This window comes from Castor canadensis, chromosome 8, assembly GCF_047511655.1.
Source record: "Castor canadensis chromosome 8, mCasCan1.hap1v2, whole genome shotgun sequence".
In the NCBI taxonomy this organism is placed as follows: domain Eukaryota; kingdom Metazoa; phylum Chordata; class Mammalia; order Rodentia; family Castoridae; genus Castor; species Castor canadensis.
In genome coordinates this window covers 68,281,322-68,353,410 of record NC_133393.1, presented here as the reverse complement: position 1 = coordinate 68,353,410, position 72,089 = coordinate 68,281,322, and positions in this window count along the sequence as shown.

Here is a 72,089-nt window from a genome sequence, read left to right as displayed (position 1 = left end):
GAAGAAACACATGTACCTCTCAAAAAAAACCATCTCGGTATGAGGCTGGAATATCTAGAACATTGTTTCCCTGGGAGAACTGAGTGTGGTTTTGAAATGACTACTACAGGAAACCTTAGAGTTTCAAAGGGGCGATAAGCTCTGTTTGCTCGAAATAGGTCTTTTCAGCTGAGTTGAAGACACATGCATCTTTCCCAAGAAAACCATCTATGTTAGAAAGTGCAGCAGCTACCACATGGTTTCTCTGTCACAATTGAGAGAGCTTTTGAAAGGAGTACTTCCTGCAATTCAGAACTTGCAAGGTCAACAAAGGTTCATTCTGTGCCAAATAGGCGTTTTCACCTGACATGTTGAAACACATGTTTCTCTCACAAGAAACTCTCTGTGTTAGACGGTCCATCGCATAGAACATTATTTACCTGTGAGATTTGAGTTAGTTTTCATTGGAGAACTTTTGCAAATCAGAATTTCAGGGTGGAAAAGGCTACTTTGTTCCTAATAGCCCTATTGAGCTGCATTGAAAAAACACATGGATCTCGCGAGAGAAAACCATCTGTGTTAGAAGCAGGATCATCCGGCACATTGTTTCCCTGTGAGAATCGAGTGAATATTTGAAAGGAGTACTTCCAGCCAATCATAGATTTGAGGTGTACAAAAGCTCACTTTACTCCAAATAGGACTATTTAGCTGAGTGGAAGAAACAACATGTATATCTCGCAAGAGAACTATATGTGTAAGAAGCCTGAGCATCTAGAACATTGATTCCCTGTGAGAACCGAGTTACGTTTGAAAGGAATACCTCCTGCAAATCCTAGATTTGAAGGTGGAGAAAGGCTGCTTTTGTTCAAAATAGGCCTATTGATCTGAGGGGAAGTAACGAATGGATACTTCCAAAGAAAACCATTTCTGGTAGAAGCTGAAGCATGTACATATTGCTTCCCTGGGAGAAATCAGTTAGTTTGGAAAGGAATATTCCTGCAAATCAGAACTTCCAAGGTGCACCAAGCTTCATTTCATTCTAAATAGGCCTATTCCACTGAGATGTTGAAACACATGTTTCTCTGGAAAGAAAACAATCCGTGTTACAATCTCCCCTGCCTTTAACCTTGATTCCCTGTGAGATTAGAGGTAGTTTTTGAGTGGAATACGTCTGCAAAGGAGAATTTTCAGGCTGGAAAAGCCTCCTTTTGTTGGACTAAGCCTATTCAGCTGAGTTGAAGAAGCACATTTTTCTCTCAAAAGAAAATCATCTGTGTTAGAAGAAGGAGAATCTAGCACATTGTTTCCTATGAGAAGTGAGTTAGTGTTTGAAAAGAACGCTGACTGCCACCTAGGTGTTTCAAGGTGGAGATTGGCTCTATTTCCTCCAATAAGCCTATTCAGATGAGTTTGAGAAACTCATGTATCTCTCCAAGGAAAATGGTCTACGTTAGCAGCATCAAATCTACCACATTGTTTCCTTCTGAGTATTGAGTTAGTTTTTGAAAGCAACACGTTTAGCAAATCAGAATTTTCAAGCTACAGAAAGGCTCATTTTGTCCAAAGAGGAGGATTCGGCTCAATTGAAGACAGACATGTATCTCTCCTCACAATACCATCTATGCTTCAACCTGCAGCAATTACCACATTGTTTCCCTGCAAGAATTGACTTAGTTTTTGAAAGGACTACTACTGGCAACTTTTGAGTTTCACTGTGGAGATAGTCTCTGTTTGCTTCAAACAGGCCTTTTTAGCTGAGATGAAGAAGCACATGTGTATCTTGAAAAAGTACCATCTACGTTGGAAGCTGTAATTTCTATCACACTGTTTCCCTCTGACAATTTAGTTTGTTTTAGAAAGGAGTATTTCCTGCAAATCAGAATTTCCAACATGGATTGAAGTTCACTTGCTCCAAACAAGCCTAGGTTGAAGAAACACACCTATTTCTTGAAAGAAAACCATCTGTGTTAGAAGAAAGTGCATCTAGCACATTGTTTCCCTGTGAGAACTGAGTTAGTTTTTAAAGGAACTTGTCCTCCACATTAGCACTTTGAATTGGGACATATGTTTCTTTGTTTCAAATTGGCCTATTCACCTGAATGGTCTAAACACGTGTTCCTCTTGAAACATCACAATATGTTTTAGAAAGAGGAACAACTAGCCTATTGCTTCCTTGTGAGAAGACTTAGTCTTGGAAAGGAATGTACCTGCAACTGAGAGATTTCAATGTGGAGATATGCCCTGATTGCTGAAAATAGGCCTATACAGCTGAGTTGAAGAAACACATGACTAACTCTAATGACAACCATCTATGTTAGAAACTGTAGCATCAAGCACATTGTTCCCCTGTGAAATTTGAATTAGTTATGGAAATGAATAACTTCTGAAGAACAGATTTTCAAAGTGTAGGAAGCCTCATTTTGTCCAAATAGGCCATTTCAGCTATGTTGAAGAAACACATGCATCTCTCCAACGAAATCATGTAGGTTAGAATCCGCATCATCTAGAACACTGTTCCTTGTGAGAATTGATTTAGCTCGTGAAAGGAGTATTTCCTGCAAAGCATCCTTTTCAAGATGAAGAAAGGCTCATTTTGTTCCAAATAGGTCTATACAGCTGAGTTGAAGAAACACATGTACCTTTCCAAAGAAAACCATCTATGGTAGATCTACCACTTTATTTCCCTGTGTGAATTGACATAGATTTCAAAGGAAAATTTAATGGAAATGAGAACTTAGAAGGCAGAGAAAGGATCATTTTGTTCCAAATGGGCCAAATCACATGAGATGTCAAAAACCGTTTGTGTGGAAAGGAAAACTGTGATAGAAACAGGTGTTTCCTGCACATTCTTTCCCTGTGAAAATTGAGTTAATTTTTAAAAGCATACTTCCTACATCTTAAGTGTTTCAATGCGGAGATAGGTTCTGTTTACTCCAGGGAGGCGTATTCAGCGTGGTTTGAGAAACGCATGTATCTCCCAAAGAAAGAGATCTATGTTAAATGCTTCACAATCCCGCCTGTTGTTTGCCTGTGAGAATTGAATGAATTTTTGAATGCAATACTTCTGGAAATCCTCATTTTCAAGAAGAAGAAAGGCTCATTTTGTCCCAAGTATGCGTATTTTGCTGAGGTGAAGAAACACATTTATCTCTCCACAGAAAGCCATCTGTGTCAGAAGTCAAAACATTAACAACATTGCTTCATTCTGTAAATGAGTTACTTTTGGAAAGGAATATTTCCTGAAAATCAGAACTTTCAAGGTGGAGAGATGTTCACTTTCTTCCAAATAAGCCTATTGACCTGAAAGTGGGAACACATTTCTCTCTCGAAAGAAAATGGTCAGTGTAGAAAGAGAGAAGTGTCTAGACCATTGTTTCCGTGTGAGAATTGACTTAGTTTTGAAAGGAATACTTACTGCAAATCCTAATTTTCAAGGTGGAGAAAGGGTGATTTTCCTCAAATGGGCCTCTTTATCTGAGGGGAAGAAACACATGTATCCCTCCAAAGAAAACCATTTCTGCTAGAAGCTGCACCATCTGACACATTGTTACCTGTGAGAATTGAGTTCACTTTTGAAAGGAATATTTCCTGTATATCGTAGTTATCATGGTAGGGGAAGGCTCATTTTGGTACAAAAATGCCTAATCAGCTGATTTGAAGAAACACACTTATTTCTCCAAATAGCACCATCTAAGCTTGAAGCTACAGTTGCTAGCACATTGTTTCCCTGTGACAATTGGCTTAGTTTTTGAAAGGAAGACTTCCTCACAATCTGAATTTTCAGGGTATTATTAGGCTGAGTGTGTCCAAGTAGGCCCATTCAGCTAAGTTCTATAGAAACATGTGTCTCTCAAAAAAAAATCTTTCTTAGAACCAGGAGCATCTAGGGCATTGTTTCCCTGTGAGAACTGAGTTGGTTATTGAAAGGAATACTTCCTGCGACTTAAGATGTTTCAAAGTGGAGAAAGGCTCATTTTGTTCCAAATGGGGCCGTTCATCATTGGGGAAGAAACACAAGTATCCCTCCGAAGAAACCCATTTATGCTAGAAGCTGCAGCATCTACCATATTGTTTTCCTGTGAGAATTGAGTTCGTTTTGGGAAGAATACTTCCTGCAAATCAGAAATTCCAACGTGAACAAAGGTTCATTTTGTTTCCCAAAGGCCTATTCACCTAAGATGAAGAAAGGCCTGTATGTCCAAAAGAGAACAAGCTGGGTCCAAAGCTCAAGCATGTAGAACGTTGTTTACCAGTGATACTTGAATTACTTTTTGAATGGAATGCTCCTGCAAATCAGAATTGTCGGGGTGGATGAAGATCATTTTGTTCTGAATAGGCCTATTCGCCTGAGTTGAAAAAACACATGTACCTCTCAAAAGAAAACCAGCAGTGTTAGAAGCAGGAGCATCAAGCACATTGTTTTACTGTGAGAATTCAGTGAGTTTTTGAAAGGAAGACTGCTGCAAATCAGCGTTTTTGAGGTGTAGAAAGCTTCATTTTGTTCCACATAGGACAGTTTAGAACAGTTGAAGAAACAAATGTAAATCTCAAAAGAAAGCTATGTGTGTTAGAAATAAGAGCATCTATCACATTGTTTGCTGTGAGAATAGTGTTACTTTTTGAAAGGAATATACCTGCAACTTAGGGGATCAACGTGGAGATAGCCTCTTTCTGTTCCAAATTGGCCTATTCAGCTAAGTTGAAGAAACACATGTACCTCTCAAAAAAAACCATCTCGGTATGAGGCTGGAATATCTAGAACATTGTTTCCCTGGGAGAACTGAGTGTGGTTTTGAAATGACTACTACAGGAAACCTTAGAGTTTCAAAGGGGCGATAAGCTCTGTTTGCTCGAAATAGGTCTTTTCAGCTGAGTTGAAGACACATGCATCTTTCCCAAGAAAACCATCTATGTTAGAAAGTGCAGCAGCTACCACATGGTTTCTCTGTCACAATTGAGAGAGCTTTTGAAAGGAGTACTTCCTGCAATTCAGAACTTGCAAGGTCAACAAAGGTTCATTCTGTGCCAAATAGGCGTTTTCACCTGACATGTTGAAACACATGTTTCTCTCACAAGAAACTCTCTGTGTTAGACGGTCCATCGCATAGAACATTATTTACCTGTGAGATTTGAGTTAGTTTTCATTGGAGAACTTTTGCAAATCAGAATTTCAGGGTGGAAAAGGCTACTTTGTTCCTAATAGCCCTATTGAGCTGCATTGAAAAAACACATGGATCTCGCGAGAGAAAACCATCTGTGTTAGAAGCAGGATCATCCGGCACATTGTTTCCCTGTGAGAATCGAGTGAATATTTGAAAGGAGTACTTCCAGCCAATCATAGATTTGAGGTGTACAAAAGCTCACTTTACTCCAAATAGGACTATTTAGCTGAGTGGAAGAAACAACATGTATATCTCGCAAGAGAACTATATGTGTAAGAAGCCTGAGCATCTAGAACATTGATTCCCTGTGAGAACCGAGTTACGTTTGAAAGGAATACCTCCTGCAAATCCTAGATTTGAAGGTGGAGAAAGGCTGCTTTTGTTCAAAATAGGCCTATTGATCTGAGGGGAAGTAACGAATGGATACTTCCAAAGAAAACCATTTCTGGTAGAAGCTGAAGCATGTACATATTGCTTCCCTGGGAGAAATCAGTTAGTTTGGAAAGGAATATTCCTGCAAATCAGAACTTCCAAGGTGCACCAAGCTTCATTTCATTCTAAATAGGCCTATTCCACTGAGATGTTGAAACACATGTTTCTCTGGAAAGAAAACAATCCGTGTTACAATCTCCCCTGCCCTTAACCTTGATTCCCTGTGAGATTAGAGGTAGTTTTTGAGTGGAATACGTCTGCAAAGGAGAATTTTCAGGCTGGAAAAGCCTCCTTTTGTTGGACTAAGCCTATTCAGCTGAGTTGAAGAAGCACATTTTTCTCTCAAAAGAAAATCATCTGTGTTAGAAGAAGGAGAATCTAGCACATTGTTTCCTATGAGAAGTGAGTTAGTGTTTGAAAAGAACGCTGACTGCCACCTAGGTGTTTCAAGGTGGAGATTGGCTCTATTTCCTCCAATAAGCCTATTCAGATGAGTTTGAGAAACTCATGTATCTCTCCAAGGAAAATGGTCTACGTTAGCAGCATCAAATCTACCACATTGTTTCCTTCTGAGTATTGAGTTAGTTTTTGAAAGCAACACGTTTAGCAAATCAGAATTTTCAAGCTACAGAAAGGCTCATTTTGTCCAAAGAGGAGGATTCGGCTCAATTGAAGACAGACATGTATCTCTCCTCACAATACCATCTATGCTTCAACCTGCAGCAATTACCACATTGTTTCCCTGCAAGAATTGACTTAGTTTTTGAAAGGACTACTACTGGCAACTTTTGAGTTTCACTGTGGAGATAGTCTCTGTTTGCTTCAAACAGGCCTTTTTAGCTGAGATGAAGAAGCACATGTGTATCTTGAAAAAGTACCATCTACGTTGGAAGCTGTAATTTCTATCACACTGTTTCCCTCTGACAATTTAGTTTGTTTTAGAAAGGAGTATTTCCTGCAAATCAGAATTTCCAACATGGATTGAAGTTCACTTGCTCCAAACAAGCCTAGGTTGAAGAAACACACCTATTTCTTGAAAGAAAACCATCTGTGTTAGAAGAAAGTGCATCTAGCACATTGTTTCCCTGTGAGAACTGAGTTAGTTTTTAAAGGAACTTGTCCTCCACATTAGCACTTTGAATTGGGACATATGTTTCTTTGTTTCAAATTGGCCTATTCACCTGAATGGTCTAAACACGTGTTCCTCTTGAAACATCACAATATGTTTTAGAAAGAGGAACAACTAGCCTATTGCTTCCTTGTGAGAAGACTTAGTCTTGGAAAGGAATGTACCTGCAACTGAGAGATTTCAATGTGGAGATATGCCCTGATTGCTGAAAATAGGCCTATACAGCTGAGTTGAAGAAACACATGACTAACTCTAATGACAACCATCTATGTTAGAAACTGTAGCATCAAGCACATTGTTCCCCTGTGAAATTTGAATTAGTTATGGAAATGAATAACTTCTGAAGAACAGATTTTCAAAGTGTAGGAAGCCTCATTTTGTCCAAATAGGCCATTTCAGCTATGTTGAAGAAACACATGCATCTCTCCAACGAAATCATGTAGGTTAGAATCCGCATCATCTAGAACACTGTTTCTTGTGAGAATTGATTTAGCTCGTGAAAGGAGTATTTCCTGCAAAGCATCCTTTTCAAGATGAAGAAAGGCTCATTTTGTTCCAAATAGGTCTATACAGCTGAGTTGAAGAAACACATGTACCTTTCCAAAGAAAACCATCTATGGTAGATCTACCACTTTATTTCCCTGTGTGAATTGACATAGATTTCAAAGGAAAATTTAATGGAAATGAGAACTTAGAAGGCAGAGAAAGGATCATTTTGTTCCAAATGGGCCAAATCACATGAGATGTCAAAAACCGTTTGTGTGGAAAGGAAAACTGTGATAGAAACAGGTGTTTCCTGCACATTCTTTCCCTGTGAAAATTGAGTTAATTTTTAAAAGCATACTTCCTACATCTTAAGTGTTTCAATGCGGAGATAGGTTCTGTTTACTCCAGGGAGGCGTATTCAGCGTGGTTTGAGAAACGCATGTATCTCCCAAAGAAAGAGATCTATGTTAAATGCTTCACAATCCCGCCTGTTGTTTGCCTGTGAGAATTGAATGAATTTTTGAATGCAATACTTCTGGAAATCCTCATTTTCAAGAAGAAGAAAGGCTCATTTTGTCCCAAGTATGCGTATTTTGCTGAGGTGAAGAAACACATTTATCTCTCCACAGAAAGCCATCTGTGTCAGAAGTCAAAACATTAACAACATTGCTTCATTCTGTAAATGAGTTACTTTTGGAAAGGAATATTTCCTGAAAATCAGAACTTTCAAGGTGGAGAGATGTTCACTTTCTTCCAAATAAGCCTATTGACCTGAAAGTGGGAACACATTTGTCTCTCGAAAGAAAATGGTCAGTGTAGAAAGAGAGAAGTGTCTAGACCATTGTTTCCGTGTGAGAATTGACTTAGTTTTGAAAGGAATACTTACTGCAAATCCTAATTTTCAAGGTGGAGAAAGGGTGATTTTCCTCAAATGGGCCTCTTTATCTGAGGGGAAGAAACACATGTATCCCTCCAAAGAAAACCATTTCTGCTAGAAGCTGCACCATCTGACACATTGTTACCTGTGAGAATTGAGTTCACTTTTGAAAGGAATATTTCCTGTATATCGTAGTTATCATGGTAGGGGAAGGCTCATTTTGGTACAAAAATGCCTAATCAGCTGATTTGAAGAAACACACTTATTTCTCCAAATAGCACCATCTAAGCTTGAAGCTACAGTTGCTAGCACATTGTTTCCCTGTGACAATTGGCTTAGTTTTTGAAAGGAAGACTTCCTCACAATCTGAATTTTCAGGGTATTATTAGGCTGAGTGTGTCCAAGTAGGCCCATTCAGCTAAGTTCTATAGAAACATGTGTCTCTCAAAAAAAAATCTTTCTTAGAACCAGGAGCATCTAGGGCATTGTTTCCCTGTGAGAACTGAGTTGGTTATTGAAAGGAATACTTCCTGCGACTTAAGATGTTTCAAAGTGGAGAAAGGCTCATTTTGTTCCAAATGGGGCCGTTCATCATTGGGGAAGAAACACAAGTATCCCTCCGAAGAAACCCATTTATGCTAGAAGCTGCAGCATCTACCATATTGTTTTCCTGTGAGAATTGAGTTCGTTTTGGGAAGAATACTTCCTGCAAATCAGAAATTCCAACGTGAACAAAGGTTCATTTTGTTTCCCAAAGGCCTATTCACCTAAGATGAAGAAAGGCCTGTATGTCCAAAAGAGAACAAGCTGGGTCCAAAGCTCAAGCATGTAGAACGTTGTTTACCAGTGATACTTGAATTACTTTTTGAATGGAATGCTCCTGCAAATCAGAATTGTCGGGGTGGATGAAGATCATTTTGTTCTGAATAGGCCTATTCGCCTGAGTTGAAAAAACACATGTACCTCTCAAAAGAAAACCAGCAGTGTTAGAAGCAGGAGCATCAAGCACATTGTTTTACTGTGAGAATTCAGTGAGTTTTTGAAAGGAAGACTGCTGCAAATCAGCGTTTTTGAGGTGTAGAAAGCTTCATTTTGTTCCACATAGGACAGTTTAGAACAGTTGAAGAAACAAATGTAAATCTCAAAAGAAAGCTATGTGTGTTAGAAATAAGAGCATCTATCACATTGTTTGCTGTGAGAATAGTGTTACTTTTTGAAAGGAATATACCTGCAACTTAGGGGATCAACGTGGAGATAGCCTCTTTCTGTTCCAAATTGGCCTATTCAGCTAAGTTGAAGAAACACATGTACCTCTCAAAAAAAACCATCTCGGTATGAGGCTGGAATATCTAGAACATTGTTTCCCTGGGAGAACTGAGTGTGGTTTTGAAATGACTACTACAGGAAACCTTAGAGTTTCAAAGGGGCGATAAGCTCTGTTTGCTCGAAATAGGTCTTTTCAGCTGAGTTGAAGACACATGCATCTTTCCCAAGAAAACCATCTATGTTAGAAAGTGCAGCAGCTACCACATGGTTTCTCTGTCACAATTGAGAGAGCTTTTGAAAGGAGTACTTCCTGCAATTCAGAACTTGCAAGGTCAACAAAGGTTCATTCTGTGCCAAATAGGCGTTTTCACCTGACATGTTGAAACACATGTTTCTCTCACAAGAAACTCTCTGTGTTAGACGGTCCATCGCATAGAACATTATTTACCTGTGAGATTTGAGTTAGTTTTCATTGGAGAACTTTTGCAAATCAGAATTTCAGGGTGGAAAAGGCTACTTTGTTCCTAATAGCCCTATTGAGCTGCATTGAAAAAACACATGGATCTCGCGAGAGAAAACCATCTGTGTTAGAAGCAGGATCATCCGGCACATTGTTTCCCTGTGAGAATCGAGTGAATATTTGAAAGGAGTACTTCCAGCCAATCATAGATTTGAGGTGTACAAAAGCTCACTTTACTCCAAATAGGACTATTTAGCTGAGTGGAAGAAACAACATGTATATCTCGCAAGAGAACTATATGTGTAAGAAGCCTGAGCATCTAGAACATTGATTCCCTGTGAGAACCGAGTTACGTTTGAAAGGAATACCTCCTGCAAATCCTAGATTTGAAGGTGGAGAAAGGCTGCTTTTGTTCAAAATAGGCCTATTGATCTGAGGGGAAGTAACGAATGGATACTTCCAAAGAAAACCATTTCTGGTAGAAGCTGAAGCATGTACATATTGCTTCCCTGGGAGAAATCAGTTAGTTTGGAAAGGAATATTCCTGCAAATCAGAACTTCCAAGGTGCACCAAGCTTCATTTCATTCTAAATAGGCCTATTCCACTGAGATGTTGAAACACATGTTTCTCTGGAAAGAAAACAATCCGTGTTACAATCTCCCCTGCCTTTAACCTTGATTCCCTGTGAGATTAGAGGTAGTTTTTGAGTGGAATACGTCTGCAAAGGAGAATTTTCAGGCTGGAAAAGCCTCCTTTTGTTGGACTAAGCCTATTCAGCTGAGTTGAAGAAGCACATTTTTCTCTCAAAAGAAAATCATCTGTGTTAGAAGAAGGAGAATCTAGCACATTGTTTCCTATGAGAAGTGAGTTAGTGTTTGAAAAGAACGCTGACTGCAACCTAGGTGTTTCAAGGTGGAGATTGGCTCTATTTCCTCCAATAAGCCTATTCAGATGAGTTTGAGAAACTCATGTATCTCTCCAAGGAAAATGGTCTACGTTAGCAGCATCAAATCTACCACATTGTTTCCTTCTGAGTATTGAGTTAGTTTTTGAAAGCAACACGTTTAGCAAATCAGAATTTTCAAGCTACAGAAAGGCTCATTTTGTCCAAAGATGAGGATTCGGCTCAATTGAAGACAGACATGTATCTCTCCTCACAATACCATCTATGCTTCAACCTGCAGCAATTACCACATTGTTTCCCTGCAAGAATTGACTTAGTTTTTGAAAGGACTACTACTGGCAACTTTTGAGTTTCACTGTGGAGATAGTCTCTGTTTGCTTCAAACAGGCCTTTTTAGCTGAGATGAAGAAGCACATGTGTATCTTGAAAAAGTACCATCTACGTTGGAAGCTGTAATTTCTATCACACTGTTTCCCTCTGACAATTTAGTTTGTTTTAGAAAGGAGTATTTCCTGCAAATCAGAATTTCCAACATGGATTGAAGTTCACTTGCTCCAAACAAGCCTAGGTTGAAGAAACACACCTATTTCTTGAAAGAAAACCATCTGTGTTAGAAGAAAGTGCATCTAGCACATTGTTTCCCTGTGAGAACTGAGTTAGTTTTTAAAGGAACTTGTCCTCCACATTAGCACTTTGAATTGGGACATATGTTTCTTTGTTTCAAATTGGCCTATTCACCTGAATGGTCTAAACACGTGTTCCTCTTGAAACATCACAATATGTTTTAGAAAGAGGAACAACTAGCCTATTGCTTCCTTGTGAGAAGACTTAGTCTTGGAAAGGAATGTACCTGCAACTGAGAGATTTCAATGTGGAGATATGCCCTGATTGCTGAAAATAGGCCTATACAGCTGAGTTGAAGAAACACATGACTAACTCTAATGACAACCATCTATGTTAGAAACTGTAGCATCAAGCACATTGTTCCCCTGTGAAATTTGAATTAGTTATGGAAATGAATAACTTCTGAAGAACAGATTTTCAAAGTGTAGGAAGCCTCATTTTGTCCAAATAGGCCATTTCAGCTATGTTGAAGAAACACATGCATCTCTCCAACGAAATCATGTAGGTTAGAATCAGCATCATCTAGAACACTGTTCCTTGTGAGAATTGATTTAGCTCGTGAAAGGAGTATTTCCTGCAAAGCATCCTTTTCAAGATGAAGAAAGGCTCATTTTGTTCCAAATAGGTCTATACATCTGAGTTGAAGAAACACATGTACCTTTCCAAAGAAAACCATCTATGGTAGATCTACCACTTTATTTCCCTGTGTGAATTGACATAGATTTCAAAGGAAAATTTAATGGAAATGAGAACTTAGAAGGCAGAGAAAGGATCATTTTGTTCCAAATGGGCCAAATCACATGAGATGTCAAAAACCGTTTGTGTGGAAAGGAAAACTGTGATAGAAACAGGTGTTTCCTGCACATTCTTTCCCTGTGAAAATTGAGTTAATTTTTAAAAGCATACTTCCTACATCTTAAGTGTTTCAATGCGGAGATAGGTTCTGTTTACTCCAGGGAGGCGTATTCAGCGTGGTTTGAGAAACGCATGTATCTCCCAAAGAAAGAAATCTATGTTAAATGCTTCACAATCCCGCCTGTTGTTTGCCTGTGAGAATTGAATGAATTTTTGAATGCAATACTTCTGGAAATCCTCATTTTCAAGAAGAAGAAAGGCTCATTTTGTCCCAAGTATGCGTATTTTGCTGAGGTGAAGAAACACATTTATCTCTCCACAGAAAGCCATCTGTGTCAGAAGTCAAAACATTAACAACATTGCTTCATTCTGTAAATGAGTTACTTTTGGAAAGGAATATTTCCTGAAAATCAGAACTTTCAAGGTGGAGAGATGTTCACTTTCTTCCAAATAAGCCTATTGACCTGAAAGTGGGAACACATTTGTCTCTCGAAAGAAAATGGTCAGTGTAGAAAGAGAGAAGTGTCTAGACCATTGTTTCCGTGTGAGAATTGACTTAGTTTTGAAAGGAATACTTACTGCAAATCCTAATTTTCAAGGTGGAGAAAGGGTGATTTTCCTCAAATGGGCCTCTTTATCTGAGGGGAAGAAACACATGTATCCCTCCAAAGAAAACCATTTCTGCTAGAAGCTGCACCATCTGACACATTGTTACCTGTGAGAATTGAGTTCACTTTTGAAAGGAATATTTCCTGTATATCGTAGTTATCATGGTAGGGGAAGGCTCATTTTGGTACAAAAATGCCTAATCAGCTGATTTGAAGAAACACATTTATTTCTCCAAATAGCACCATCTAAGCTTGAAGCTACAGTTGCTAGCACATTGTTTCCCTGTGACAATTGGCTTAGTTTTTGAAAGGAAGACTTCCTCACAATCTGAATTTTCAGGGTATTATTAGGCTGAGTGTGTCCAAGTAGGCCCATTCAGCTAAGTTCTATAGAAACATGTGTCTCTCAAAAAAAAATCTTTCTTAGAACCAGGAGCATCTAGGGCATTGTTTCCCTGTGAGAACTGAGTTGGTTATTGAAAGGAATACTTCCTGCGACTTAAGATGTTTCAAAGTGGAGAAAGGCTCATTTTGTTCCAAATGGGGCCGTTCATCATTGGGGAAGAAACACAAGTATCCCTCCGAAGAAACCCATTTATGCTAGAAGCTGCAGCATCTACCATATTGTTTTCCTGTGAGAATTGAGTTCGTTTTGGGAAGAATACTTCCTGCAAATCAGAAATTCCAACGTGAACAAAGGTTCATTTTGTTTCCCAAAGGCCTATTCACCTAAGATGAAGAAAGGCCTGTATGTCCAAAAGAGAACAAGCTGGGTCCAAAGCTCAAGCATGTAGAACGTTGTTTACCAGTGATACTTGAATTACTTTTTGAATGGAATGCTCCTGCAAATCAGAATTGTCGGGGTGGATGAAGATCATTTTGTTCTGAATAGGCCTATTCGCCTGAGTTGAAAAAACACATGTACCTCTCAAAAGAAAACCAGCAGTGTTAGAAGCAGGAGCATCAAGCACATTGTTTTACTGTGAGAATTCAGTGAGTTTTTGAAAGGAAGACTGCTGCAAATCAGCGTTTTTGAGGTGTAGAAAGCTTCATTTTGTTCCACATAGGACAGTTTAGAACAGTTGAAGAAACAAATGTAAATCTCAAAAGAAAGCTATGTGTGTTAGAAATAAGAGCATCTATCACATTGTTTGCTGTGAGAATAGTGTTACTTTTTGAAAGGAATATACCTGCAACTTAGGGGATCAACGTGGAGATAGCCTCTTTCTGTTCCAAATTGGCCTATTCAGCTAAGTTGAAGAAACACATGTACCTCTCAAAAAAAACCATCTCGGTATGAGGCTGGAATATCTAGAACATTGTTTCCCTGTGAGAACTGAGTGTGGTTTTGAAATGACTACTACAGGAAACCTTAGAGTTTCAAAGGGGCGATAAGCTCTGTTTGCTCGAAATAGGTCTTTTCAGCTGAGTTGAAGACACATGCATCTTTCCCAAGAAAACCATCTATGTTAGAAAGTGCAGCAGCTACCACATGGTTTCTCTGTCACAATTGAGAGAGCTTTTGAAAGGAGTACTTCCTGCAATTCAGAACTTGCAAGGTCAACAAAGGTTCATTCTGTGCCAAATAGGCGTTTTCACCTGACATGTTGAAACACATGTTTCTCTCACAAGAAACTCTCTGTGTTAGACGGTCCATCGCATAGAACATTATTTACCTGTGAGATTTGAGTTAGTTTTCATTGGAGAACTTTTGCAAATCAGAATTTCAGGGTGGAAAAGGCTACTTTGTTCCTAATAGCCCTATTGAGCTGCATTGAAAAAACACATGGATCTCGCGAGAGAAAACCATCTGTGTTAGAAGCAGGATCATCCGGCACATTGTTTCCCTGTGAGAATCGAGTGAATATTTGAAAGGAGTACTTCCAGCCAATCATAGATTTGAGGTGTACAAAAGCTCACTTTACTCCAAATAGGACTATTTAGCTGAGTGGAAGAAACAACATGTATATCTCGCAAGAGAACTATATGTGTAAGAAGCCTGAGCATCTAGAACATTGATTCCCTGTGAGAACCGAGTTACGTTTGAAAGGAATACCTCCTGCAAATCCTAGATTTGAAGGTGGAGAAAGGCTGCTTTTGTTCAAAATAGGCCTATTGATCTGAGGGGAAGTAACGAATGGATACTTCCAAAGAAAACCATTTCTGGTAGAAGCTGAAGCATGTACATATTGCTTCCCTGGGAGAAATCAGTTAGTTTGGAAAGGAATATTCCTGCAAATCAGAACTTCCAAGGTGCACCAAGCTTCATTTCATTCTAAATAGGCCTATTCCACTGAGATGTTGAAACACATGTTTCTCTGGAAAGAAAACAATCCGTGTTACAATCTCCCCTGCCTTTAACCTTGATTCCCTGTGAGATTAGAGGTAGTTTTTGAGTGGAATACGTCTGCAAAGGAGAATTTTCAGGCTGGAAAAGCCTCCTTTTGTTGGACTAAGCCTATTCAGCTGAGTTGAAGAAGCACATTTTTCTCTCAAAAGAAAATCATCTGTGTTAGAAGAAGGAGAATCTAGCACATTGTTTCCTATGAGAAGTGAGTTAGTGTTTGAAAAGAACGCTGACTGCCACCTAGGTGTTTCAAGGTGGAGATTGGCTCTATTTCCTCCAATAAGCCTATTCAGATGAGTTTGAGAAACTCATGTATCTCTCCAAGGAAAATGGTCTACGTTAGCAGCATCAAATCTACCACATTGTTTCCTTCTGAGTATTGAGTTAGTTTTTGAAAGCAACACGTTTAGCAAATCAGAATTTTCAAGCTACAGAAAGGCTCATTTTGTCCAAAGAGGAGGATTCGGCTCAATTGAAGACAGACATGTATCTCTCCTCACAATACCATCTATGCTTCAACCTGCAGCAATTACCACATTGTTTCCCTGCAAGAATTGACTTAGTTTTTGAAAGGACTACTACTGGCAACTTTTGAGTTTCACTGTGGAGATAGTCTCTGTTTGCTTCAAACAGGCCTTTTTAGCTGAGATGAAGAAGCACATGTGTATCTTGAAAAAGTACCATCTACGTTGGAAGCTGTAATTTCTATCACACTGTTTCCCTCTGACAATTTAGTTTGTTTTAGAAAGGAGTATTTCCTGCAAATCAGAATTTCCAACATGGATTGAAGTTCACTTGCTCCAAACAAGCCTAGGTTGAAGAAACACACCTATTTCTTGAAAGAAAACCATCTGTGTTAGAAGAAAGTGCATCTAGCACATTGTTTCCCTGTGAGAACTGAGTTAGTTTTTAAAGGAACTTGTCCTCCACATTAGCACTTTGAATTGGGACATATGTTTCTTTGTTTCAAATTGGCCTATTCACCTGAATGGTCTAAACACGTGTTCCTCTTGAAACATCACAATATGTTTTAGAAAGAGGAACAACTAGCCTATTGCTTCCTTGTGAGAAGACTTAGTCTTGGAAAGGAATGTACCTGCAACTGAGAGATTTCAATGTGGAGATATGCCCTGATTGCTGAAAATAGGCCTATACAGCTGAGTTGAAGAAACACATGACTAACTCTAATGACAACCATCTATGTTAGAAACTGTAGCATCAAGCACATTGTTCCCCTGTGAAATTTGAATTAGTTATGGAAATGAATAACTTCTGAAGAACAGATTTTCAAAGTGTAGGAAGCCTCATTTTGTCCAAATAGGCCATTTCAGCTATGTTGAAGAAACACATGCATCTCTCCAACGAAATCATGTAGGTTAGAATCCGCATCATCTAGAACACTGTTCCTTGTGAGAATTGATTTAGCTCGTGAAAGGAGTATTTCCTGCAAAGCATCCTTTTCAAGATGAAGAAAGGCTCATTTTGTTCCAAATAGGTCTATACAGCTGAGTTGAAGAAACACATGTACCTTTCCAAAGAAAACCATCTATGGTAGATCTACCACTTTATTTCCCTGTGTGAATTGACATAGATTTCAAAGGAAAATTTAATGGAAATGAGAACTTAGAAGGCAGAGAAAGGATCATTTTGTTCCAAATGGGCCAAATCACATGAGATGTCAAAAACCGTTTGTGTGGAAAGGAAAACTGTGATAGAAACAGGTGTTTCCTGCACATTCTTTCCCTGTGAAAATTGAGTTAATTTTTAAAAGCATACTTCCTACATCTTAAGTGTTTCAATGCGGAGATAGGTTCTGTTTACTCCAGGGAGGCGTATTCAGCGTGGTTTGAGAAACGCATGTATCTCCCAAAGAAAGAGATCTATGTTAAATGCTTCACAATCCCGCCTGTTGTTTGCCTGTGAGAATTGAATGAATTTTTGAATGCAATACTTCTGGAAATCCTCATTTTCAAGAAGAAGAAAGGCTCATTTTGTCCCAAGTATGCGTATTTTGCTGAGGTGAAGAAACACATTTATCTCTCCACAGAAAGCCATCTGTGTCAGAAGTCAAAACATTAACAACATTGCTTCATTCTGTAAATGAGTTACTTTTGGAAAGGAATATTTCCTGAAAATCAGAACTTTCAAGGTGGAGAGATGTTCACTTTCTTCCAAATAAGCCTATTGACCTGAAAGTGGGAACACATTTCTCTCTCGAAAGAAAATGGTCAGTGTAGAAAGAGAGAAGTGTCTAGACCATTGTTTCCGTGTGAGAATTGACTTAGTTTTGAAAGGAATACTTGCTGCAAATCCTAATTTTCAAGGTGGAGAAAGGGTGATTTTCCTCAAATGGGCCTCTTTATCTGAGGGGAAGAAACACATGTATCCCTCCAAAGAAAACCATTTCTGCTAGAAGCTGCACCATCTGACACATTGTTACCTGTGAGAATTGAGTTCACTTTTGAAAGGAATATTTCCTGTATATCGTAGTTATCATGGTAGGGGAAGGCTCATTTTGGTACAAAAATGCCTAATCAGCTGATTTGAAGAAACACACTTATTTCTCCAAATAGCACCATCTAAGCTTGAAGCTACAGTTGCTAGCACATTGTTTCCCTGTGACAATTGGCTTAGTTTTTGAAAGGAAGACTTCCTCACAATCTGAATTTTCAGGGTATTATTAGGCTGAGTGTGTCCAAGTAGGCCCATTCAGCTAAGTTCTATAGAAACATGTGTCTCTCAAAAAAAAATCTTTCTTAGAACCAGGAGCATCTAGGGCATTGTTTCCCTGTGAGAACTGAGTTGGTTATTGAAAGGAATACTTCCTGCGACTTAAGATGTTTCAAAGTGGAGAAAGGCTCATTTTGTTCCAAATGGGGCCGTTCATCATTGGGGAAGAAACACAAGTATCCCTCCGAAGAAACCCATTTATGCTAGAAGCTGCAGCATCTACCATATTGTTTTCCTGTGAGAATTGAGTTCGTTTTGGGAAGAATACTTCCTGCAAATCAGAAATTCCAACGTGAACAAAGGTTCATTTTGTTTCCCAAAGGCCTATTCACCTAAGATGAAGAAAGGCCTGTATGTCCAAAAGAGAACAAGCTGGGTCCAAAGCTCAAGCATGTAGAACGTTGTTTACCAGTGATACTTGAATTACTTTTTGAATGGAATGCTCCTGCAAATCAGAATTGTCGGGGTGGATGAAGATCATTTTGTTCTGAATAGGCCTATTCGCCTGAGTTGAAAAAACACATGTACCTCTCAAAAGAAAACCAGCAGTGTTAGAAGCAGGAGCATCAAGCACATTGTTTTACTGTGAGAATTCAGTGAGTTTTTGAAAGGAAGACTGCTGCAAATCAGCGTTTTTGAGGTGTAGAAAGCTTCATTTTGTTCCACATAGGACAGTTTAGAACAGTTGAAGAAACAAATGTAAATCTCAAAAGAAAGCTATGTGTGTTAGAAATAAGAGCATCTATCACATTGTTTGCTGTGAGAATAGTGTTACTTTTTGAAAGGAATATACCTGCAACTTAGGGGATCAACGTGGAGATAGCCTCTTTCTGTTCCAAATTGGCCTATTCAGCTAAGTTGAAGAAACACATGTACCTCTCAAAAAAAACCATCTCGGTATGAGGCTGGAATATCTAGAACATTGTTTCCCTGGGAGAACTGAGTGTGGTTTTGAAATGACTACTACAGGAAACCTTAGAGTTTCAAAGGGGCGATAAGCTCTGTTTGCTCGAAATAGGTCTTTTCAGCTGAGTTGAAGACACATGCATCTTTCCCAAGAAAACCATCTATGTTAGAAAGTGCAGCAGCTACCACATGGTTTCTCTGTCACAATTGAGAGAGCTTTTGAAAGGAGTACTTCCTGCAATTCAGAACTTGCAAGGTCAACAAAGGTTCATTCTGTGCCAAATAGGCGTTTTCACCTGACATGTTGAAACACATGTTTCTCTCACAAGAAACTCTCTGTGTTAGACGGTCCATCGCATAGAACATTATTTACCTGTGAGATTTGAGTTAGTTTTCATTGGAGAACTTTTGCAAATCAGAATTTCAGGGTGGAAAAGGCTACTTTGTTCCTAATAGCCCTATTGAGCTGCATTGAAAAAACACATGGATCTCGCGAGAGAAAACCATCTGTGTTAGAAGCAGGATCATCCGGCACATTGTTTCCCTGTGAGAATCGAGTGAATATTTGAAAGGAGTACTTCCAGCCAATCATAGATTTGAGGTGTACAAAAGCTCACTTTACTCCAAATAGGACTATTTAGCTGAGTGGAAGAAACAACATGTATATCTCGCAAGAGAACTATATGTGTAAGAAGCCTGAGCATCTAGAACATTGATTCCCTGTGAGAACCGAGTTACGTTTGAAAGGAATACCTCCTGCAAATCCTAGATTTGAAGGTGGAGAAAGGCTGCTTTTGTTCAAAATAGGCCTATTGATCTGAGGGGAAGTAACGAATGGATACTTCCAAAGAAAACCATTTCTGGTAGAAGCTGAAGCATGTACATATTGCTTCCCTGGGAGAAATCAGTTAGTTTGGAAAGGAATATTCCTGCAAATCAGAACTTCCAAGGTGCACCAAGCTTCATTTCATTCTAAATAGGCCTATTCCACTGAGATGTTGAAACACATGTTTCTCTGGAAAGAAAACAATCCGTGTTACAATCTCCCCTGCCTTTAACCTTGATTCCCTGTGAGATTAGAGGTAGTTTTTGAGTGGAATACGTCTGCAAAGGAGAATTTTCAGGCTGGAAAAGCCTCCTTTTGTTGGACTAAGCCTATTCAGCTGAGTTGAAGAAGCACATTTTTCTCTCAAAAGAAAATCATCTGTGTTAGAAGAAGGAGAATCTAGCACATTGTTTCCTATGAGAAGTGAGTTAGTGTTTGAAAAGAACGCTGACTGCCACCTAGGTGTTTCAAGGTGGAGATTGGCTCTATTTCCTCCAATAAGCCTATTCAGATGAGTTTGAGAAACTCATGTATCTCTCCAAGGAAAATGGTCTACGTTAGCAGCATCAAATCTACCACATTGTTTCCTTCTGAGTATTGAGTTAGTTTTTGAAAGCAACACGTTTAGCAAATCAGAATTTTCAAGCTACAGAAAGGCTCATTTTGTCCAAAGAGGAGGATTCGGCTCAATTGAAGACAGACATGTATCTCTCCTCACAATACCATCTATGCTTCAACCTGCAGCAATTACCACATTGTTTCCCTGCAAGAATTGACTTAGTTTTTGAAAGGACTACTACTGGCAACTTTTGAGTTTCACTGTGGAGATAGTCTCTGTTTGCTTCAAACAGGCCTTTTTAGCTGAGATGAAGAAGCACATGTGTATCTTGAAAAAGTACCATCTACGTTGGAAGCTGTAATTTCTATCACACTGTTTCCCTCTGACAATTTAGTTTGTTTTAGAAAGGAGTATTTCCTGCAAATCAGAATTTCCAACATGGATTGAAGTTCACTTGCTCCAAACAAGCCTAGGTTGAAGAAACACACCTATTTCTTGAAAGAAAACCATCTGTGTTAGAAGAAAGTGCATCTAGCACATTGTTTCCCTGTGAGAACTGAGTTAGTTTTTAAAGGAACTTGTCCTCCACATTAGCACTTTGAATTGGGACATATGTTTCTTTGTTTCAAATTGGCCTATTCACCTGAATGGTCTAAACACGTGTTCCTCTTGAAACATCACAATATGTTTTAGAAAGAGGAACAACTAGCCTATTGCTTCCTTGTGAGAAGACTTAGTCTTGGAAAGGAATGTACCTGCAACTGAGAGATTTCAATGTGGAGATATGCCCTGATTGCTGAAAATAGGCCTATACAGCTGAGTTGAAGAAACACATGACTAACTCTAATGACAACCATCTATGTTAGAAACTGTAGCATCAAGCACATTGTTCCCCTGTGAAATTTGAATTAGTTATGGAAATGAATAACTTCTGAAGAACAGATTTTCAAAGTGTAGGAAGCCTCATTTTGTCCAAATAGGCCATTTCAGCTATGTTGAAGAAACACATGCATCTCTCCAACGAAATCATGTAGGTTAGAATCAGCATCATCTAGAACACTGTTCCTTGTGAGAATTGATTTAGCTCGTGAAAGGAGTATTTCCTGCAAAGCATCCTTTTCAAGATGAAGAAAGGCTCATTTTGTTCCAAATAGGTCTATACATCTGAGTTGAAGAAACACATGTACCTTTCCAAAGAAAACCATCTATGGTAGATCTACCACTTTATTTCCCTGTGTGAATTGACATAGATTTCAAAGGAAAATTTAATGGAAATGAGAACTTAGAAGGCAGAGAAAGGATCATTTTGTTCCAAATGGGCCAAATCACATGAGATGTCAAAAACCGTTTGTGTGGAAAGGAAAACTGTGATAGAAACAGGTGTTTCCTGCACATTCTTTCCCTGTGAAAATTGAGTTAATTTTTAAAAGCATACTTCCTACATCTTAAGTGTTTCAATGCGGAGATAGGTTCTGTTTACTCCAGGGAGGCGTATTCAGCGTGGTTTGAGAAACGCATGTATCTCCCAAAGAAAGAGATCTATGTTAAATGCTTCACAATCCCGCCTGTTGTTTGCCTGTGAGAATTGAATGAATTTTTGAATGCAATACTTCTGGAAATCCTCATTTTCAAGAAGAAGAAAGGCTCATTTTGTCCCAAGTATGCGTATTTTGCTGAGGTGAAGAAACACATTTATCTCTCCACAGAAAGCCATCTGTGTCAGAAGTCAAAACATTAACAACATTGCTTCATTCTGTAAATGAGTTACTTTTGGAAAGGAATATTTCCTGAAAATCAGAACTTTCAAGGTGGAGAGATGTTCACTTTCTTCCAAATAAGCCTATTGACCTGAAAGTGGGAACACATTTGTCTCTCGAAAGAAAATGGTCAGTGTAGAAAGAGAGAAGTGTCTAGACCATTGTTTCCGTGTGAGAATTGACTTAGTTTTGAAAGGAATACTTACTGCAAATCCTAATTTTCAAGGTGGAGAAAGGGTGATTTTCCTCAAATGGGCCTCTTTATCTGAGGGGAAGAAACACATGTATCCCTCCAAAGAAAACCATTTCTGCTAGAAGCTGCACCATCTGACACATTGTTACCTGTGAGAATTGAGTTCACTTTTGAAAGGAATATTTCCTGTATATCGTAGTTATCATGGTAGGGGAAGGCTCATTTTGGTACAAAAATGCCTAATCAGCTGATTTGAAGAAACACATTTATTTCTCCAAATAGCACCATCTAAGCTTGAAGCTACAGTTGCTAGCACATTGTTTCCCTGTGACAATTGGCTTAGTTTTTGAAAGGAAGACTTCCTCACAATCTGAATTTTCAGGGTATTATTAGGCTGAGTGTGTCCAAGTAGGCCCATTCAGCTAAGTTCTATAGAAACATGTGTCTCTCAAAAAAAAATCTTTCTTAGAACCAGGAGCATCTAGGGCATTGTTTCCCTGTGATAACTGAGTTGGTTATTGAAAGGAATACTTCCTGCGACTTAAGATGTTTCAAAGTGGAGAAAGGCTCATTTTGTTCCAAATGGGGCCGTTCATCATTGGGGAAGAAACACAAGTATCCCTCCGAAGAAACCCATTTATGCTAGAAGCTGCAGCATCTACCATATTGTTTTCCTGTGAGAATTGAGTTCGTTTTGGGAAGAATACTTCCTGCAAATCAGAAATTCCAACGTGAACAAAGGTTCATTTTGTTTCCCAAAGGCCTATTCACCTAAGATGAAGAAAGGCCTGTATGTCCAAAAGAGAACAAGCTGGGTCCAAAGCTCAAGCATGTAGAACGTTGTTTACCAGTGATACTTGAATTACTTTTTGAATGGAATGCTCCTGCAAATCAGAATTGTCGGGGTGGATGAAGATCATTTTGTTCTGAATAGGCCTATTCGCCTGAGTTGAAAAAACACATGTACCTCTCAAAAGAAAACCAGCAGTGTTAGAAGCAGGAGCATCAAGCACATTGTTTTACTGTGAGAATTCAGTGAGTTTTTGAAAGGAAGACTGCTGCAAATCAGCGTTTTTGAGGTGTAGAAAGCTTCATTTTGTTCCACATAGGACAGTTTAGAACAGTTGAAGAAACAAATGTAAATCTCAAAAGAAAGCTATGTGTGTTAGAAATAAGAGCATCTATCACATTGTTTGCTGTGAGAATAGTGTTACTTTTTGAAAGGAATATACCTGCAACTTAGGGGATCAACGTGGAGATAGCCTCTTTCTGTTCCAAATTGGCCTATTCAGCTAAGTTGAAGAAACACATGTACCTCTCAAAAAAAACCATCTCGGTATGAGGCTGGAATATCTAGAACATTGTTTCCCTGGGAGAACTGAGTGTGGTTTTGAAATGACTACTACAGGAAACCTTAGAGTTTCAAAGGGGCGATAAGCTCTGTTTGCTCGAAATAGGTCTTTTCAGCTGAGTTGAAGACACATGCATCTTTCCCAAGAAAACCATCTATGTTAGAAAGTGCAGCAGCTACCACATGGTTTCTCTGTCACAATTGAGAGAGCTTTTGAAAGGAGTACTTCCTGCAATTCAGAACTTGCAAGGTCAACAAAGGTTCATTCTGTGCCAAATAGGCGTTTTCACCTGACATGTTGAAACACATGTTTCTCTCACAAGAAACTCTCTGTGTTAGACGGTCCATCGCATAGAACATTATTTACCTGTGAGATTTGAGTTAGTTTTCATTGGAGAACTTTTGCAAATCAGAATTTCAGGGTGGAAAAGGCTACTTTGTTCCTAATAGCCCTATTGAGCTGCATTGAAAAAACACATGGATCTCGCGAGAGAAAACCATCTGTGTTAGAAGCAGGATCATCCGGCACATTGTTTCCCTGTGAGAATCGAGTGAATATTTGAAAGGAGTACTTCCAGCCAATCATAGATTTGAGGTGTACAAAAGCTCACTTTACTCCAAATAGGACTATTTAGCTGAGTGGAAGAAACAACATGTATATCTCGCAAGAGAACTATATGTGTAAGAAGCCTGAGCATCTAGAACATTGATTCCCTGTGAGAACCGAGTTACGTTTGAAAGGAATACCTCCTGCAAATCCTAGATTTGAAGGTGGAGAAAGGCTGCTTTTGTTCAAAATAGGCCTATTGATCTGAGGGGAAGTAACGAATGGATACTTCCAAAGAAAACCATTTCTGGTAGAAGCTGAAGCATGTACATATTGCTTCCCTGGGAGAAATCAGTTAGTTTGGAAAGGAATATTCCTGCAAATCAGAACTTCCAAGGTGCACCAAGCTTCATTTCATTCTAAATAGGCCTATTCCACTGAGATGTTGAAACACATGTTTCTCTGGAAAGAAAACAATCCGTGTTACAATCTCCCCTGCCTTTAACCTTGATTCCCTGTGAGATTAGAGGTAGTTTTTGAGTGGAATACGTCTGCAAAGGAGAATTTTCAGGCTGGAAAAGCCTCCTTTTGTTGGACTAAGCCTATTCAGCTGAGTTGAAGAAGCACATTTTTCTCTCAAAAGAAAATCATCTGTGTTAGAAGAAGGAGAATCTAGCACATTGTTTCCTATGAGAAGTGAGTTAGTGTTTGAAAAGAACGCTGACTGCCACCTAGGTGTTTCAAGGTGGAGATTGGCTCTATTTCCTCCAATAAGCCTATTCAGATGAGTTTGAGAAACTCATGTATCTCTCCAAGGAAAATGGTCTACGTTAGCAGCATCAAATCTACCACATTGTTTCCTTCTGAGTATTGAGTTAGTTTTTGAAAGCAACACGTTTAGCAAATCAGAATTTTCAAGCTACAGAAAGGCTCATTTTGTCCAAAGAGGAGGATTCGGCTCAATTGAAGACAGACATGTATCTCTCCTCACAATACCATCTATGCTTCAACCTGCAGCAATTACCACATTGTTTCCCTGCAAGAATTGACTTAGTTTTTGAAAGGACTACTACTGGCAACTTTTGAGTTTCACTGTGGAGATAGTCTCTGTTTGCTTCAAACAGGCCTTTTTAGCTGAGATGAAGAAGCACATGTGTATCTTGAAAAAGTACCATCTACGTTGGAAGCTGTAATTTCTATCACACTGTTTCCCTCTGACAATTTAGTTTGTTTTAGAAAGGAGTATTTCCTGCAAATCAGAATTTCCAACATGGATTGAAGTTCACTTGCTCCAAACAAGCCTAGGTTGAAGAAACACACCTATTTCTTGAAAGAAAACCATCTGTGTTAGAAGAAAGTGCATCTAGCACATTGTTTCCCTGTGAGAACTGAGTTAGTTTTTAAAGGAACTTGTCCTCCACATTAGCACTTTGAATTGGGACATATGTTTCTTTGTTTCAAATTGGCCTATTCACCTGAATGGTCTAAACACGTGTTCCTCTTGAAACATCACAATATGTTTTAGAAAGAGGAACAACTAGCCTATTGCTTCCTTGTGAGAAGACTTAGTCTTGGAAAGGAATGTACCTGCAACTGAGAGATTTCAATGTGGAGATATGCCCTGATTGCTGAAAATAGGCCTATACAGCTGAGTTGAAGAAACACATGACTAACTCTAATGACAACCATCTATGTTAGAAACTGTAGCATCAAGCACATTGATCCCCTGTGAAATTTGAATTAGTTATGGAAATGAATAACTTCTGAAGAACAGATTTTCAAAGTGTAGGAAGCCTCATTTTGTCCAAATAGGCCATTTCAGCTATGTTGAAGAAACACATGCATCTCTCCAACGAAATCATGTAGGTTAGAATCAGCATCATCTAGAACACTGTTCCTTGTGAGAATTGATTTAGCTCGTGAAAGGAGTATTTCCTGCAAAGCATCCTTTTCAAGATGAAGAAAGGCGCATTTTGTTCCAAATAATTCTATACAGCTGAGTTGAAGAAACACATGTACCTTTCCAAAGAAAACCATCTATGGTAGATCTACCACTTTATTTCCCTGTGTGAATTGACATAGATTTCAAAGGACAATTTAATGGAAATGAGAACTTAGAAGGCAGAGAAAGGATCATTTTGTTCCAAATGGGCCAAATCACATGAGATGTCAAAAACCGTTTGTGTGGAAAGGAAAACTGTGATAGAAACAGGTGTTTCCTGCACATTCTTTCCCTGTGAAAATTGAGTTAATTTTTAAAAGCATACTTCCTACATCTTAAGTGATTCAATGCAGAGATAGTTTCTGTTTACTCCAGGGAGGCATATTCAGCGTGGTTTGAGAAACACATGTATCTCACAAAGAAAGAGATCTATGTTAAATGCTTCACAATCCCGACTGTTGTTTGCCTGTGAGAATTGAATGAATTTTTGAATGCAATACTTCTGGAAATCCTCATTTTCAAGAAGAAGAAAGGCTCATTTTGTCCCAAGTATGCGTATTTTGCTGAGGTGAAGAAACACATTTATCTCTCCACAGAAAGCCATCTGTGTCAGAAGTCAAAACATTAACAACATTGCTTCATTCTGTAAATGAGTTACTTTTGGAAAGGAATATTTCCTGAAAATCAGAACTTTCAAGGTGGAGAGATGTTCACTTTCTTCCAAATAAGCCTATTGACCTGAAAGTGGGAACACATTTCTCTCTCGAAAGAAAATGGTCAGTGTAGAAAGAGAGAAGTGTCTAGACCATTGTTTCCGTGTGAGAATTGACTTAGTTTTGAAAGGAATACTTACTGCAAATCCTAATTTTCAAGGTGGAGAAAGGGTGATTTTCCTCAAATGGGCCTCTTTATCTGAGGGGAAGAAACACATGTATCCCTCCAAAGAAAACCATTTCTGCTAGAAGCTGCACCATCTGACACATTGTTACCTGTGAGAATTGAGTTCACTTTTGAAAGGAATATTTCCTGTATATCGTAGTTATCATGGTAGGGGAAGGCTCATTTTGGTACAAAAATGCCTAATCAGCTGATTTGAAGAAACACATTTATTTCTCCAAATAGCACCATCTAAGCTTGAAGCTACAGTTGCTAGCACATTGTTTCCCTGTGACAATTGGCTTAGTTTTTGAAAGGAAGACTTCCTCACAATCTGAATTTTCAGGGTATTATTAGGCTGAGTGTGTCCAAGTAGGCCCATTCAGCTAAGTTCTATAGAAACATGTGTCTCTCAAAAAAAAATCTTTCTTAGAACCAGGAGCATCTAGGGCATTGTTTCCCTGTGAGAACTGAGTTGGTTATTGAAAGGAATACTTCCTGCGACTTAAGATGTTTCAAAGTGGAGAAAGGCTCATTTTGTTCCAAATGGGGCCGTTCATCATTGGGGAAGAAACACAAGTATCCCTCCGAAGAAACCCATTTATGCTAGAAGCTGCAGCATCTACCATATTGTTTTCCTGTGAGAATTGAGTTCGTTTTGGGAAGAATACTTCCTGCAAATCAGAAATTCCAACGTGAACAAAGGTTCATTTTGTTTCCCAAAGGCCTATTCACCTAAGATGAAGAAAGGCCTGTATGTCCAAAAGAGAACAAGCTGGGTCCAAAGCTCAAGCATGTAGAACGTTGTTTACCAGTGATACTTGAATTACTTTTTGAATGGAATGCTCCTGCAAATCAGAATTGTCGGGGTGGATGAAGATCATTTTGTTCTGAATAGGCCTATTCGCCTGAGTTGAAAAAACACATGTACCTCTCAAAAGAAAACCAGCAGTGTTAGAAGCAGGAGCATCAAGCACATTGTTTTACTGTGAGAATTCAGTGAGTTTTTGAAAGGAAGACTGCTGCAAATCAGCGTTTTTGAGGTGTAGAAAGCTTCATTTTGTTCCACATAGGACAGTTTAGAACAGTTGAAGAAACAAATGTAAATCTCAAAAGAAAGCTATGTGTGTTAGAAATAAGAGCATCTATCACATTGTTTGCTGTGAGAATAGTGTTACTTTTTGAAAGGAATATACCTGCAACTTAGGGGATCAACGTGGAGATAGCCTCTTTCTGTTCCAAATTGGCCTATTCAGCTAAGTTGAAGAAACACATGTACCTCTCAAAAAAAACCATCTCGGTATGAGGCTGGAATATCTAGAACATTGTTTCCCTGTGAGAACTGAGTGTGGTTTTGAAATGACTACTACAGGAAACCTTAGAGTTTCAAAGGGGCGATAAGCTCTGTTTGCTCGAAATAGGTCTTTTCAGCTGAGTTGAAGACACATGCATCTTTCCCAAGAAAACCATCTATGTTAGAAAGTGCAGCAGCTACCACATGGTTTCTCTGTCACAATTGAGAGAGCTTTTGAAAGGAGTACTTCCTGCAATTCAGAACTTGCAAGGTCAACAAAGGTTCATTCTGTGCCAAATAGGCGTTTTCACCTGACATGTTGAAACACATGTTTCTCTCACAAGAAACTCTCTGTGTTAGACGGTCCATCGCATAGAACATTATTTACCTGTGAGATTTGAGTTAGTTTTCATTGGAGAACTTTTGCAAATCAGAATTTCAGGGTGGAAAAGGCTACTTTGTTCCTAATAGCCCTATTGAGCTGCATTGAAAAAACACATGGATCTCGCGAGAGAAAACCATCTGTGTTAGAAGCAGGATCATCCGGCACATTGTTTCCCTGTGAGAATCGAGTGAATATTTGAAAGGAGTACTTCCAGCCAATCATAGATTTGAGGTGTACAAAAGCTCACTTTACTCCAAATAGGACTATTTAGCTGAGTGGAAGAAACAACATGTATATCTCGCAAGAGAACTATATGTGTAAGAAGCCTGAGCATCTAGAACATTGATTCCCTGTGAGAACCGAGTTACGTTTGAAAGGAATACCTCCTGCAAATCCTAGATTTGAAGGTGGAGAAAGGCTGCTTTTGTTCAAAATAGGCCTATTGATCTGAGGGGAAGTAACGAATGGATACTTCCAAAGAAAACCATTTCTGGTAGAAGCTGAAGCATGTACATATTGCTTCCCTGGGAGAAATCAGTTAGTTTGGAAAGGAATATTCCTGCAAATCAGAACTTCCAAGGTGCACCAAGCTTCATTTCATTCTAAATAGGCCTATTCCACTGAGATGTTGAAACACATGTTTCTCTGGAAAGAAAACAATCCGTGTTACAATCTCCCCTGCCTTTAACCTTGATTCCCTGTGAGATTAGAGGTAGTTTTTGAGTGGAATACGTCTGCAAAGGAGAATTTTCAGGCTGGAAAAGCCTCCTTTTGTTGGACTAAGCCTATTCAGCTGAGTTGAAGAAGCACATTTTTCTCTCAAAAGAAAATCATCTGTGTTAGAAGAAGGAGAATCTAGCACATTGTTTCCTATGAGAAGTGAGTTAGTGTTTGAAAAGAACGCTGACTGCCACCTAGGTGTTTCAAGGTGGAGATTGGCTCTATTTCCTCCAATAAGCCTATTCAGATGAGTTTGAGAAACTCATGTATCTCTCCAAGGAAAATGGTCTACGTTAGCAGCATCAAATCTACCACATTGTTTCCTTCTGAGTATTGAGTTAGTTTTTGAAAGCAACACGTTTAGCAAATCAGAATTTTCAAGCTACAGAAAGGCTCATTTTGTCCAAAGAGGAGGATTCGGCTCAATTGAAGACAGACATGTATCTCTCCTCACAATACCATCTATGCTTCAACCTGCAGCAATTACCACATTGTTTCCCTGCAAGAATTGACTTAGTTTTTGAAAGGACTACTACTGGCAACTTTTGAGTTTCACTGTGGAGATAGTCTCTGTTTGCTTCAAACAGGCCTTTTTAGCTGAGATGAAGAAGCACATGTGTATCTTGAAAAAGTACCATCTACGTTGGAAGCTGTAATTTCTATCACACTGTTTCCCTCTGACAATTTAGTTTGTTTTAGAAAGGAGTATTTCCTGCAAATCAGAATTTCCAACATGGATTGAAGTTCACTTGCTCCAAACAAGCCTAGGTTGAAGAAACACACCTATTTCTTGAAAGAAAACCATCTGTGTTAGAAGAAAGTGCATCTAGCACATTGTTTCCCTGTGAGAACTGAGTTAGTTTTTAAAGGAACTTGTCCTCCACATTAGCACTTTGAATTGGGACATATGTTTCTTTGTTTCAAATTGGCCTATTCACCTGAATGGTCTAAACACGTGTTCCTCTTGAAACATCACAATATGTTTTAGAAAGAGGAACAACTAGCCTATTGCTTCCTTGTGAGAAGACTTAGTCTTGGAAAGGAATGTACCTGCAACTGAGAGATTTCAATGTGGAGATATGCCCTGATTGCTGAAAATAGGCCTATACAGCTGAGTTGAAGAAACACATGACTAACTCTAATGACAACCATCTATGTTAGAAACTGTAGCATCAAGCACATTGATCCCCTGTGAAATTTGAATTAGTTATGGAAATGAATAACTTCTGAAGAACAGATTTTCAAAGTGTAGGAAGCCTCATTTTGTCCAAATAGGCCATTTCAGCTATGTTGAAGAAACACATGCATCTCTCCAACGAAATCATGTAGGTTAGAATCAGCATCATCTAGAACACTGTTCCTTGTGAGAATTGATTTAGCTCGTGAAAGGAGTATTTCCTGCAAAGCATCCTTTTCAAGATGAAGAAAGGCTCATTTTGTTCCAAATAGGTCTATACAGCTGAGTTGAAGAAACACATGTACCTTTCCAAAGAAAACCATCTATGGTAGATCTACCACTTTATTTCCCTGTGTGAATTGACATAGATTTCAAAGGAAAATTTAATGGAAATGAGAACTTAGAAGGCAGAGAAAGGATCATTTTGTTCCAAATGGGCCAAATCACATGAGATGTCAAAAACCGTTTGTGTGGAAAGGAAAACTGTGATAGAAACAGGTGTTTCCTGCACATTCTTTCCCTGTGAAAATTGAGTTAATTTTTAAAAGCATACTTCCTACATCTTAAGTGTTTCAATGCGGAGATAGGTTCTGTTTACTCCAGGGAGGCGTATTCAGCGTGGTTTGAGAAACGCATGTATCTCCCAAAGAAAGAGATCTATGTTAAATGCTTGACAATCCCGCCTGTTGTTTGCCTGTGAGAATTGAATGAATTTTTGAATGCAATACTTCTGGAAATCCTCATTTTCAAGAAGAAGAAAGGCTCATTTTGTCCCAAGTATGCGTATTTTGCTGAGGTGAAGAAACACATTTATCTCTCCACAGAAAGCCATCTGTGTCAGAAGTCAAAACATTAACAACATTGCTTCATTCTGTAAATGAGTTACTTTTGGAAAGGAATATTTCCTGAAAATCAGAACTTTCAAGGTGGAGAGATGTTCACTTTCTTCCAAATAAGCCTATTGACCTGAAAGTGGGAACACATTTCTCTCTCGAAAGAAAATGGTCAGTGTAGAAAGAGAGAAGTGTCTAGACCATTGTTTCCGTGTGAGAATTGACTTAGTTTTGAAAGGAATACTTACTGCAAATCCTAATTTTCAAGGTGGAGAAAGGGTGATTTTCCTCAAATGGGCCTCTTTATCTGAGGGGAAGAAACACATGTATCCCTCCAAAGAAAACCATTTCTGCTAGAAGCTGCACCATCTGACACATTGTTACCTGTGAGAATTGAGTTCACTTTTGAAAGGAATATTTCCTGTATATCGTAGTTTTCATGGTAGGGGAAGGCTCATTTTGGTACAAAAATGCCTAATCAGCTGATTTGAAGAAACACATTTATTTCTCCAAATAGCACCATCTAAGCTTGAAGCTACAGTTGCTAGCACATTGTTTCCCTGTGACAATTGGCTTAGTTTTTGAAAGGAAGACTTCCTCACAATCTGAATTTTCAGGGTATTATTAGGCTGAGTGTGTCCAAGTAGGCCCATTCAGCTAAGTTCTATAGAAACATGTGTCTCTCAAAAAAAAATCTTTCTTAGAACCAGGAGCATCTAGGGCATTGTTTCCCTGTGAGAACTGAGTTGGTTATTGAAAGGAATACTTCCTGCGACTTAAGATGTTTCAAAGTGGAGAAAGGCTCATTTTGTTCCAAATGGGGCCGTTCATCATTGGGGAAGAAACACAAGTATCCCTCCGAAGAAACCCATTTATGCTAGAAGCTGCAGCATCTACCATATTGTTTTCCTGTGAGAATTGAGTTCGTTTTGGGAAGAATACTTCCTGCAAATCAGAAATTCCAACGTGAACAAAGGTTCATTTTGTTTCCCAAAGGCCTATTCACCTAAGATGAAGAAAGGCCTGTATGTCCAAAAGAGAACAAGCTGGGTCCAAAGCTCAAGCATGTAGAACGTTGTTTACCAGTGATACTTGAATTACTTTTTGAATGGAATGCTCCTGCAAATCAGAATTGTCGGGGTGGATGAAGATCATTTTGTTCTGAATAGGCCTATTCGCCTGAGTTGAAAAAACACATGTACCTCTCAAAAGAAAACCAGCAGTGTTAGAAGCAGGAGCATCAAGCACATTGTTTTACTGTGAGAATTCAGTGAGTTTTTGAAAGGAAGACTGCTGCAAATCAGCGTTTTTGAGGTGTAGAAAGCTTCATTTTGTTCCACATAGGACAGTTTAGAACAGTTGAAGAAACAAATGTAAATCTCAAAAGAAAGCTATGTGTGTTAGAAATAAGAGCATCTATCACATTGTTTGCTGTGAGAATAGTGTTACTTTTTGAAAGGAATATACCTGCAACTTAGGGGATCAACGTGGAGATAGCCTCTTTCTGTTCCAAATTGGCCTATTCAGCTAAGTTGAAGAAACACATGTACCTCTCAAAAAAAACCATCTCGGTATGAGGCTGGAATATCTAGAACATTGTTTCCCTGTGAGAACTGAGTGTGGTTTTGAAATGACTACTACAGGAAACCTTAGAGTTTCAAAGGGGCGATAAGCTCTGTTTGCTCGAAATAGGTCTTTTCAGCTGAGTTGAAGACACATGCATCTTTCCCAAGAAAACCATCTATGTTAGAAAGTGCAGCAGCTACCACATGGTTTCTCTGTCACAATTGAGAGAGCTTTTGAAAGGAGTACTTCCTGCAATTCAGAACTTGCAAGGTCAACAAAGGTTCATTCTGTGCCAAATAGGCGTTTTCACCTGACATGTTGAAACACATGTTTCTCTCACAAGAAACTCTCTGTGTTAGACGGTCCATCGCATAGAACATTATTTACCTGTGAGATTTGAGTTAGTTTTCATTGGAGAACTTTTGCAAATCAGAATTTCAGGGTGGAAAAGGCTACTTTGTTCCTAATAGCCCTATTGAGCTGCATTGAAAAAACACATGGATCTCGCGAGAGAAAACCATCTGTGTTAGAAGCAGGATCATCCGGCACATTGTTTCCCTGTGAGAATCGAGTGAATATTTGAAAGGAGTACTTCCAGCCAATCATAGATTTGAGGTGTACAAAAGCTCACTTTACTCCAAATAGGACTATTTAGCTGAGTGGAAGAAACAACATGTATATCTCGCAAGAGAACTATATGTGTAAGAAGCCTGAGCATCTAGAACATTGATTCCCTGTGAGAACCGAGTTACGTTTGAAAGGAATACCTCCTGCAAATCCTAGATTTGAAGGTGGAGAAAGGCTGCTTTTGTTCAAAATAGGCCTATTGATCTGAGGGGAAGTAACGAATGGATACTTCCAAAGAAAACCATTTCTGGTAGAAGCTGAAGCATGTACATATTGCTTCCCTGGGAGAAATCAGTTAGTTTGGAAAGGAATATTCCTGCAAATCAGAACTTCCAAGGTGCACCAAGCTTCATTTCATTCTAAATAGGCCTATTCCACTGAGATGTTGAAACACATGTTTCTCTGGAAAGAAAACAATCCGTGTTACAATCTCCCCTGCCTTTAACCTTGATTCCCTGTGAGATTAGAGGTAGTTTTTGAGTGGAATACGTCTGCAAAGGAGAATTTTCAGGCTGGAAAAGCCTCCTTTTGTTGGACTAAGCCTATTCAGCTGAGTTGAAGAAGCACATTTTTCTCTCAAAAGAAAATCATCTGTGTTAGAAGAAGGAGAATCTAGCACATTGTTTCCTATGAGAAGTGAGTTAGTGTTTGAAAAGAACGCTGACTGCCACCTAGGTGTTTCAAGGTGGAGATTGGCTCTATTTCCTCCAATAAGCCTATTCAGATGAGTTTGAGAAACTCATGTATCTCTCCAAGGAAAATGGTCTACGTTAGCAGCATCAAATCTACCACATTGTTTCCTTCTGAGTATTGAGTTAGTTTTTGAAAGCAACACGTTTAGCAAATCAGAATTTTCAAGCTACAGAAAGGCTCATTTTGTCCAAAGAGGAGGATTCGGCTCAATTGAAGACAGACATGTATCTCTCCTCACAATACCATCTATGCTTCAACCTGCAGCAATTACCACATTGTTTCCCTGCAAGAATTGACTTAGTTTTTGAAAGGACTACTACTGGCAACTTTTGAGTTTCACTGTGGAGATAGTCTCTGTTTGCTTCAAACAGGCCTTTTTAGCTGAGATGAAGAAGCACATGTGTATCTTGAAAAAGTACCATCTACGTTGGAAGCTGTAATTTCTATCACACTGTTTCCCTCTGACAATTTAGTTTGTTTTAGAAAGGAGTATTTCCTGCAAATCAGAATTTCCAACATGGATTGAAGTTCACTTGCTCCAAACAAGCCTAGGTTGAAGAAACACACCTATTTCTTGAAAGAAAACCATCTGTGTTAGAAGAAAGTGCATCTAGCACATTGTTTCCCTGTGAGAACTGAGTTAGTTTTTAAAGGAACTTGTCCTCCACATTAGCACTTTGAATTGGGACATATGTTTCTTTGTTTCAAATTGGCCTATTCACCTGAATGGTCTAAACACGTGTTCCTCTTGAAACATCACAATATGTTTTAGAAAGAGGAACAACTAGCCTATTGCTTCCTTGTGAGAAGACTTAGTCTTGGAAAGGAATGTACCTGCAACTGAGAGATTTCAATGTGGAGATATGCCCTGATTGCTGAAAATAGGCCTATACAGCTGAGTTGAAGAAACACATGACTAACTCTAATGACAACCATCTATGTTAGAAACTGTAGCATCAAGCACATTGATCCCCTGTGAAATTTGAATTAGTTATGGAAATGAATAACTTCTGAAGAACAGATTTTCAAAGTGTAGGAAGCCTCATTTTGTCCAAATAGGCCATTTCAGCTATGTTGAAGAAACACATGCATCTCTCCAACGAAATCATGTAGGTTAGAATCAGCATCATCTAGAACACTGTTCCTTGTGAGAATTGATTTAGCTCGTGAAAGGAGTATTTCCTGCAAAGCATCCTTTTCAAGATGAAGAAATGCTCATTTTGTTCCAAATAGGTCTATACAGCTGAGTTGAAGAAACACATGTACCTTTCCAAAGAAAACCATCTATGGTAGATCTACCACTTTATTTCCCTGTGTGAATTGACATAGATTTCAAAGGAAAATTTAATGGAAATGAGAACTTAGAAGGCAGAGAAAGGATCATTTTGTTCCAAATGGGCCAAATCACATGAGATGTCAAAAACCGTTTGTGTGGAAAGGAAAACTGTGATAGAAACAGGTGTTTCCTGCACATTCTTTCCCTGTGAAAATTGAGTTAATTTTTAAAAGCATACTTCCTACATCTTAAGTGTTTCAATGCAGAGATAGGTTCTGTTTACTCCAGGGAGGCGTATTCAGCGTGGTTTGAGAAACGCATGTATCTCCCAAAGAAAGAGATCTATGTTAAATGCTTCACAATCCCGCCTGTTGTTTGCCTGTGAGAATTGAATGAATTTTTGAATGCAATACTTCTGGAAATCCTCATTTTCAAGAAGAAGAAAGGCTCATTTTGTCCCAAGTATGCGTATTTTGCTGAGGTGAAGAAACACATTTATCTCTCCACAGAAAGCCATCTGTGTCAGAAGTCAAAACATTAACAACATTGCTTCATTCTGTAAATGAGTTACTTTTGGAAAGGAATATTTCCTGAAAATCAGAACTTTCAAGGTGGAGAGATGTTCACTTTCTTCCAAATAAGCCTATTGACCTGAAAGTGGGAACACATTTGTCTCTCGAAAGAAAATGGTCAGTGTAGAAAGAGAGAAGTGTCTAGACCATTGTTTCCGTGTGAGAATTGACTTAGTTTTGAAAGGAATACTTACTGCAAATCCTAATTTTCAAGGTGGAGAAAGGGTGATTTTCCTCAAATGGGCCTCTTTATCTGAGGGGAAGAAACACATGTATCCCTCCAAAGAAAACCATTTCTGCTAGAAGCTGCACCATCTGACACATTGTTACCTGTGAGAATTGAGTTCACTTTTGAAAGGAATATTTCGTGTATATCGTAGTTATCATGGTAGGGGAAGGCTCATTTTGGTACAAAAATGCCTAATCAGCTGATTTGAAGAAACACATTTATTTCTCCAAATAGCACCATCTAAGCTTGAAGCTACAGTTGCTAGCACATTGTTTCCCTGTGACAATTGGCTTAGTTTTTGAAAGGAAGACTTCCTCACAATCTGAATTTTCAGGGTATTATTAGGCTGAGTGTGTCCAAGTAGGCCCATTCAGCTAAGTTCTATAGAAACATGTGTCTCTCAAAAAAAAATCTTTCTTAGAACCAGGAGCATCTAGGGCATTGTTTCCCTGTGAGAACTGAGTTGGTTATTGAAAGGAATACTTCCTGCGACTTAAGATGTTTCAAAGTGGAGAAAGGCTCATTTTGTTCCAAATGGGGCCGTTCATCATTGGGGAAGAAACACAAGTATCCCTCCGAAGAAACCCATTTATGCTAGAAGCTGCAGCATCTACCATATTGTTTTCCTGTGAGAATTGAGTTCGTTTTGGGAAGAATACTTCCTGCAAATCAGAAATTCCAACGTGAACAAAGGTTCATTTTGTTTCCCAAAGGCCTATTCACCTAAGATGAAGAAAGGCCTGTATGTCCAAAAGAGAACAAGCTGGGTCCAAAGCTCAAGCATGTAGAACGTTGTTTACCAGTGATACTTGAATTACTTTTTGAATGGAATGCTCCTGCAAATCAGAATTGTCGGGGTGGATGAAGATCATTTTGTTCTGAATAGGCCTATTCGCCTGAGTTGAAAAAACACATGTACCTCTCAAAAGAAAACCAGCAGTGTTAGAAGCAGGAGCATCAAGCATATTGTTTTACTGTGAGAATTCAGTGAGTTTTTGAAAGGAAGACTGCTGCAAATCAGCGTTTTTGAGGTGTAGAAAGCTTCATTTTGTTCCACATAGGACAGTTTAGAACAGTTGAAGAAACAAATGTAAATCTCAAAAGAAAGCTATGTGTGTTAGAAATAAGAGCATCTATCACATTGTTTGCTGTGAGAATAGTGTTACTTTTTGAAAGGAATATACCTGCAACTTAGGGGATCAACGTGGAGATAGCCTCTTTCTGTTCCAAATTGGCCTATTCAGCTAAGTTGAAGAAACACATGTACCTCTCAAAAAAAACCATCTCGGTATGAGGCTGGAATATCTAGAACATTGTTTCCCTGTGAGAACTGAGTGTGGTTTTGAAATGACTACTACAGGAAACCTTAGAGTTTCAAAGGGGCGATAAGCTCTGTTTGCTCGAAATAGGTCTTTTCAGCTGAGTTGAAGACACATGCATCTTTCCCAAGAAAACCATCTATGTTAGAAAGTGCAGCAGCTACCACATGGTTTCTCTGTCACAATTGAGAGAGCTTTTGAAAGGAGTACTTCCTGCAATTCAGAACTTGCAAGGTCAACAAAGGTTCATTCTGTGCCAAATAGGCGTTTTCACCTGACATGTTGAAACACATGTTTCTCTCACAAGAAACTCTCTGTGTTAGACGGTCCATCGCATAGAACATTATTTACCTGTGAGATTTGAGTTAGTTTTCATTGGAGAACTTTTGCAAATCAGAATTTCAGGGTGGAAAAGGCTACTTTGTTCCTAATAGCCCTATTGAGCTGCATTGAAAAAACACATGGATCTCGCGAGAGAAAACCATCTGTGTTAGAAGCAGGATCATCCGGCACATTGTTTCCCTGTGAGAATCGAGTGAATATTTGAAAGGAGTACTTCCAGCCAATCATAGATTTGAGGTGTACAAAAGCTCACTTTACTCCAAATAGGACTATTTAGCTGAGTGGAAGAAACAACATGTATATCTCGCAAGAGAACTATATGTGTAAGAAGCCTGAGCATCTAGAACATTGATTCCCTGTGAGAACCGAGTTACGTTTGAAAGGAATACCTCCTGCAAATCCTAGATTTGAAGGTGGAGAAAGGCTGCTTTTGTTCAAAATAGGCCTATTGATCTGAGGGGAAGTAACGAATGGATACTTCCAAAGAAAACCATTTCTGGTAGAAGCTGAAGCATGTACATATTGCTTCCCTGGGAGAAATCAGTTAGTTTGGAAAGGAATATTCCTGCAAATCAGAACTTCCAAGGTGCACCAAGCTTCATTTCATTCTAAATAGGCCTATTCCACTGAGATGTTGAAACACATGTTTCTCTGGAAAGAAAACAATCCGTGTTACAATCTCCCCTGCCTTTAACCTTGATTCCCTGTGAGATTAGAGGTAGTTTTTGAGTGGAATACGTCTGCAAAGGAGAATTTTCAGGCTGGAAAAGCCTCCTTTTGTTGGACTAAGCCTATTCAGCTGAGTTGAAGAAGCACATTTTTCTCTCAAAAGAAAATCATCTGTGTTAGAAGAAGGAGAATCTAGCACATTGTTTCCTATGAGAAGTGAGTTAGTGTTTGAAAAGAACGCTGACTGCAACCTAGGTGTTTCAAGGTGGAGATTGGCTCTATTTCCTCCAATAAGCCTATTCAGATGAGTTTGAGAAACTCATGTATCTCTCCAAGGAAAATGGTCTACGTTAGCAGCATCAAATCTACCACATTGTTTCCTTCTGAGTATTGAGTTAGTTTTTGAAAGCAACACGTTTAGCAAATCAGAATTTTCAAGCTACAGAAAGGCTCATTTTGTCCAAAGAGGAGGATTCGGCTCAATTGAAGACAGACATGTATCTCTCCTCACAATACCATCTATGCTTCAACCTGCAGCAATTACCACATTGTTTCCCTGCAAGAATTGACTTAGTTTTTGAAAGGACTACTACTGGCAACTTTTGAGTTTCACTGTGGAGATAGTCTCTGTTTGCTTCAAACAGGCCTTTTTAGCTGAGATGAAGAAGCACATGTGTATCTTGAAAAAGTACCATCTACGTTGGAAGCTGTAATTTCTATCACACTGTTTCCCTCTGACAATTTAGTTTGTTTTAGAAAGGAGTATTTCCTGCAAATCAGAATTTCCAACATGGATTGAAGTTCACTTGCTCCAAACAAGCCTAGGTTGAAGAAACACACCTATTTCTTGAAAGAAAACCATCTGTGTTAGAAGAAAGTGCATCTAGCACATTGTTTCCCTGTGAGAACTGAGTTAGTTTTTAAAGGAACTTGTCCTCCACATTAGCACTTTGAATTGGGACATATGTTTCTTTGTTTCAAATTGGCCTATTCACCTGAATGGTCTAAACACGTGTTCCTCTTGAAACATCACAATATGTTTTAGAAAGAGGAACAACTAGCCTATTGCTTCCTTGTGAGAAGACTTAGTCTTGGAAAGGAATGTACCTGCAACTGAGAGATTTCAATGTGGAGATATGCCCTGATTGCTGAAAATAGGCCTATACATCTGAGTTGAAGAAACACATGACTAACTCTAATGACAACCATCTATGTTAGAAACTGTAGCATCAAGCACATTGATCCCCTGTGAAATTTGAATTAGTTATGGAAATGAATAACTTCTGAAGAACAGATTTTCAAAGTGTAGGAAGCCTCATTTTGTCCAAATAGGCCATTTCAGCTATGTTGAAGAAACACATGCATCTCTCCAACGAAATCATGTAGGTTAGAATCAGCATCATCTAGAACACTGTTCCTTGTGAGAATTGATTTAGCTCGTGAAAGGAGTATTTCCTGCAAAGCATCCTTTTCAAGATGAAGAAAGGCTCATTTTGTTCCAAATAGGTCTATACAGCTGAGTTGAAGAAACACATGTACCTTTCCAAAGAAAACCATCTATGGTAGATCTACCACTTTATTTCCCTGTGTGAATTGACATAGATTTCAAAGGAAAATTTAATGGAAATGAGAACTTAGAAGGCAGAGAAAGGATCATTTTGTTCCAAATGGGCCAAATCACATGAGATGTCAAAAACCGTTTGTGTGGAAAGGAAAACTGTGATAGAAACAGGTGTTTCCTGCACATTCTTTCCCTGTGAAAATTGAGTTAATTTTTAAAAGCATACTTCCTACATCTTAAGTGTTTCAATGCGGAGATAGGTTCTGTTTACTCCAGGGAGGCGTATTCAGCGTGGTTTGAGAAACGCATGTATCTCCCAAAGAAAGAGATCTATGTTAAATGCTTCACAATCCCGCCTGTTGTTTGCCTGTGAGAATTGAATGAATTTTTGAATGCAATACTTCTGGAAATCCTCATTTTCAAGAAGAAGAAAGGCTCATTTTGTCCCAAGTATGCGTATTTTGCTGAGGTGAAGAAACACATTTATCTCTCCACAGAAAGCCATCTGTGTCAGAAGTCAAAACATTAACAACATTGCTTCATTCTGTAAATGAGTTACTTTTGGAAAGGAATATTTCCTGAAAATCAGAACTTTCAAGGTGGAGAGATGTTCACTTTCTTCCAAATAAGCCTATTGACCTGAAAGTGGGAACACATTTGTCTCTCGAAAGAAAATGGTCAGTGTAGAAAGAGAGAAGTGTCTAGACCATTGTTTCCGTGTGAGAATTGACTTAGTTTTGAAAGGAATACTTACTGCAAATCCTAATTTTCAAGGTGGAGAAAGGGTGATTTTCCTCAAATGGGCCTCTTTATCTGAGGGGAAGAAACACATGTATCCCTCCAAAGAAAACCATTTCTGCTAGAAGCTGCACCATCTGACACATTGTTACCTGTGAGAATTGAGTTCACTTTTGAAAGGAATATTTCCTGTATATCGTAGTTATCATGGTAGGGGAAGGCTCATTTTGGTACAAAAATGCCTAATCAGCTGATTTGAAGAAACACATTTATTTCTCCAAATAGCACCATCTAAGCTTGAAGCTACAGTTGCTAGCACATTGTTTCCCTGTGACAATTGGCTTAGTTTTTGAAAGGAAGACTTCCTCACAATCTGAATTTTCAGGGTATTATTAGGCTGAGTGTGTCCAAGTAGGCCCATTCAGCTAAGTTCTATAGAAACATGTGTCTCTCAAAAAAAAATCTTTCTTAGAACCAGGAGCATCTAGGGCATTGTTTCCCTGTGAGAACTGAGTTAGTTATTGAAAGGAATACTTCCTGCGACTTAAGATGTTTCAAAGTGGAGAAAGGCTCATTTTGTTCCAAATGGGGCCGTTCATCATTGGGGAAGAAACACAAGTATCCCTCCGAAGAAACCCATTTATGCTAGAAGCTGCAGCATCTACCATATTGTTTTCCTGTGAGAATTGAGTTCGTTTTGGGAAGAATACTTCCTGCAAATCAGAAATTCCAACGTGAACAAAGGTTCATTTTGTTTCCCAAAGGCCTATTCACCTAAGATGAAGAAAGGCCTGTATGTCCAAAAGAGAACAAGCTGGGTCCAAAGCTCAAGCATGTAGAACGTTGTTTACCAGTGATACTTGAATTACTTTTTGAATGGAATGCTCCTGCAAATCAGAATTGTCGGGGTGGATGAAGATCATTTTGTTCTGAATAGGCCTATTCGCCTGAGTTGAAAAAACACATGTACCTCTCAAAAGAAAACCAGCAGTGTTAGAAGCAGGAGCATCAAGCACATTGTTTTACTGTGAGAATTCAGTGAGTTTTTGAAAGGAAGACTGCTGCAAATCAGCGTTTTCGAGGTGTAGAAAGCTTCATTTTGTTCCACATAGGACAGTTTAGAACAGTTGAAGAAACAAATGTAAATCTCAAAAGAAAGCTATGTGTGTTAGAAATAAGAGCATCTATCACATTGTTTGCTGTGAGAATAGTGTTACTTTTTGAAAGGAATATACCTGCAACTTAGGGGATCAACGTGGAGATAGCCTCTTTCTGTTCCAAATTGGCCTATTCAGCTAAGTTGAAGAAACACATGTACCTCTCAAAAAAAACCATCTCGGTATGAGGCTGGAATATCTAGAACATTGTTTCCCTGGGAGAACTGAGTGTGGTTTTGAAATGACTACTACAGGAAACCTTAAAGTTTCAAAGGGGCGATAAGCTCTGTTTGCTCGAAATAGGTCTTTTCAGCTGAGTTGAAGACACATGCATCTTTCCCAAGAAAACCATCTATGTTAGAAAGTGCAGCAGCTACCACATGGTTTCTCTGTCACAATTGAGAGAGCTTTTGAAAGGAGTACTTCCTGCAATTCAGAACTTGCAAGGTCAACAAAGGTTCATTCTGTGCCAAATAGGCGTTTTCACCTGACATGTTGAAACACATGTTTCTCTCACAAGAAACTCTCTGTGTTAGACGGTCCATCGCATAGAACATTATTTACCTGTGAGATTTGAGTTAGTTTTCATTGGAGAACTTTTGCAAATCAGAATTTCAGGGTGGAAAAGGCTACTTTGTTCCTAATAGCCCTATTGAGCTGCATTGAAAAAACACATGGATCTCGCGAGAGAAAACCATCTGTGTTAGAAGCAGGATCATCCGGCACATTGTTTCCCTGTGAGAATCGAGTGAATATTTGAAAGGAGTACTTCCAGCCAATCATAGATTTGAGGTGTACAACAGCTCACTTTACTCCAAATAGGACTATTTAGCTGAGTGGAAGAAACAACATGTATATCTCGCAAGAGAACTATATGTGTAAGAAGCCTGAGCATCTAGAACATTGATTCCCTGTGAGAACCGAGTTACGTTTGAAAGGAATACCTCCTGCAAATCCTAGATTTGAAGGTGGAGAAAGGCTGCTTTTGTTCAAAATAGGCCTATTGATCTGAGGGGAAGTAACGAATGGATACTTCCAAAGAAAACCATTTCTGGTAGAAGCTGAAGCATGTACATATTGCTTCCCTGGGAGAAATCAGTTAGTTTGGAAAGGAATATTCCTGCAAATCAGAACTTCCAAGGTGCACCAAGCTTCATTTCATTCTAAATAGGCCTATTCCACTGAGATGTTGAAACACATGTTTCTCTGGAAAGAAAACAATCCGTGTTACAATCTCCCCTGCCTTTAACCTTGATTCCCTGTGAGATTAGAGGTAGTTTTTGAGTGGAATACGTCTGCAAAGGAGAATTTTCAGGCTGGAAAAGCCTCCTTTTGTTGGACTAAGCCTATTCAGCTGAGTTGAAGAAGCACATTTTTCTCTCAAAAGAAAATCATCTGTGTTAGAAGAAGGAGAATCTAGCACATTGTTTCCTATGAGAAGTGAGTTAGTGTTTGAAAAGAACGCTGACTGCAACCTAGGTGTTTCAAGGTGGAGATTGGCTCTATTTCCTCCAATAAGCCTATTCAGATGAGTTTGAGAAACTCATGTATCTCTCCAAGGAAAATGATATACGTTAGCAGCATCAAATCTACCACATTGTTTCCTTCTGAGTATTGAGTTAGTTTTTGAAAGCAACACGTTTAGCAAATCAGAATTTTCAAGCTACAGAAAGGCTCATTTTGTCCAAAGAGGAGGATTCGGCTCAATTGAAGACAGACATGTATCTCTCCTCACAATACCATCTATGCTTCAAACTGCAGCAATTACCACATTGTTTCCCTGCAAGAATTGACTTAGTTTTTGAAAGGACTACTACTGGCAACTTTTGAGTTTCACTGTGGAGATAGTCTCTGTTTGCTTCAAACAGGCCTTTTTAGCTGAGATGAAGAAGCACATGTGTATCTTGAAAAAGTACCATCTACGTTGGAAGCTGTAATTTCTATCACACTGTTTCCCTCTGACAATTTAGTTTGTTTTAGAAAGGAGTATTTCCTGCAAATCAGAATTTCCAACATGGATTGAAGTTCACTTGCTCCAAACAAGCCTAGGTTGAAGAAACACACCTATTTCTTGAAAGAAAACCATCTGTGTTAGAAGAAAGTGCATCTAGCACATTGTTTCCCTGTGAGAACTGAGTTAGTTTTTAAAGGAACTTGTCCTCCACATTAGCACTTTGAATTGGGACATATGTTTCTTTGTTTCAAATTGGCCTATTCACCTGAATGGTCTAAACACGTGTTCCTCTTGAAACATCACAATATGTTTTAGAAAGAGGAACAACTAGCCTATTGCTTCCTTGTGAGAAGACTTAGTCTTGGAAAGGAATGTACCTGCAACTGAGAGATTTCAATGTGGAGATATGCCCTGATTGCTGAAAATAGGCCTATACAGCTGAGTTGAAGAAACACATGACTAACTCTAATGACAACCATCTATGTTAGAAACTGTAGCATCAAGCACATTGATCCCCTGTGAAATTTGAATTAGTTATGGAAATGAATAACTTCTGAAGAACAGATTTTCAAAGTGTAGGAAGCCTCATTTTGTCCAAATAGGCCATTTCAGCTATGTTGAAGAAACACATGCATCTCTCCAACGAAATCATGTAGGTTAGAATCAGCATCATCTAGAACACTGTTCCTTGTGAGAATTGATTTAGCTCGTGAAAGGAGTATTTCCTGCAAAGCATCCTTTTCAAGATGAAGAAAGGCTCATTTTGTTCCAAATAGGTCTATACAGCTGAGTTGAAGAAACACATGTACCTTTCCAAAGAAAACCATCTATGGTAGATCTACCACTTTATTTCCCTGTGTGAATTGACATAGATTTCAAAGGAAAATTTAATGGAAATGAGAACTTAGAAGGCAGAGAAAGGATCATTTTGTTCCAAATGGGCCAAATCACATGAGATGTCAAAAACCGTTTGTGTGGAAAGGAAAACTGTGATAGAAACAGGTGTTTCCTGCACATTCTTTCCCTGTGAAAATTGAGTTAATTTTTAAAAGCATACTTCCTACATCTTAAGTGTTTCAATGCGGAGATAGGTTCTGTTTACTCCAGGGAGGCGTATTCAGCGTGGTTTGAGAAACGCATGTATCTCCCAAAGAAAGAGATCTATGTTAAATGCTTCACAATCCCGCCTGTTGTTTGCCTGTGAGAATTGAATGAATTTTTGAATGCAATACTTCTGGAAATCCTCATTTTCAAGAAGAAGAAAGGCTCATTTTGTCCCAAGTATGCGTATTTTGCTGAGGTGAAGAAACACATTTATCTCTCCACAGAAAGCCATCTGTGTCAGAAGTCAAAACATTAACAACATTGCTTCATTCTGTAAATGAGTTACTTTTGGAAAGGAATATTTCCTGAAAATCAGAACTTTCAAGGTGGAGAGATGTTCACTTTCTTCCAAATAAGCCTATTGACCTGAAAGTGGGAACACATTTGTCTCTCGAAAGAAAATGGTCAGTGTAGAAAGAGAGAAGTGTCTAGACCATTGTTTCCGTGTGAGAATTGACTTAGTTTTGAAAGGAATACTTACTGCAAATCCTAATTTTCAAGGTGGAGAAAGGGTGATTTTCCTCAAATGGGCCTCTTTATCTGAGGGGAAGAAACACATGTATCCCTCCAAAGAAAACCATTTCTGCTAGAAGCTGCACCATCTGACACATTGTTACCTGTGAGAATTGAGTTCACTTTTGAAAGGAATATTTCGTGTATATCGTAGTTATCATGGTAGGGGAAGGCTCATTTTGGTACAAAAATGCCTAATCAGCTGATTTGAAGAAACACATTTATTTCTCCAAATAGCACCATCTAAGCTTGAAGCTACAGTTGCTAGCACATTGTTTCCCTGTGACAATTGGCTTAGTTTTTGAAAGGAAGACTTCCTCACAATCTGAATTTTCAGGGTATTATTAGGCTGAGTGTGTCCAAGTAGGCCCATTCAGCTAAGTTCTATAGAAACATGTGTCTCTCAAAAAAAAATCTTTCTTAGAACCAGGAGCATCTAGGGCATTGTTTCCCTGTGAGAACTGAGTTAGTTATTGAAAGGAATACTTCCTGCGACTTAAGATGTTTCAAAGTGGAGAAAGGCTCATTTTGTTCCAAATGGGGCCGTTCTTCATTGGGGAAGAAACACAAGTATCCCTCCGAAGAAACCCATTTATGCTAGAAGCTGCAGCATCTACCATATTGTTTTCCTGTGAGAATTGAGTTCGTTTTGGGAAGAATACTTCCTGCAAATCAGAAATTCCAACGTGAACAAAGGTTCATTTTGTTTCCCAAAGGCCTATTCACCTAAGATGAAGAAAGGCCTGTATGTCCAAAAGAGAACAAGCTGGGTCCAAAGCTCAAGCATGTAGAACGTTGTTTACCAGTGATACTTGAATTACTTTTTGAATGGAATGCTCCTGCAAATCAGAATTGTCGGGGTGGATGAAGATCATTTTGTTCTGAATAGGCCTATTCGCCTGAGTTGAAAAAACACATGTACCTCTCAAAAGAAAACCAGCAGTGTTAGAAGCAGGAGCATCAAGCACATTGTTTTACTGTGAGAATTCAGTGAGTTTTTGAAAGGAAGACTGCTGCAAATCAGCATTTTCGAGGTGTAGAAAGCTTCATTTTGTTCCACATAGGACAGTTTAGAACAGTTGAAGAAACAAATGTAAATCTCAAAAGAAAGCTATGTGTGTTAGAAATAAGAGCATCTATCACATTGTTTGCTGTGAGAATAGTGTTACTTTTTGAAAGGAATATACCTGCAACTTAGGGGATCAACGTGGAGATAGCCTCTTTCTGTTCCAAATTGGCCTATTCAGCTAAGTTGAAGAAACACATGTACCTCTCAAAAAAAACCATCTCGGTATGAGGCTGGAATATCTAGAACATTGTTTCCCTGGGAGAACTGAGTGTGGTTTTGAAATGACTACTACAGGAAACCTTAAAGTTTCAAAGGGGCGATAAGCTCTGTTTGCTCGAAATAGGTCTTTTCAGCTGAGTTGAAGACACATGCATCTTTCCCAAGAAAACCATCTATGTTAGAAAGTGCAGCAGCTACCACATGGTTTCTCTGTCACAATTGAGAGAGCTTTTGAAAGGAGTACTTCCTGCAATTCAGAACTTGCAAGGTCAACAAAGGTTCATTCTGTGCCAAATAGGCGTTTTCACCTGACATGTTGAAACACATGTTTCTCTCACAAGAAACTCTCTGTGTTAGACGGTCCATCGCATAGAACATTATTTGCCTGTGAGATTTGAGTTAGTTTTCATTGGAGAACTTTTGCAAATCAGAATTTCAGGGTGGAAAAGGCTACTTTGTTCCTAATAGCCCTATTGAGCTGCATTGAAAAAACACATGGATCTCGCGAGAGAAAACCATCTGTGTTAGAAGCAGGATCATCCGGCACATTGTTTCCCTGTGAGAATCGAGTGAATATTTGAAAGGAGTACTTCCAGCCAATCATAGATTTGAGGTGTACAACAGCTCACTTTACTCCAAATAGGACTATTTAGCTGAGTGGAAGAAACAACATGTATATCTCGCAAGAGAACTATATGTGTAAGAAGCCTGAGCATCTAGAACATTGATTCCCTGTGAGAACCGAGTTACGTTTGAAAGGAATACCTCCTGCAAATCCTAGATTTGAAGGTGGAGAAAGGCTGCTTTTGTTCAAAATAGGCCTATTGATCTGAGGGGAAGTAACGAATGGATACTTCCAAAGAAAACCATTTCTGGTAGAAGCTGAAGCATGTACATATTGCTTCCCTGGGAGAAATCAGTTAGTTTGGAAAGGAATATTCCTGCAAATCAGAACTTCCAAGGTGCACCAAGCTTCATTTCATTCTAAATAGGCCTATTCCACTGAGATGTTGAAACACATGTTTCTCTGGAAAGAAAACAATCCGTGTTACAATCTCCCCTGCCTTTAACCTTGATTCCCTGTGAGATTAGAGGTAGTTTTTGAGTGGAATACGTCTGCAAAGGAGAATTTTCAGGCTGGAAAAGCCTCCTTTTGTTGGACTAAGCCTATTCAGCTGAGTTGAAGAAGCACATTTTTCTCTCAAAAGAAAATCATCTGTGTTAGAAGAAGGAGAATCTAGCACATTGTTTCCTATGAGAAGTGAGTTAGTGTTTGAAAAGAACGCTGACTGCAACCTAGGTGTTTCAAGGTGGAGATTGGCTCTATTTCCTCCAATAAGCCTATTCAGATGAGTTTGAGAAACTCATGTATCTCTCCAAGGAAAATGGTCTACGTTAGCAGCATCAAATCTACCACATTGTTTCCTTCTGAGTATTGAGTTAGTTTTTGAAAGCAACACGTTTAGCAAATCAGAATTTTCAAGCTACAGAAAGGCTCATTTTGTCCAAAGAGGAGGATTCGGCTCAATTGAAGACAGACATGTATCTCTCCTCACAATACCATCTATGCTTCAACCTGCAGCAATTACCACATTGTTTCCCTGCAAGAATTGACTTAGTTTTTGAAAGGACTACTACTGGCAACTTTTGAGTTTCACTGTGGAGATAGTCTCTGTTTGCTTCAAACAGGCCTTTTTAGCTGAGATGAAGAAGCACATGTGTATCTTGAAAAAGTACCATCTACGTTGGAAGCTGTAATTTCTATCACACTGTTTCCCTCTGACAATTTAGTTTGTTTTAGAAAGGAGTATTTCCTGCAAATCAGAATTTCCAACATGGATTGAAGTTCACTTGCTCCAAACAAGCCTAGGTTGAAGAAACACACCTATTTCTTGAAAGAAAACCATCTGTGTTAGAAGAAAGTGCATCTAGCACATTGTTTCCCTGTGAGAACTGAGTTAGTTTTTAAAGGAACTTGTCCTCCACATTAGCACTTTGAATTGGGACATATGTTTCTTTGTTTCAAATTGGCCTATTCACCTGAATGGTCTAAACACGTGTTCCTCTTGAAACATCACAATATGTTTTAGAAAGAGGAACAACTAGCCTATTGCTTCCTTGTGAGAAGACTTAGTCTTGGAAAGGAATGTACCTGCAACTGAGAGATTTCAATGTGGAGATATGCCCTGATTGCTGAAAATAGGCCTATACATCTGAGTTGAAGAAACACATGACTAACTCTAATGACAACCATCTATGTTAGAAACTGTAGCATCAAGCACATTGATCCCCTGTGAAATTTGAATTAGTTATGGAAATGAATAACTTCTGAAGAACAGATTTTCAAAGTGTAGGAAGCCTCATTTTGTCCAAATAGGCCATTTCAGCTATGTTGAAGAAACACATGCATCTCTCCAACGAAATCATGTAGGTTAGAATCAGCATCATCTAGAACACTGTTCCTTGTGAGAATTGATTTAGCTCGTGAAAGGAGTATTTCCTGCAAAGCATCCTTTTCAAGATGAAGAAAGGCTCATTTTGTTCCAAATAGGTCTATACAGCTGAGTTGAAGAAACACATGTACCTTTCCAAAGAAAACCATCTATGGTAGATCTACCACTTTATTTCCCTGTGTGAATTGACATAGATTTCAAAGGAAAATTTAATGGAAATGAGAACTTAGAAGGCAGAGAAAGGATCATTTTGTTCCAAATGGGCCAAATCACATGAGATGTCAAAAACCGTTTGTGTGGAAAGGAAAACTGTGATAGAAACAGGTGTTTCCTGCACATTCTTTCCCTGTGAAAATTGAGTTAATTTTTAAAAGCATACTTCCTACATCTTAAGTGTTTCAATGCGGAGATAGGTTCTGTTTACTCCAGGGAGGCGTATTCAGCGTGGTTTGAGAAACGCATGTATCTCCCAAAGAAAGAGATCTATGTTAAATGCTTCACAATCCCGCCTGTTGTTTGCCTGTGAGAATTGAATGAATTTTTGAATGCAATACTTCTGGAAATCCTCATTTTCAAGAAGAAGAAAGGCTCATTTTGTCCCAAGTATGCGTATTTTGCTGAGGTGAAGAAACACATTTATCTCTCCACAGAAAGCCATCTGTGTCAGAAGTCAAAACATTAACAACATTGCTTCATTCTGTAAATGAGTTACTTTTGGAAAGGAATATTTCCTGAAAATCAGAACTTTCAAGGTGGAGAGATGTTCACTTTCTTCCAAATAAGCCTATTGACCTGAAAGTGGGAACACATTTGTCTCTCGAAAGAAAATGGTCAGTGTAGAAAGAGAGAAGTGTCTAGACCATTGTTTCCGTGTGAGAATTGACTTAGGTTTGAAAGGAATACTTACTGCAAATCCTAATTTTCAAGGTGGAGAAAGGGTGATTTTCCTCAAATGGGCCTCTTTATCTGAGGGGAAGAAACACATGTATCCCTCCAAAGAAAACCATTTCTGCTAGAAGCTGCACCATCTGACACATTGTTACCTGTGAGAATTGAGTTCACTTTTGAAAGGAATATTTCCTGTATATCGTAGTTATCATGGTAGGGGAAGGCTCATTTTGGTACAAAAATGCCTAATCAGCTGATTTGAAGAAACACATTTATTTCTCCAAATAGCACCATCTAAGCTTGAAGCTACAGTTGCTAGCACATTGTTTCCCTGTGACAATTGGCTTAGTTTTTGAAAGGAAGACTTCCTCACAATCTGAATTTTCAGGGTATTATTAGGCTGAGTGTGTCCAAGTAGGCCCATTCAGCTAAGTTCTATAGAAACATGTGTCTCTCAAAAAAAAATCTTTCTTAGAACCAGGAGCATCTAGGGCATTGTTTCCCTGTGAGAACTGAGTTAGTTATTGAAAGGAATACTTCCTGCGACTTAAGATGTTTCAAAGTGGAGAAAGGCTCATTTTGTTCCAAATGGGGCCGTTCATCATTGGGGAAGAAACACAAGTATCCCTCCGAAGAAACCCATTTATGCTAGAAGCTGCAGCATCTACCATATTGTTTTCCTGTGAGAATTGAGTTCGTTTTGGGAAGAATACTTCCTGCAAATCAGAAATTCCAACGTGAACAAAGGTTCATTTTGTTTCCCAAAGGCCTATTCACCTAAGATGAAGAAAGGCCTGTATGTCCAAAAGAGAACAAGCTGGGTCCAAAGCTCAAGCATGTAGAACGTTGTTTACCAGTGATACTTGAATTACTTTTTGAATGGAATGCTCCTGCAAATCAGAATTGTCGGGGTGGATGAAGATCATTTTGTTCTGAATAGGCCTATTCGCCTGAGTTGAAAAAACACATGTACCTCTCAAAAGAAAACCAGCAGTGTTAGAAGCAGGAGCATCAAGCACATTGTTTTACTGTGAGAATTCAGTGAGTTTTTGAAAGGAAGACTGCTGCAAATCAGCGTTTTCGAGGTGTAGAAAGCTTCATTTTGTTCCACATAGGACAGTTTAGAACAGTTGAAGAAACAAATGTAAATCTCAAAAGAAAGCTATGTGTGTTAGAAATAAGAGCATCTATCACATTGTTTGCTGTGAGAATAGTGTTACTTTTTGAAAGGAATATACCTGCAACTTAGGGGATCAACGTGGAGATAGCCTCTTTCTGTTCCAAATTGGCCTATTCAGCTAAGTTGAAGAAACACATGTACCTCTCAAAAAAAACCATCTCGGTATGAGGCTGGAATATCTAGAACATTGTTTCCCTGGGAGAACTGAGTGTGGTTTTGAAATGACTACTACAGGAAACCTTAAAGTTTCAAAGGGGCGATAAGCTCTGTTTGCTCGAAATAGGTCTTTTCAGCTGAGTTGAAGACACATGCATCTTTCCCAAGAAAACCATCTATGTTAGAAAGTGCAGCAGCTACCACATGGTTTCTCTGTCACAATTGAGAGAGCTTTTGAAAGGAGTACTTCCTGCAATTCAGAACTTGCAAGGTCAACAAAGGTTCATTCTGTGCCAAATAGGCGTTTTCACCTGACATGTTGAAACACATGTTTCTCTCACAAGAAACTCTCTGTGTTAGACGGTCCATCGCATAGAACATTATTTACCTGTGAGATTTGAGTTAGTTTTCATTGGAGAACTTTTGCAAATCAGAATTTCAGGGTGGAAAAGGCTACTTTGTTCCTAATAGCCCTATTGAGCTGCATTGAAAAAACACATGGATCTCGCGAGAGAAAACCATCTGTGTTAGAAGCAGGATCATCCGGCACATTGTTTCCCTGTGAGAATCGAGTGAATATTTGAAAGGAGTACTTCCAGCCAATCATAGATTTGAGGTGTACAACAGCTCACTTTACTCCAAATAGGACTATTTAGCTGAGTGGAAGAAACAACATGTATATCTCGCAAGAGAACTATATGTGTAAGAAGCCTGAGCATCTAGAACATTGATTCCCTGTGAGAACCGAGTTACGTTTGAAAGGAATACCTCCTGCAAATCCTAGATTTGAAGGTGGAGAAAGGCTGCTTTTGTTCAAAATAGGCCTATTGATCTGAGGGGAAGTAACGAATGGATACTTCCAAAGAAAACCATTTCTGGTAGAAGCTGAAGCATGTACATATTGCTTCCCTGGGAGAAATCAGTTAGTTTGGAAAGGAATATTCCTGCAAATCAGAACTTCCAAGGTGCACCAAGCTTCATTTCATTCTAAATAGGCCTATTCCACTGAGATGTTGAAACACATGTTTCTCTGGAAAGAAAACAATCCGTGTTACAATCTCCCCTGCCTTTAACCTTGATTCCCTGTGAGATTAGAGGTAGTTTTTGAGTGGAATACGTCTGCAAAGGAGAATTTTCAGGCTGGAAAAGCCTCCTTTTGTTGGACTAAGCCTATTCAGCTGAGTTGAAGAAGCACATTTTTCTCTCAAAAGAAAATCATCTGTGTTAGAAGAAGGAGAATCTAGCACATTGTTTCCTATGAGAAGTGAGTTAGTGTTTGAAAAGAACGCTGACTGCAACCTAGGTGTTTCAAGGTGGAGATTGGCTCTATTTCCTCCAATAAGCCTATTCAGATGAGTTTGAGAAACTCATGTATCTCTCCAAGGAAAATGATATACGTTAGCAGCATCAAATCTACCACATTGTTTCCTTCTGAGTATTGAGTTAGTTTTTGAAAGCAACACGTTTAGCAAATCAGAATTTTCAAGCTACAGAAAGGCTCATTTTGTCCAAAGAGGAGGATTCGGCTCAATTGAAGACAGACATGTATCTCTCCTCACAATACCATCTATGCTTCAAACTGCAGCAATTACCACATTGTTTCCCTGCAAGAATTGACTTAGTTTTTGAAAGGACTACTACTGGCAACTTTTGAGTTTCACTGTGGAGATAGTCTCTGTTTGCTTCAAACAGGCCTTTTTAGCTGAGATGAAGAAGCACATGTGTATCTTGAAAAAGTACCATCTACGTTGGAAGCTGTAATTTCTATCACACTGTTTCCCTCTGACAATTTAGTTTGTTTTAGAAAGGAGTATTTCCTGCAAATCAGAATTTCCAACATGGATTGAAGTTCACTTGCTCCAAACAAGCCTAGGTTGAAGAAACACACCTATTTCTTGAAAGAAAACCATCTGTGTTAGAAGAAAGTGCATCTAGCACATTGTTTCCCTGTGAGAACTGAGTTAGTTTTTAAAGGAACTTGTCCTCCACATTAGCACTTTGAATTGGGACATATGTTTCTTTGTTTCAAATTGGCCTATTCACCTGAATGGTCTAAACACGTGTTCCTCTTGAAACATCACAATATGTTTTAGAAAGAGGAACAACTAGCCTATTGCTTCCTTGTGAGAAGACTTAGTCTTGGAAAGGAATGTACCTGCAACTGAGAGATTTCAATGTGGAGATATGCCCTGATTGCTGAAAATAGGCCTATACAGCTGAGTTGAAGAAACACATGACTAACTCTAATGACAACCATCTATGTTAGAAACTGTAGCATCAAGCACATTGATCCCCTGTGAAATTTGAATTAGTTATGGAAATGAATAACTTCTGAAGAACAGATTTTCAAAGTGTAGGAAGCCTCATTTTGTCCAAATAGGCCATTTCAGCTATGTTGAAGAAACACATGCATCTCTCCAACGAAATCATGTAGGTTAGAATCAGCATCATCTAGAACACTGTTCCTTGTGAGAATTGATTTAGCTCGTGAAAGGAGTATTTCCTGCAAAGCATCCTTTTCAAGATGAAGAAAGGCTCATTTTGTTCCAAATAGGTCTATACAGCTGAGTTGAAGAAACACATGTACCTTTCCAAAGAAAACCATCTATGGTAGATCTACCACTTTATTTCCCTGTGTGAATTGACATAGATTTCAAAGGAAAATTTAATGGAAATGAGAACTTAGAAGGCAGAGAAAGGATCATTTTGTTCCAAATGGGCCAAATCACATGAGATGTCAAAAACCGTTTGTGTGGAAAGGAAAACTGTGATAGAAACAGGTGTTTCCTGCACATTCTTTCCCTGTGAAAATTGAGTTAATTTTTAAAAGCATACTTCCTACATCTTAAGTGTTTCAATGCGGAGATAGGTTCTGTTTACTCCAGGGAGGCGTATTCAGCGTGGTTTGAGAAACGCATGTATCTCCCAAAGAAAGAGATCTATGTTAAATGCTTCACAATCCCGCCTGTTGTTTGCCTGTGAGAATTGAATGAATTTTTGAATGCAATACTTCTGGAAATCCTCATTTTCAAGAAGAAGAAAGGCTCATTTTGTCCCAAGTATGCGTATTTTGCTGAGGTGAAGAAACACATTTATCTCTCCACAGAAAGCCATCTGTGTCAGAAGTCAAAACATTAACAACATTGCTTCATTCTGTAAATGAGTTACTTTTGGAAAGGAATATTTCCTGAAAATCAGAACTTTCAAGGTGGAGAGATGTTCACTTTCTTCCAAATAAGCCTATTGACCTGAAAGTGGGAACACATTTGTCTCTCGAAAGAAAATGGTCAGTGTAGAAAGAGAGAAGTGTCTAGACCATTGTTTCCGTGTGAGAATTGACTTAGTTTTGAAAGGAATACTTACTGCAAATCCTAATTTTCAAGGTGGAGAAAGGGTGATTTTCCTCAAATGGGCCTCTTTATCTGAGGGGAAGAAACACATGTATCCCTCCAAAGAAAACCATTTCTGCTAGAAGCTGCACCATCTGACACATTGTTACCTGTGAGAATTGAGTTCACTTTTGAAAGGAATATTTCGTGTATATCGTAGTTATCATGGTAGGGGAAGGCTCATTTTGGTACAAAAATGCCTAATCAGCTGATTTGAAGAAACACATTTATTTCTCCAAATAGCACCATCTAAGCTTGAAGCTACAGTTGCTAGCACATTGTTTCCCTGTGACAATTGGCTTAGTTTTTGAAAGGAAGACTTCCTCACAATCTGAATTTTCAGGGTATTATTAGGCTGAGTGTGTCCAAGTAGGCCCATTCAGCTAAGTTCTATAGAAACATGTGTCTCTCAAAAAAAAATCTTTCTTAGAACCAGGAGCATCTAGGGCATTGTTTCCCTGTGAGAACTGAGTTAGTTATTGAAAGGAATACTTCCTGCGACTTAAGATGTTTCAAAGTGGAGAAAGGCTCATTTTGTTCCAAATGGGGCCGTTCTTCATTGGGGAAGAAACACAAGTATCCCTCCGAAGAAACCCATTTATGCTAGAAGCTGCAGCATCTACCATATTGTTTTCCTGTGAGAATTGAGTTCGTTTTGGGAAGAATACTTCCTGCAAATCAGAAATTCCAACGTGAACAAAGGTTCATTTTGTTTCCCAAAGGCCTATTCACCTAAGATGAAGAAAGGCCTGTATGTCCAAAAGAGAACAAGCTGGGTCCAAAGCTCAAGCATGTAGAACGTTGTTTACCAGTGATACTTGAATTACTTTTTGAATGGAATGCTCCTGCAAATCAGAATTGTCGGGGTGGATGAAGATCATTTTGTTCTGAATAGGCCTATTCGCCTGAGTTGAAAAAACACATGTACCTCTCAAAAGAAAACCAGCAGTGTTAGAAGCAGGAGCATCAAGCACATTGTTTTACTGTGAGAATTCAGTGAGTTTTTGAAAGGAAGACTGCTGCAAATCAGCATTTTCGAGGTGTAGAAAGCTTCATTTTGTTCCACATAGGACAGTTTAGAACAGTTGAAGAAACAAATGTAAATCTCAAAAGAAAGCTATGTGTGTTAGAAATAAGAGCATCTATCACATTGTTTGCTGTGAGAATAGTGTTACTTTTTGAAAGGAATATACCTGCAACTTAGGGGATCAACGTGGAGATAGCCTCTTTCTGTTCCAAATTGGCCTATTCAGCTAAGTTGAAGAAACACATGTACCTCTCAAAAAAAACCATCTCGGTATGAGGCTGGAATATCTAGAACATTGTTTCCCTGGGAGAACTGAGTGTGGTTTTGAAATGACTACTACAGGAAACCTTAAAGTTTCAAAGGGGCGATAAGCTCTGTTTGCTCGAAATAGGTCTTTTCAGCTGAGTTGAAGACACATGCATCTTTCCCAAGAAAACCATCTATGTTAGAAAGTGCAGCAGCTACCACATGGTTTCTCTGTCACAATTGAGAGAGCTTTTGAAAGGAGTACTTCCTGCAATTCAGAACTTGCAAGGTCAACAAAGGTTCATTCTGTGCCAAATAGGCGTTTTCACCTGACATGTTGAAACACATGTTTCTCTCACAAGAAACTCTCTGTGTTAGACGGTCCATCGCATAGAACATTATTTGCCTGTGAGATTTGAGTTAGTTTTCATTGGAGAACTTTTGCAAATCAGAATTTCAGGGTGGAAAAGGCTACTTTGTTCCTAATAGCCCTATTGAGCTGCATTGAAAAAACACATGGATCTCGCGAGAGAAAACCATCTGTGTTAGAAGCAGGATCATCCGGCACATTGTTTCCCTGTGAGAATCGAGTGAATATTTGAAAGGAGTACTTCCAGCCAATCATAGATTTGAGGTGTACAACAGCTCACTTTACTCCAAATAGGACTATTTAGCTGAGTGGAAGAAACAACATGTATATCTCGCAAGAGAACTATATGTGTAAGAAGCCTGAGCATCTAGAACATTGATTCCCTGTGAGAACCGAGTTACGTTTGAAAGGAATACCTCCTGCAAATCCTAGATTTGAAGGTGGAGAAAGGCTGCTTTTGTTCAAAATAGGCCTATTGATCTGAGGGGAAGTAACGAATGGATACTTCCAAAGAAAACCATTTCTGGTAGAAGCTGAAGCATGTACATATTGCTTCCCTGGGAGAAATCAGTTAGTTTGGAAAGGAATATTCCTGCAAATCAGAACTTCCAAGGTGCACCAAGCTTCATTTCATTCTAAATAGGCCTATTCCACTGAGATGTTGAAACACATGTTTCTCTGGAAAGAAAACAATCCGTGTTACAATCTCCCCTGCCTTTAACCTTGATTCCCTGTGAGATTAGAGGTAGTTTTTGAGTGGAATACGTCTGCAAAGGAGAATTTTCAGGCTGGAAAAGCCTCCTTTTGTTGGACTAAGCCTATTCAGCTAAGTTGAAGAAGCACATTTTTCTCTCAAAAGAAAATCATCTGTGTTAGAAGAAGGAGAATCTAGCACATTGTTTCCTATGAGAAGTGAGTTAGTGTTTGAAAAGAACGCTGACTGCCACCTAGGTGTTTCAAGGTGGAGATTGGCTCTATTTCCTCCAATAAGCCTATTCAGATGAGTTTGAGAAACTCATGTATCTCTCCAAGGAAAATGGTCTACGTTAGCAGCATCAAATCTACCACATTGTTTCCTTCTGAGTATTGAGTTAGTTTTTGAAAGCAACACGTTTAGCAAATCAGAATTTTCAAGCTACAGAAAGGCTCATTTTGTCCAAAGATGAGGATTCGGCTCAATTGAAGACAGACATGTATCTCTCCTCACAATACCATCTATGCTTCAACCTGCAGCAATTACCACATTGTTTCCCTGCAAGAATTGACTTAGTTTTTGAAAGGACTACTACTGGCAACTTTTGAGTTTCACTGTGGAGATAGTCTCTGTTTGCTTCAAACAGGCCTTTTTAGCTGAGATGAAGAAGCACATGTGTATCTTGAAAAAGTACCATCTACGTTGGAAGCTGTAATTTCTATCACACTGTTTCCCTCTGACAATTTAGTTTGTTTTAGAAAGGAGTATTTCCTGCAAATCAGAATTTCCAACATGGATTGAAGTTCACTTGCTCCAAACAAGCCTAGGTTGAAGAAACACACCTATTTCTTGAAAGAAAACCATCTGTGTTAGAAGAAAGTGCATCTAGCACATTGTTTCGCTGTGAGAACTGAGTTAGTTTTTAAAGGAACTTGTCCTCCACATTAGCACTTTGAATTGGGACATATGTTTCTTTGTTTCAAATTGGCCTATTCACCTGAATGGTCTAAACACGTGTTCCTCTTGAAACATCACAATATGTTTTAGAAAGAGGAACAACTAGCCTATTGCTTCCTTGTGAGAAGACTTAGTCTTGGAAAGGAATGTACCTGCAACTGAGAGATTTCAATGTGGAGATATGCCCTGATTGCTGAAAATAGGCCTATACAGCTGAGTTGAAGAAACACATGACTAACTCTAATGACAACCATCTATGTTAGAAACTGTAGCATCAAGCACATTGATCCCCTGTGAAATTTGAATTAGTTATGGAAATGAATAACTTCTGAAGAACAGATTTTCAAAGTGTAGGAAGCCTCATTTTGTCCAAATAGGCCATTTCAGCTATGTTGAAGAAACACATGCATCTCTCCAACGAAATCATGTAGGTTAGAATCAGCATCATCTAGAACACTGTTCCTTGTGAGAATTGATTTAGCTCGTGAAAGGAGTATTTCCTGCAAAGCATCCTTTTCAAGATGAAGAAAGGCTCATTTTGTTCCAAATAGGTCTATACAGCTGAGTTGAAGAAACACATGTACCTTTCCAAAGAAAACCATCTATGGTAGATCTACCACTTTATTTCCCTGTGTGAATTGACATAGATTTCAAAGGAAAATTTAATGGAAATGAGAACTTAGAAGGCAGAGAAAGGATCATTTTGTTCCAAATGGGCCAAATCACATGAGATGTCAAAAACCGTTTGTGTGGAAAGGAAAACTGTGATAGAAACAGGTGTTTCCTGCACATTCTTTCCCTGTGAAAATTGAGTTAATTTTTAAAAGCATACTTCCTACATCTTAAGTGTTTCAATGCGGAGATAGGTTCTGTTTACTCCAGGGAGGCGTATTCAGCGTGGTTTGAGAAACGCATGTATCTCCCAAAGAAAGAGATCTATGTTAAAAGCTTCACAATCCCGCCTGTTGTTTGCCTGTGAGAATTGAATGAATTTTTGAATGCAATACTTCTGGAAATCCTCATTTTCAAGAAGAAGAAAGGCTCATTTTGTCCCAAGTATGCGTATTTTGCTGAGGTGAAGAAACACATTTATCTCTCCACAGAAAGCCATCTGTGTCAGAAGTCAAAACATTAACAACATTGCTTCATTCTGTAAATGAGTTACTTTTGGAAAGGAATATTTCCTGAAAATCAGAACTTTCAAGGTGGAGAGATGTTCACTTTCTTCCAAATAAGCCTATTGACCTGAAAGTGGGAACACATTTGTCTCTCGAAAGAAAATGGTCAGTGTAGAAAGAGAGAAGTGTCTAGACCATTGTTTCCGTGTGAGAATTGACTTAGTTTTGAAAGGAATACTTACTGCAAATCCTAATTTTCAAGGTGGAGAAAGGGTGATTTTCCTCAAATGGGCCTCTTTATCTGAGGGGAAGAAACACATGTATCCCTCCAAAGAAAACCATTTCTGCTAGAAGCTGCACCATCTGACACATTGTTACCTGTGAGAATTGAGTTCACTTTTGAAAGGAATATTTCGTGTATATCGTAGTTATCATGGTAGGGGAAGGCTCATTTTGGTACAAAAATGCCTAATCAGCTGATTTGAAGAAACACATTTATTTCTCCAAATAGCACCATCTAAGCTTGAAGCTACAGTTGCTAGCACATTGTTTCCCTGTGACAATTGGCTTAGTTTTTGAAAGGAAGACTTCCTCACAATCTGAATTTTCAGGGTATTATTAGGCTGAGTGTGTCCAAGTAGGCCCATTCAGCTAAGTTCTATAGAAACATGTGTCTCTCAAAAAAAAATCTTTCTTAGAACCAGGAGCATCTAGGGCATTGTTTCCCTGTGAGAACTGAGTTAGTTATTGAAAGGAATACTTCCTGCGACTTAAGATGTTTCAAAGTGGAGAAAGGCTCATTTTGTTCCAAATGGGGCCGTTCTTCATTGGGGAAGAAACACAAGTATCCCTCCGAAGAAACCCATTTATGCTAGAAGCTGCAGCATCTACCATATTGTTTTCCTGTGAGAATTGAGTTCGTTTTGGGAAGAATACTTCCTGCAAATCAGAAATTCCAACGTGAACAAAGGTTCATTTTGTTTCCCAAAGGCCTATTCACCTAAGATGAAGAAAGGCCTGTATGTCCAAAAGAGAACAAGCTGGGTCCAAAGCTCAAGCATGTAGAACGTTGTTTACCAGTGATACTTGAATTACTTTTTGAATGGAATGCTCCTGCAAATCAGAATTGTCGGGGTGGATGAAGATCATTTTGTTCTGAATAGGCCTATTCGCCTGAGTTGAAAAAACACATGTACCTCTCAAAAGAAAACCAGCAGTGTTAGAAGCAGGAGCATCAAGCACATTGTTTTACTGTGAGAATTCAGTGAGTTTTTGAAAGGAAGACTGCTGCAAATCAGCATTTTCGAGGTGTAGAAAGCTTCATTTTGTTCCACATAGGACAGTTTAGAACAGTTGAAGAAACAAATGTAAATCTCAAAAGAAAGCTATGTGTGTTAGAAATAAGAGCATCTATCACATTGTTTGCTGTGAGAATAGTGTTACTTTTTGAAAGGAATATACCTGCAACTTAGGGGATCAACGTGGAGATAGCCTCTTTCTGTTCCAAATTGGCCTATTCAGCTAAGTTGAAGAAACACATGTACCTCTCAAAAAAAACCATCTCGGTATGAGGCTGGAATATCTAGAACATTGTTTCCCTGGGAGAACTGAGTGTGGTTTTGAAATGACTACTACAGGAAACCTTAAAGTTTCAAAGGGGCGATAAGCTCTGTTTGCTCGAAATAGGTCTTTTCAGCTGAGTTGAAGACACATGCATCTTTCCCAAGAAAACCATCTATGTTAGAAAGTGCAGCAGCTACCACATGGTTTCTCTGTCACAATTGAGAGAGCTTTTGAAAGGAGTACTTCCTGCAATTCAGAACTTGCAAGGTCAACAAAGGTTCATTCTGTGCCAAATAGGCGTTTTCACCTGACATGTTGAAACACATGTTTCTCTCACAAGAAACTCTCTGTGTTAGACGGTCCATCGCATAGAACATTATTTACCTGTGAGATTTGAGTTAGTTTTCATTGGAGAACTTTTGCAAATCAGAATTTCAGGGTGGAAAAGGCTACTTTGTTCCTAATAGCCCTATTGAGCTGCATTGAAAAAACACATGGATCTCGCGAGAGAAAACCATCTGTGTTAGAAGCAGGATCATCCGGCACATTGTTTCCCTGTGAGAATCGAGTGAATATTTGAAAGGAGTACTTCCAGCCAATCATAGATTTGAGGTGTACAACAGCTCACTTTACTCCAAATAGGACTATTTAGCTGAGTGGAAGAAACAACATGTATATCTCGCAAGAGAACTATATGTGTAAGAAGCCTGAGCATCTAGAACATTGATTCCCTGTGAGAACCGAGTTACGTTTGAAAGGAATACCTCCTGCAAATCCTAGATTTGAAGGTGGAGAAAGGCTGCTTTTGTTCAAAATAGGCCTATTGATCTGAGGGGAAGTAACGAATGGATACTTCCAAAGAAAACCATTTCTGGTAGAAGCTGAAGCATGTACATATTGCTTCCCTGGGAGAAATCAGTTAGTTTGGAAAGGAATATTCCTGCAAATCAGAACTTCCAAGGTGCACCAAGCTTCATTTCATTCTAAATAGGCCTATTCCACTGAGATGTTGAAACACATGTTTCTCTGGAAAGAAAACAATCCGTGTTACAATCTCCCCTGCCTTTAACCTTGATTCCCTGTGAGATTAGAGGTAGTTTTTGAGTGGAATACGTCTGCAAAGGAGAATTTTCAGGCTGGAAAAGCCTCCTTTTGTTGGACTAAGCCTATTCAGCTGAGTTGAAGAAGCACATTTTTCTCTCAAAAGAAAATCATCTGTGTTAGAAGAAGGAGAATCTAGCACATTGTTTCCTATGAGAAGTGAGTTAGTGTTTGAAAAGAACGCTGACTGCAACCTAGGTGTTTCAAGGTGGAGATTGGCTCTATTTCCTCCAATAAGCCTATTCAGATGAGTTTGAGAAACTCATGTATCTCTCCAAGGAAAATGATATACGTTAGCAGCATCAAATCTACCACATTGTTTCCTTCTGAGTATTGAGTTAGTTTTTGAAAGCAACACGTTTAGCAAATCAGAATTTTCAAGCTACAGAAAGGCTCATTTTGTCCAAAGAGGAGGATTCGGCTCAATTGAAGACAGACATGTATCTCTCCTCACAATACCATCTATGCTTCAAACTGCAGCAATTACCACATTGTTTCCCTGCAAGAATTGACTTAGTTTTTGAAAGGACTACTACTGGCAACTTTTGAGTTTCACTGTGGAGATAGTCTCTGTTTGCTTCAAACAGGCCTTTTTAGCTGAGATGAAGAAGCACATGTGTATCTTGAAAAAGTACCATCTACGTTGGAAGCTGTAATTTCTATCACACTGTTTCCCTCTGACAATTTAGTTTGTTTTAGAAAGGAGTATTTCCTGCAAATCAGAATTTCCAACATGGATTGAAGTTCACTTGCTCCAAACAAGCCTAGGTTGAAGAAACACACCTATTTCTTGAAAGAAAACCATCTGTGTTAGAAGAAAGTGCATCTAGCACATTGTTTCGCTGTGAGAACTGAGTTAGTTTTTAAAGGAACTTGTCCTCCACATTAGCACTTTGAATTGGGACATATGTTTCTTTGTTTCAAATTGGCCTATTCACCTGAATGGTCTAAACACGTGTTCCTCTTGAAACATCACAATATGTTTTAGAAAGAGGAACAACTAGCCTATTGCTTCCTTGTGAGAAGACTTAGTCTTGGAAAGGAATGTACCTGCAACTGAGAGATTTCAATGTGGAGATATGCCCTGATTTCTGAAAATAGGCCTATACAGCTGAGTTGAAGAAACACATGACTAACTCTAATGACAACCATCTATGTTAGAAACTGTAGCATCAAGCACATTGATCCCCTGTGAAATTTGAATTAGTTATGGAAATGAATAACTTCTGAAGAACAGATTTTCAAAGTGTAGGAAGCCTCATTTTGTCCAAATAGGCCATTTCAGCTATGTTGAAGAAACACATGCATCTCTCCAACGAAATCATGTAGGTTAGAATCAGCATCATCTAGAACACTGTTCCTTGTGAGAATTGATTTAGCTCGTGAAAGGAGTATTTCCTGCAAAGCATCCTTTTCAAGATGAAGAAAGGCTCATTTTGTTCCAAATAGGTCTATACAGCTGAGTTGAAGAAACACATGTACCTTTCCAAAGAAAACCATCTATGGTAGATCTACCACTTTATTTCCCTGTGTGAATTGACATAGATTTCAAAGGAAAATTTAATGGAAATGAGAACTTAGAAGGCAGAGAAAGGATCATTTTGTTCCAAATGGGCCAAATCACATGAGATGTCAAAAACCGTTTGTGTGGAAAGGAAAACTGTGATAGAAACAGGTGTTTCCTGCACATTCTTTCCCTGTGAAAATTGAGTTAATTTTTAAAAGCATACTTCCTACATCTTAAGTGTTTCAATGCGGAGATAGGTTCTGTTTACTCCAGGGAGGCGTATTCAGCGTGGTTTGAGAAACGCATGTATCTCCCAAAGAAAGAGATCTATGTTAAATGCTTCACAATCCCGCCTGTTGTTTGCCTGTGAGAATTGAATGAATTTTTGAATGCAATACTTCTGGAAATCCTCATTTTCAAGAAGAAGAAAGGCTCATTTTGTCCCAAGTATGCGTATTTTGCTGAGGTGAAGAAACACATTTATCTCTCCACAGAAAGCCATCTGTGTCAGAAGTCAAAACATTAACAACATTGCTTCATTCTGTAAATGAGTTACTTTTGGAAAGGAATATTTCCTGAAAATCAGAACTTTCAAGGTGGAGAGATGTTCACTTTCTTCCAAATAAGCCTATTGACCTGAAAGTGGGAACACATTTGTCTCTCGAAAGAAAATGGTCAGTGTAGAAAGAGAGAAGTGTCTAGACCATTGTTTCCGTGTGAGAATTGACTTAGTTTTGAAAGGAATACTTACTGCAAATCCTAATTTTCAAGGTGGAGAAAGGGTGATTTTCCTCAAATGGGCCTCTTTATCTGAGGGGAAGAAACACATGTATCCCTCCAAAGAAAACCATTTCTGCTAGAAGCTGCACCATCTGACACATTGTTACCTGTGAGAATTGAGTTCACTTTTGAAAGGAATATTTCCTGTATATCGTAGTTATCATGGTAGGGGAAGGCTCATTTTGGTACAAAAATGCCTAATCAGCTGATTTGAAGAAACACATTTATTTCTCCAAATAGCACCATCTAAGCTTGAAGCTACAGTTGCTAGCACATTGTTTCCCTGTGACAATTGGCTTAGTTTTTGAAAGGAAGACTTCCTCACAATCTGAATTTTCAGGGTATTATTAGGCTGAGTGTGTCCAAGTAGGCCCATTCAGCTAAGTTCTATAGAAACATGTGTCTCTCAAAAAAAAATCTTTCTTAGAACCAGGAGCATCTAGGGCATTGTTTCCCTGTGAGAACTGAGTTAGTTATTGAAAGGAATACTTCCTGCGACTTAAGATGTTTCAAAGTGGAGAAAGGCTCATTTTGTTCCAAATGGGGCCGTTCATCATTGGGGAAGAAACACAAGTATCCCTCCGAAGAAACCCATTTATGCTAGAAGCTGCAGCATCTACCATATTGTTTTCCTGTGAGAATTGAGTTCGTTTTGGGAAGAATACTTCCTGCAAATCAGAAATTCCAACGTGAACAAAGGTTCATTTTGTTTCCCAAAGGCCTATTCACCTAAGATGAAGAAAGGCCTGTATGTCCAAAAGAGAACAAGCTGGGTCCAAAGCTCAAGCATGTAGAACGTTGTTTACCAGTGATACTTGAATTACTTTTTGAATGGAATGCTCCTGCAAATCAGAATTGTCGGGGTGGATGAAGATCATTTTGTTCTGAATAGGCCTATTCGCCTGAGTTGAAAAAACACATGTACCTCTCAAAAGAAAACCAGCAGTGTTAGAAGCAGGAGCATCAAGCACATTGTTTTACTGTGAGAATTCAGTGAGTTTTTGAAAGGAAGACTGCTGCAAATCAGCGTTTTCGAGGTGTAGAAAGCTTCATTTTGTTCCACATAGGACAGTTTAGAACAGTTGAAGAAACAAATGTAAATCTCAAAAGAAAGCTATGTGTGTTAGAAATAAGAGCATCTATCACATTGTTTGCTGTGAGAATAGTGTTACTTTTTGAAAGGAATATACCTGCAACTTAGGGGATCAACGTGGAGATAGCCTCTTTCTGTTCCAAATTGGCCTATTCAGCTAAGTTGAAGAAACACATGTACCTCTCAAAAAAAACCATCTCGGTATGAGGCTGGAATATCTAGAACATTGTTTCCCTGTGAGAACTGAGTGTGGTTTTGAAATGACTACTACAGGAAACCTTAGAGTTTCAAAGGGGCGATAAGCTCTGTTTGCTCGAAATAGGTCTTTTCAGCTGAGTTGAAGACACATGCATCTTTCCCAAGAAAACCATCTATGTTAGAAAGTGCAGCAGCTACCACATGGTTTCTCTGTCACAATTGAGAGAGCTTTTGAAAGGAGTACTTCCTGCAATTCAGAACTTGCAAGGTCAACAAAGGTTCATTCTGTGCCAAATAGGCGTTTTCACCTGACATGTTGAAACACATGTTTCTCTCACAAGAAACTCTCTGTGTTAGACGGTCCATCGCATAGAACATTATTTACCTGTGAGATTTGAGTTAGTTTTCATTGGAGAACTTTTGCAAATCAGAATTTCAGGGTGGAAAAGGCTACTTTGTTCCTAATAGCCCTATTGAGCTGCATTGAAAAAACACATGGATCTCGCGAGAGAAAACCATCTGTGTTAGAAGCAGGATCATCCGGCACATTGTTTCCCTGTGAGAATCGAGTGAATATTTGAAAGGAGTACTTCCAGCCAATCATAGATTTGAGGTGTACAACAGCTCACTTTACTCCAAATAGGACTATTTAGCTGAGTGGAAGAAACAACATGTATATCTCGCAAGAGAACTATATGTGTAAGAAGCCTGAGCATCTAGAACATTGATTCCCTGTGAGAACCGAGTTACGTTTGAAAGGAATACCTCCTGCAAATCCTAGATTTGAAGGTGGAGAAAGGCTGCTTTTGTTCAAAATAGGCCTATTGATCTGAGGGGAAGTAACGAATGGATACTTCCAAAGAAAACCATTTCTGGTAGAAGCTGAAGCATGTACATATTGCTTCCCTGGGAGAAATCAGTTAGTTTGGAAAGGAATATTCCTGCAAATCAGAACTTCCAAGGTGCACCAAGCTTCATTTCATTCTAAATAGGCCTATTCCACTGAGATGTTGAAACACATGTTTCTCTGGAAAGAAAACAATCCGTGTTACAATCTCCCCTGCCTTTAACCTTGATTCCCTGTGAGATTAGAGGTAGTTTTTGAGTGGAATACGTCTGCAAAGGAGAATTTTCAGGCTGGAAAAGCCTCCTTTTGTTGGACTAAGCCTATTCAGCTGAGTTGAAGAAGCACATTTTTCTCTCAAAAGAAAATCATCTGTGTTAGAAGAAGGAGAATCTAGCACATTGTTTCCTATGAGAAGTGAGTTAGTGTTTGAAAAGAACGCTGACTGCAACCTAGGTGTTTCAAGGTGGAGATTGGCTCTATTTCCTCCAATAAGCCTATTCAGATGAGTTTGAGAAACTCATGTATCTCTCCAAGGAAAATGATATACGTTAGCAGCATCAAATCTACCACATTGTTTCCTTCTGAGTATTGAGTTAGTTTTTGAAAGCAACACGTTTAGCAAATCAGAATTTTCAAGCTACAGAAAGGCTCATTTTGTCCAAAGAGGAGGATTCGGCTCAATTGAAGACAGACATGTATCTCTCCTCACAATACCATCTATGCTTCAAACTGCAGCAATTACCACATTGTTTCCCTGCAAGAATTGACTTAGTTTTTGAAAGGACTACTACTGGCAACTTTTGAGTTTCACTGTGGAGATAGTCTCTGTTTGCTTCAAACAGGCCTTTTTAGCTGAGATGAAGAAGCACATGTGTATCTTGAAAAAGTACCATCTACGTTGGAAGCTGTAATTTCTATCACACTGTTTCCCTCTGACAATTTAGTTTGTTTTAGAAAGGAGTATTTCCTGCAAATCAGAATTTCCAACATGGATTGAAGTTCACTTGCTCCAAACAAGCCTAGGTTGAAGAAACACACCTATTTCTTGAAAGAAAACCATCTGTGTTAGAAGAAAGTGCATCTAGCACATTGTTTCCCTGTGAGAACTGAGTTAGTTTTTAAAGGAACTTGTCCTCCACATTAGCACTTTGAATTGGGACATATGTTTCTTTGTTTCAAATTGGCCTATTCACCTGAATGGTCTAAACACGTGTTCCTCTTGAAACATCACAATATGTTTTAGAAAGAGGAACAACTAGCCTATTGCTTCCTTGTGAGAAGACTTAGTCTTGGAAAGGAATGTACCTGCAACTGAGAGATTTCAATGTGGAGATATGCCCTGATTGCTGAAAATAGGCCTATACAGCTGAGTTGAAGAAACACATGACTAACTCTAATGACAACCATCTATGTTAGAAACTGTAGCATCAAGCACATTGATCCCCTGTGAAATTTGAATTAGTTATGGAAATGAATAACTTCTGAAGAACAGATTTTCAAAGTGTAGGAAGCCTCATTTTGTCCAAATAGGCCATTTCAGCTATGTTGAAGAAACACATGCATCTCTCCAACGAAATCATGTAGGTTAGAATCAGCATCATCTAGAACACTGTTCCTTGTGAGAATTGATTTAGCTCGTGAAAGGAGTATTTCCTGCAAAGCATCCTTTTCAAGATGAAGAAAGGCTCATTTTGTTCCAAATAGGTCTATACAGCTGAGTTGAAGAAACACATGTACCTTTCCAAAGAAAACCATCTATGGTAGATCTACCACTTTATTTCCCTGTGTGAATTGACATAGATTTCAAAGGAAAATTTAATGGAAATGAGAACTTAGAAGGCAGAGAAAGGATCATTTTGTTCCAAATGGGCCAAATCACATGAGATGTCAAAAACCGTTTGTGTGGAAAGGAAAACTGTGATAGAAACAGGTGTTTCCTGCACATTCTTTCCCTGTGAAAATTGAGTTAATTTTTAAAAGCATACTTCCTACATCTTAAGTGTTTCAATGCGGAGATAGGTTCTGTTTACTCCAGGGAGGCGTATTCAGCGTGGTTTGAGAAACGCATGTATCTCCCAAAGAAAGAGATCTATGTTAAATGCTTCACAATCCCGCCTGTTGTTTGCCTGTGAGAATTGAATGAATTTTTGAATGCAATACTTCTGGAAATCCTCATTTTCAAGAAGAAGAAAGGCTCATTTTGTCCCAAGTATGCGTATTTTGCTGAGGTGAAGAAACACATTTATCTCTCCACAGAAAGCCATCTGTGTCAGAAGTCAAAACATTAACAACATTGCTTCATTCTGTAAATGAGTTACTTTTGGAAAGGAATATTTCCTGAAAATCAGAACTTTCAAGGTGGAGAGATGTTCACTTTCTTCCAAATAAGCCTATTGACCTGAAAGTGGGAACACATTTGTCTCTCGAAAGAAAATGGTCAGTGTAGAAAGAGAGAAGTGTCTAGACCATTGTTTCCGTGTGAGAATTGACTTAGTTTTGAAAGGAATACTTACTGCAAATCCTAATTTTCAAGGTGGAGAAAGGGTGATTTTCCTCAAATGGGCCTCTTTATCTGAGGGGAAGAAACACATGTATCCCTCCAAAGAAAACCATTTCTGCTAGAAGCTGCACCATCTGACACATTGTTACCTGTGAGAATTGAGTTCACTTTTGAAAGGAATATTTCCTGTATATCGTAGTTATCATGGTAGGGGAAGGCTCATTTTGGTACAAAAATGCCTAATCAGCTGATTTGAAGAAACACATTTATTTCTCCAAATAGCACCATCTAAGCTTGAAGCTACAGTTGCTAGCACATTGTTTCCCTGTGACAATTGGCTTAGTTTTTGAAAGGAAGACTTCCTCACAATCTGAATTTTCAGGGTATTATTAGGCTGAGTGTGTCCAAGTAGGCCCATTCAGCTAAGTTCTATAGAAACATGTGTCTCTCAAAAAAAAATCTTTCTTAGAACCAGGAGCATCTAGGGCATTGTTTCCCTGTGAGAACTGAGTTAGTTATTGAAAGGAATACTTCCTGCGACTTAAGATGTTTCAAAGTGGAGAAAGGCTCATTTTGTTCCAAATGGGGCCGTTCATCATTGGGGAAGAAACACAAGTATCCCTCCGAAGAAACCCATTTATGCTAGAAGCTGCAGCATCTACCATATTGTTTTCCTGTGAGAATTGAGTTCGTTTTGGGAAGAATACTTCCTGCAAATCAGAAATTCCAACGTGAACAAAGGTTCATTTTGTTTCCCAAAGGCCTATTCACCTAAGATGAAGAAAGGCCTGTATGTCCAAAAGAGAACAAGCTGGGTCCAAAGCTCAAGCATGTAGAACGTTGTTTACCAGTGATACTTGAATTACTTTTTGAATGGAATGCTCCTGCAAATCAGAATTGTCGGGGTGGATGAAGATCATTTTGTTCTGAATAGGCCTATTCGCCTGAGTTGAAAAAACACATGTACCTCTCAAAAGAAAACCAGCAGTGTTAGAAGCAGGAGCATCAAGCACATTGTTTTACTGTGAGAATTCAGTGAGTTTTTGAAAGGAAGACTGCTGCAAATCAGCGTTTTCGAGGTGTAGAAAGCTTCATTTTGTTCCACATAGGACAGTTTAGAACAGTTGAAGAAACAAATGTAAATCTCAAAAGAAAGCTATGTGTGTTAGAAATAAGAGCATCTATCACATTGTTTGCTGTGAGAATAGTGTTACTTTTTGAAAGGAATATACCTGCAACTTAGGGGATCAACGTGGAGATAGCCTCTTTCTGTTCCAAATTGGCCTATTCAGCTAAGTTGAAGAAACACATGTACCTCTCAAAAAAAACCATCTCGGTATGAGGCTGGAATATCTAGAACATTGTTTCCCTGTGAGAACTGAGTGTGGTTTTGAAATGACTACTACAGGAAACCTTAGAGTTTCAAAGGGGCGATAAGCTCTGTTTGCTCGAAATAGGTCTTTTCAGCTGAGTTGAAGACACATGCATCTTTCCCAAGAAAACCATCTATGTTAGAAAGTGCAGCAGCTACCACATGGTTTCTCTGTCACAATTGAGAGAGCTTTTGAAAGGAGTACTTCCTGCAATTCAGAACTTGCAAGGTCAACAAAGGTTCATTCTGTGCCAAATAGGCGTTTTCACCTGACATGTTGAAACACATGTTTCTCTCACAAGAAACTCTCTGTGTTAGACGGTCCATCGCATAGAACATTATTTACCTGTGAGATTTGAGTTAGTTTTCATTGGAGAACTTTTGCAAATCAGAATTTCAGGGTGGAAAAGGCTACTTTGTTCCTAATAGCCCTATTGAGCTGCATTGAAAAAACACATGGATCTCGCGAGAGAAAACCATCTGTGTTAGAAGCAGGATCATCCGGCACATTGTTTCCCTGTGAGAATCGAGTGAATATTTGAAAGGAGTACTTCCAGCCAATCATAGATTTGAGGTGTACAAAAGCTCACTTTACTCCAAATAGGACTATTTAGCTGAGTGGAAGAAACAACATGTATATCTCGCAAGAGAACTATATGTGTAAGAAGCCTGAGCATCTAGAACATTGATTCCCTGTGAGAACCGAGTTACGTTTGAAAGGAATACCTCCTGCAAATCCTAGATTTGAAGGTGGAGAAAGGCTGCTTTTGTTCAAAATAGGCCTATTGATCTGAGGGGAAGTAACGAATGGATACTTCCAAAGAAAACCATTTCTGGTAGAAGCTGAAGCATGTACATATTGCTTCCCTGGGAGAAATCAGTTAGTTTGGAAAGGAATATTCCTGCAAATCAGAACTTCCAAGGTGCACCAAGCTTCATTTCATTCTAAATAGGCCTATTCCACTGAGATGTTGAAACACATGTTTCTCTGGAAAGAAAACAATCCGTGTTACAATCTCCCCTGCCTTTAACCTTGATTCCCTGTGAGATTAGAGGTAGTTTTTGAGTGGAATACGTCTGCAAAGGAGAATTTTCAGGCTGGAAAAGCCTCCTTTTGTTGGACTAAGCCTATTCAGCTGAGTTGAAGAAGCACATTTTTCTCTCAAAAGAAAATCATCTGTGTTAGAAGAAGGAGAATCTAGCACATTGTTTCCTATGAGAAGTGAGTTAGTGTTTGAAAAGAACGCTGACTGCAACCTAGGTGTTTCAAGGTGGAGATTGGCTCTATTTCCTCCAATAAGCCTATTCAGATGAGTTTGAGAAACTCATGTATCTCTCCAAGGAAAATGATATACGTTAGCAGCATCAAATCTACCACATTGTTTCCTTCTGAGTATTGAGTTAGTTTTTGAAAGCAACACGTTTAGCAAATCAGAATTTTCAAGCTACAGAAAGGCTCATTTTGTCCAAAGAGGAGGATTCGGCTCAATTGAAGACAGACATGTATCTCTCCTCACAATACCATCTATGCTTCAAACTGCAGCAATTACCACATTGTTTCCCTGCAAGAATTGACTTAGTTTTTGAAAGGACTACTACTGGCAACTTTTGAGTTTCACTGTGGAGATAGTCTCTGTTTGCTTCAAACAGGCCTTTTTAGCTGAGATGAAGAAGCACATGTGTATCTTGAAAAAGTACCATCTACGTTGGAAGCTGTAATTTCTATCACACTGTTTCCCTCTGACAATTTAGTTTGTTTTAGAAAGGAGTATTTCCTGCAAATCAGAATTTCCAACATGGATTGAAGTTCACTTGC